Consider the following 72,089-nt stretch of genomic DNA (forward strand, 5'->3'; position numbering starts at 1 on the left):
ACCCTGCATGTGCATTCCCGTGATTCCGCTATGGTAGCTGGTATAACATAACTCTATGCAGTACGCATCATTCTGAGCGCGTCTAGGGATGTTATTCTCTACCACTGCTGTCGATGACGTTGAGGTTTTTTGGCTACAACTTGCTTCATGTAATAACCCTGGTCAATCTGCTGGGTCACACTTGTTGTATTTGGTCGAATAAATATAAGGGTGCTTGCACGCTGATATTTGATTTGTGTAGTTCATGGTCATGGTTTTCCCTTTTTTATCAAAAGCATTTAAAATTTACTACCGTGAGCCGATATGGTTCAAATACTTTCCTGTGAGTCAATTGCTGAAAACCATGTCAGTTTTAGCCTAACACCCTTTTACTTCTTCGAAAGTCCCTTGACAGATTGTTCGAGACATACCTGACAAGACGTACCTGTTGCAGCGAAACCTCAGAAACTAACTTAGATAACTATCTAATTAGACCGTTCGGTAGCGAGTGTTTTAGAGAGATGTCGAGCGTTGGATCGGATGCGGTTTAACTCTTACTAAAAGAACACAATTGTCGAGGAAATTTTAATTTTGTTGACATATAGTGCCATTTTGATTAATGAAGGTGTATAAATGTATAACCATTTAAGTGGAACATTGTTTTCATTCGTTTAACAGATCTCTTTCAACGGAAATACCCCCAAAAGACTTGGTGTAGTTGATAGTGTAAGCGAAACATATGTGATGTGTTACGGACATATATCTTTAGTAAAGGAGTTAAATTTTAGCAGTATATGCTTATTTTCTACGAGGCCTGGATTGGAATGCCATCCTGCGCCACTATGTATGCCCTGATATTGGTCATATCGAATACATGTCCTCATACTGATGCCCATTTAAAGATGATACCTTTGAAAATAAATCGAGTTTTGTTTTGTTTTATTTTACCTCTCTCTCTGCTAGATAGCAGTCATCTTTTCTACATAACAGACATAATCAGAGATCAGATCATCAACCGAGTTTGTGAACAAGACAAGACAAGAGGGACGCTTGGTACTCCACACTACATAGTGGCCTGTCCAAAGTAGGTGATCAAAGATGTAACACTGCATGAATTTTGACAAATGACATTAGCTGAGGCTGTTCACAAAACGACAAAGAAGTCCCTTGTTTGGCGCCAACCGTAGAGGCAATTGAAGAAATAAAGGTGTTGGTAACACTTAGATCCTGAAAAATGTTTAAAAATCGCATTAAAGACAGTTAGGTAGTCAAATATCTAGAGATTGAATTTACTTATGATATAAAGTTACTGATTCAGAAAAGATTAAACAGTTTCAATAAAACATACATAATGGGAAACCTTCTTTAATTCAATTTGTTGCTAGAGGTTTGTCGCTAGTGTAACGGTCCGCTGTAGGCGGCGGATGTGCGTTCATAATAATGTAACGGTCCGCTGTAAGCGGCGGACGTTTGTTCGTAGCATTCCGTGATAGAACCCCGGGCTCTGTGTGGATAGAAAATTGAGTGTATATAAAGACCAGTGGACCCGTTCAGGGTCGAGCATGTTTTTCCCTGAAGGGATCTGTTGGCCTCGTTTTTGACGTCGCACGTTACACTAGAATGAAATTTGCACGTTTATTTTCGTTACCAATTACATCAATGTTTCGGTATGTTTACAGTATAATGCTTTGTGTGCCATATAATCATACATTATCAAATGGCATTTGAACAAAAAGTTCGCCCTTAGCTTCAGAATATTAAGAGTGATATCCCTCTCCAACCATGTTTAAAGTGTGCGCTTTATGCGTGGGCTTTGCATAAAGATAGCAAGTTATATGTTTTCTATGATGATTCAAAATTTATATTTCTAAAACGATATTGATACGCATCAGGCAGACATCAATATTCAAAAAAGTGTCCGGAAAATCTCTACATATCCATAAACAATAATAGTTGCCATTCGCTAGAGTATATAAAACACCCACGTCTATGTTAAGTTTGCATAATATGAGGCTATTTTAAGCTTATGTTCATGGTTGATATGTGTTGTGATATTTTTAGTTTCTTTTTTTGACCTGTACAGAAATGTTGATATATATTTATATTTGAAATGTTTACTTGTTACGATTTGTTTTATGTTTTATTCATTACTAATATAAATGTAGTATTGAATGCAAGTAGCATCTTTCGTGTATATTTACAATTGAAAAAAAGTTCGTAGGCAGGAACCGTTTCAGTACTGCAAGAGCGAAAATACAGGAATATCTATTTCTACGGTGTAAATATTGCACCATCTTCGGCACCCCAGCGTATCATAACCTATATGATACATTGAGAAAATTGGCTAGTGAAAATCTTAGTAAATCTTGAATATTCATAAGCATTTTCCGACCAATGAAATAGCTGATAAGAAAAAAAGGAAAGAATATCCTTTGTGAAGAGCTATCGGCATATTTAACAATATCCTGCCTAAAACGATTTGTAAGGCGTGATCTCATTGGATTATTTTTAACCGAGATTACATACGCCATAACTTTTCGGCCATTTCCGCCCCGCATGAGATGTGTCTCATGCAACTAATCAAGCGGCTGGATTTCATCTTCTAGCACACCGGATAGGCATTTCCGGTGAATTCAGCCGTGCTGGAAAACTCCATCTGGCATTCCCCCATGCCAGATGAGTCACGCGCTGTGACGTAATATTTTCAATTCCTTTTATAATACACTTTATATAATCATATTTATGAGATTTAAATAGATGAGTTCCATTAACATTAACTTTACAAAAAATGTACTTTCAAAAACAAAACAAAATAATCCTTAAAAGACGTGATATTAAAGGAACTTATTGACGTATGCAGTGAATACAAATTACTGTGCGTCATGACGTCAGTAAACATCATCGCACACGCTTTTCGGTGATATGTACAAAAATGCGCTTTTTATGTATTTTCTTCACTAAAAATGTAATTTACTTTGTGCTAGAAAAAAATATCTAGTATGTGTGTCCGTTCCGGATAGAAAAATCCGACCCTCGGGCACGCTGCGTTGCCGGTAACACGGAAAGCCTCGTTACCTGGCAACGCAGGTGCCCTCGGGTCGGAATTTTCTATCCGGAACGGGAACACATGACAGATATTATTATTATTAATTATTCATGAGAACGAGATTTTTACAGCTGATTTGCCCAGGGTATCATATCAGTTATGATACGCTTGGGTGCCCAGGATGCTGTTGCACGTGCTGTTTTAACCCAAGGAGCATAGTGATCTGTGTGGAGGGAGAACCTAGCGACATAGAAGCAATGCATGGTCTACGAAGCATTACGTTTCGTTTAGTCATCGCAAATATAGCTAGTATTCCCGTCATCGAGGTTCGGTTTGGACATTGCCGTGTACTAGCCATAGGGATTCTAAGACGCTTAGAACATTGGCATCGATCTGACTTTGCAGCGAGGAAAATAGAAGAACAGAACGAACTGCGGGCTCATTAGCTGCACTTACTGCTACGGACGCAATGAATAGCGCTGACTGCTGAAACTAAACCATGGACAATAATTTGGCAGAAATGTTTATTATGTCGAGACATGGAGTCCGCAGAACATCCGAAAAAAACATATCCGCTTGTCGAAGATGTCATTCACACTCAAGAATCATAAGTGCAAAAAATAGAAATTGACACACATGTACATTGTGAGAAAATTGAGTGTTTGGGTCAAGACTTATGACATTATGTCAAAGGTCATGGTCAGAGTAAAGGTCATTGTTCAATACGTTTTAGATTCAAGTTGAGTTTTTGTTAAAGTGCTAGTTTTCAACATTCGTTCTATCTTATAATATAAAACCGTCATATCTTTGGTACGGATTTCGACATGTTTTCATCAAAATGGCGGAGAGCGACACCTTCAGATCAAGGGCGATTGATCATGATTTAAGGTCAGGCAGCATGAATATTATCGACAATATTCAACTGGAAGCAGAGTGATGTTCCCTTATAGAGTGTATACACTTCGATTTTGTAAATACTTTGAAAAAATAATGTCAAAATAGTTGATTGACAAAACGATAATTCCTCAGAAAACGTGTTTTTTTTTTAATCTCGCTTTATCTCGGTAACGTGATTACCTCAACAGGACTCATTTTCGCTGACGACGTCACATATACGAGTATAAGGAAATAAAATATATCACATATCAAGATAACGACAGTGCATAAATATACCGGTCAATCTTCGTATGTATGACTTAAAACATAGCGATCCGGGGCGTAGCTAGGCCTAAAAAAACTCGAAGGCCCGATGGTACTATGTGAGTTTTGGGATACCAGACTTGCTTTGGTTATAATAATGTTTTATACAACTTTTGAGTTGATCAAAGTGTTTGAGTAGCTATTAGTTTTTATTGCATTTTGGGGTTATTTAATGTTGTTGTTTTTTTGTTTTTTTAAATGTAGGCCCAGGCCTACAAGGCCTATATGTAGCTACGCCACTGCGAAGTCACATAATAGTACACCGGAAGTGTAATGAGACGATAGAATAGTTGGTTGAGGTACTAAGGCACATCAGGATATACTTGATGCTTACTGTAGTACTCAGTGGATAATTGACAAAAGACACTCTAATTTAATATTGTATTTGTTAGAAACATTCCTAACTCAATCATCGTTTGACCTTACATGACAAGTCTACGTTTACAAGAGAGCATGTGTTTTTGTATAGCAATGGGGTTGAACAGCCATGAATTCGTTTTTGAGTTTTTGACAATTCGTATTGTCGTCGCATATATCATATAAAGATAATTTTTGGACCATGACCTTCAAGTACTAGTATGCGTTTTATCTTTTGGTCGTGACATGATCTCAGATCTCAGTCTGATATTATAATGTCGTAGTTTTGGTCACAGTTTCTCCCACTTACATACATACGATTTTTTAGTTGAAAGCATCCTCGGCACCCTAGTGTATTCATTAACATCTTCGCCACACCAGCGCTTTAATAAACATTCTCTAAACCCCAGCGCTTTCATAAACATCCATGGCACTCCAGCGTATTCATAAAATTCCTCGGAACCCAAGCGTATTCATAAAATTCCTCGGCACCAAGCGTATTCATAAACATTATCGGCACCCAAGCGTATTCTTAAACAACCTCGGCACCCAAGCGTTTTCATAAACATCCTCGACACCGAAGCGTATTCATAATCATCCACGGCACCCCAGCGTATTCTTAAACATCCTTGTCACCCCAGCATATCTATAAACATCATCAGCACCCATGCGTATTCATCAACAGTCCTCGACACTCCAGCGTATTCATTAACATCCTCGGCATCCCAACGAATTCATAAATATCATCAGCATCCCAGCGTATTCGGAATCATCCTCTGCACTCCAGCGTATGCATAAAAATCTTCGGCACCCACAACGTATTCAACACCATCAACGTCGCCCCAGCGTGTTCATAACATTCTCGTCACCCCAACCTTTTCATAAATATCCTCGGCACCCCAGCGTAGTCATAAACATCCTCGGCACCGCAGCGTATTCTTAAACAACCTCAGCACCCAGCGTATATATAAGCATCATCGGTACCCCAGCGTATTTATAAACATCATCAGCACCCAAGCGTATTCATATACATCCCCTGCACCTCAGCGTTTTCATAAACATCCTCGGCACCTCAGCGTATTCATAAACATCCTTGGCACCGCAGCGTATTCATAAACATCCTTGGTACCCCAACGTTTTCATAAATATCCTCGGCACCCCAGCGTATTCAAAAACATCCTTGGCACCGCAGCGTATTCTTCAACATCCTCTGCACCCCAGCGTTTTTATCAACATCCTCAGCACCCAAGCGTATTCATAAACATCCTCGGCACCCAAGCGTATTTATTAAATTCCTCGGCACCCCAGCGTATTCATAAACATCCTCGGCACCCCAGCGTATTCATAAACATCCTCGGCATAGAAGCACATTCATAATCATCTTCGGCACCCAAGCGTATTCATAAACATCCTCGGTACCCCAGCACATTCATTATAATCCTCGGCACCCAAGCGTATTCTTAAACATCCTAGGCACCCCAGCGTATTCATAAACATCCTCGGCTTTCCAGCGTTTTCATAAACATCCGCGGCAATCTAGCGTATTTATAATCATTCTCGACACTTCAGCTTATTTATAATCATTCTCGGCACCCCAGTGTTTTCTTAATCTCTATGATACATTATAAATACGTTGGGGTGCCGAGGATGGTCGAGAGGTCCAAATCCTCAATTTCTATCTGACGGAATCAATGGAACATAATGTGTCGTAGTGTTCTAAAAATGTGTCATGAAAATTGGTAAATGCCATCATTTCCCATAGTGTACGAAAGCTGACGGAACGGATATTGATAGCCCTTTTATTACGTTCAGTAAACACTATACGATCTGGAACTAATTCAGAGAACAGAACACATTTCTAATTAGGGTGGTTAATGTCTTCACACCTCATATTTTATGTTTCAACTGTAACTTTAATTAGCGTTATATAAAGCATGCTGATCAAATGATAGCTGAAACAATTTTAGTATGAATGATATAAAACTTTTACCCCTTAATTTAAGGGGAACCAATGTGTATCAAGCTTTAAGTTTTAAAACATAATTGTGTTTTTTTTTGGAAAAACCAGGAATACTATTCCACAAAAAGCAGGGGTTTCACCCTGCAAACTTCAATTTGTCATGCTATTATGTTCTTAATTAACCTGTTTGTGCATATCCTTATCATTGTATTCTTACACTGTAGGTTACAAGTTTACAACAATGGTGACATTCTCAATCTCATTAACCTTTGTACATTTGATCATACCTATGCCCTTACAGACAAAAGTTTTAAAGTTCTTTAGTTCTCTACAACTACTGGGGTCAATCATTCAATCCACTTTAGTATTGAGTTGCAAGCAAACGGCCTATCGCACGACTGCATCCATTGTTCGTTGATTACACCAAAAGAGGAAGTTTGAATACAATCATTTGTATTTTCTGATCGAGGCCACGTTAAATCTGTTTGGTTTTTCTTCTTTTTTCAATTAATAATTTTATTATAATTTTGAATTGTATTTGTTAACATATCTTTATACATTATGAGGTTGTTATTTAATACACGAATATAATTGGGGTTTGTCCTATTTGAATGAAACAGGTGAGTATATCACATGTTTATCATGCAGACGACACAATGAATAAATGATTATGAATACGGACGCTATGTTTCTCAGGTGACACAATGTAGATGTGGCGGATGCATGATGGACATATGTTAAATACCATAACAGCCTTGTGATGCTCGTATGAATATTTATTGGTATGCATTAAATCTGGCCCCATTATCACAAAAAATACTCAAGTCAAATCACAAACTCAATCTCAATTTATTATTAAAAATCTTGCATATTTTATGCTGTTTAAAAACGCATGTTCTTATAGAGTGTGTTGATAAAAGCGTCTGTCAATATTTAAAGAAAACTAATAATAGAGCAAAAAATATTCTTGAGTAATTGTTAAAAAACAATAAATTGTACTCAAGTTCCTTTTTGGGCGTTGAATATGTTTTCCTTAGGAATATAGACCAAAGGATTTAATCAACATACCCAATGATAGAATGTAGTTTCAAAAGGTGTAAAAACATATATTATTTTTAGAATTTTTTTTTATGTGGTAAATCGAGATGAGACTAAAATTGAGATTTGACTTAAGTATGTTCGTGATATTGGGGGCAGGTCACCTCGGCCACTTTCGGACAAAGTCAGAATTCTTTTACATTTAATTACGCTGCAAATAGAAAGCGCAGTTATTTCCTCTCATGGCGGCGATGTCCGGGTAGTTCCGATTCGGTATGTAGTATGTACCATGAAATAGAAAACATGAACTTTAATAAAACATACTTTGGATGTGCTTAAACAATGTTCTTTAATAACTCATATTCATAAGATTTAGAGACAACTTCTCCTACATTGTTTTCATTATGAGATTGTATGTCATTGCTGTGTTTTCTTTTTTTAAGTTGCCCTTTTCTTTTCGTTGACCTGACAGCCACGACGTCCGTTCCTAAATTATATGAAATTATATATATTTGTTCTTTTTATCAAGCTTAAGCGATGTAGTTTTTTTTTAAACCAACTATGACGCTTTGTTTTATGTCCAATGCCAATATTCATGCCTTTCTAGAATGAGATCATAAGAATATATCAAGCCTAGCCTTATGCACTTTAAATAATGACCTACAGATTCGTCATAAGTCATACAGTGATAGTTTTTTGCATTGAATATATGTTTTTATGAGTTAATTGCGGATGATATTATAAGAGGGAACACTTATGTAAGACAACATTTGTATTAATATGGTATTTGTTTTATTTACTTATAATATATCACTAGTCAAACATTCGTTTGAAGTAGTGATTAATGAAACAGTTATTTTTAACTAATAAACCCACTCATGAATAAAACATTAGCGTGTTACAATGAAGGAATGCAGTTTTAAGCTTACCTTTATTATGAGCTAACCTAGCCCCAAGAATGATGGCTCCATTGATGGTACCTAGCTCTCAGCATGATGACCCTAGCCGCCAGAATGATTGCTCCATTGATGTACCCTAGCTGCCAGAATGATTGCTCCATTGATGGTACCTAGCTCCCAGCATGATGACCCTAGCCGCCAGAATGATTGCTCCATTGATGGTACCTAGCTCCCAGCATGATTGCTCCATTGATGTACCCTAGCCGCCAGAATGATTGCTCCATTGATGGTACCTAGCTCCCAGCATGATTGCTCCATTGATGTACCCTAGCTGCCAGAATGATTGCTGCATTGATGGTACCTAGCTCCCAGCATGATGACCCTAGCCGCCAGAATGATTGCTCCATTGATGTACCCTAGCTGCCAGAATGATTGCTCCATTGATGTACCCTAGCTGCCAGAATGATTGCTCCATTGATGGTACCTAGCTCCCAGCATGATGACCCTAGCTGCCAGAATGATTGCTCCATTGATGTACCCTAGCTGCCAGAATGATTGCTCCATTGATGTACCCTAGCCGCCAGAATGATTGCTCCATTGATGTACCCTAGCTCCCAGCATGATGACCCTAGCCGCCAGAATGATTGCTCCATTGATGTACCCTAGCTCCCAGCATGATGACCCTAGCCGCCAGAATGATTGCTCCATTGATGGTACCTAGCTCCCAGCATGATGTACCCTAGCTGCCAGAATGATTGCTCCATTGATGTACCCTAGCTGCCAGAATGATTGCTCCATTGATGGTACCTAGCTCCCAGCATGATGACCCTAGCCGCCAGAATGATTGCTCCATTGATGTACCCTAGCTGCCAGAATGATGGCACTATTGATGGTACCTAGCTCCCAGCATGATGACCCTAGCCGCCAGAATGATTGCTCCATTGATGGTACCTAGCTCCCAGCATGATGACCCTAGCCGCCAGAATGATTGCTCCATTGATGGTACCTAGCTCCCAGCATGATGACCCTAGCCGCCAGAATGATTGCTCCATTGATGGTACCTAGCTCCCAGCATGATGTACCCTAGCCGCCAGAATGATTGCTCCATTGATGTACCCTAGTTGCCAGAATGATTGCTCCATTGATGGTACCTAGCTCCCAGCATGATGACCCTAGCCGCCAGAATGATTGCTCCATTGATGGTACCTAGCTCCCAGCATGATGTACCCTAGCCGCCAGAATGATTGCTCCATTGATGTACCCTAGCTCCCAGCATGATGTACCCTAGCCGCCAGAATGATTGCTCCATTGATGGTACCTAGCTCCCAGCATGATGTACCCTAGCCGCCAGAATGATTGCTCCATTGATGTACCCTAGCTGCCAGAATGATTGCTCCATTGATGGTACCTAGCTCCCAGCATGATGACCCTAGCTGCCAGAATGATTGCTCCATTGATGTACCCTAGTTGCCAGAATGATTGCTCCATTGATGTACCCTAGCTCCCAGCATGATGGCCCTAGTTGCCAGAATGATTGCTCCATTGATGTACCCTAGCTCCCAGCATGATGGCCCTAGCCGCCAGAATGATTGCTCCATTGATGGTACCTAGCTCCCAGCATGATTGCTCCATTGATGTACCCTAGCCGCCAGAATGATTGCTCCATTGATGTACCCTAGCTGCCAGAATGATTGCTGCATTGATGTACCCTAGCTGCCAGAATGATTGCTCCATTGATGGTACCTAGCTTCCAGCATGATGACCCTAGCTGCCAGAATGATTGCTGCATTGATGGTACCTAGCTTCCAGCATGATGACCCTAGCTGCCAGAATGATTGCTCCATTGATGGTACCTAGCTTCCAGCATGATGACCCTAGCTCCCAGAATGATTGCTCCATTGATGGTACCTAGCTTCCAACATGATGACCCTAGCTGCCAGAATGATTGCTGCATTGATGTACCCTAGCTGCCAGAATGATTGCTCCATTGATGGTACCTAGCTCCCAGCATGATGACCCTAGCTGCCAGAATGATTGCTCCATTGATGTACCCTAGCTGCCAGAATGATTGCTCCATTGATGTACCCTAGCTGCCAGAATGATTGCTCCATTGATGTACCCTAGCTGCCAGAATGATTGCTCCATTGATGTACCCTAGCTGCCAGAATGATTGCTCCATTGATGTACCCTAGCTGCCAGAATGATTGCTCCATTGATGTACCCTAGCTGCCAGAATGATTGCTCCATTGATGGTACCTAGCTTCCAGCATGATGACCCTAGCTGCCAGAATGATTGCTCCATTGATGTACCCTAGCTCCCAGAATGATGGCACTATTGATGTACCCTAGCTCCAAGCATGCTAACACCATTGATGTAACCTAGCTCCCAGAATGATGGCATCATTACTGCACCCTAGGTCCTAGAATTATTGCACCATTGATGTACCCTAGCTCCCAGCATGCTAACACCACTGATGTAACCTTGTTCCAAGAATGATGGCACCATTTATGTACCCTAGCTCCCATAATGATGGCACCATTTATGTACCCTAGGTCCTAGAATGATGGCACCATTGATGTTCCCTAGGTCCTAGAATGATAGCACCATTGATGTACCCTAGGTACTAGAATGATGGCACCATTTATGTACCCTAACTCCCAGAATGATGGCATCATTTATGTACCCTAACTCCCAGAATGATAGCACCATTTATGTACCCTAGGTCCTAGAATGATGGCACCATTTATGTACCCTAACTCCCAGAATGATAGCACCATTTATGTACCCTAACTCCCAGAATGATGGCATCATTTATGTACCCTAACTCCCAGAATGATGGCACCATTTATGTACCCTAGGTCCTAGAATGATGGCACCATTTATGTACCCTAACTCCCAGAATGATGGCACCATTTATGTACCCTAGCTCCCATAATGATGGCACCATTTATGTACCCTAGGTCCTAGAATGATGGCACCATTTATGTACCCTAGGTCCTAGAATGATGGCACCATTGATGTACCCTAGGTCCTAGAATGATGGCACCATTGATGTACCCTAGGTCCTAGAATGATGGCACCATTGATGTACCCTAGGTCCTAGAATGATGGCACCATTGATGTACCCTAGGTCCTAGAATGATGGCACCATTGATGTACCCTAGGTCCTAGAATGATGGCACCATTGATGTACCCTAGGTCCTAGAATGATGGCACCATTTATGTACCCTAGGTCCTAGAATGATAGCACCATTGATGTACCCTAGGTCCTAGAATGATGGCACCATTGATGTACCCTAGCTCCCAGAATGATGGCACCATTTATGTACCCTAGCTCCCAGAATGATGGCACCATTTATGTACCCTAGCTCCCAGAATGATGGCACCATTGATGTACCCTAGCTCCTAGAATGATGGCACCATTGATGTACCCTAGCTTCCAGCATGCTAACACCATTGATATAACCTTGTTCCCAGAATGATGGCACCATTTATGTTCCCTAGCTCCCAGAATGATGGCATCATTGATGCACTCTAGGTCCCAGAATGATAGCACCATTTATGTACCCTAACTCCCAGAACGATGGCACCATTTATGTACCCTAGCTCCTAGAATGATGGCACCATTGATGTACTCTTGCTTCCAGCATGCTAACACCATTGATGTAACCTTGTTCCCAGAATGATGGCACCATTTATGTCCCCTAGCTCCAAGAATGATGGCATCATTGCTGCACTCTTGGTCGCAGAATGATGACACCATTGATGTACCCTAGCTCCCAGCATGCTAACACCATTGATGTAACCTTGTTCCCAGAATAATGACACCATTAATGTAACCCACGACCTAGCTCAAAGAATTATGGTACTATTGATCTTACCAATACAAAGAATGATGACACAGTTGATGAATCCAGCTACCTAGCTCAAAGAATAATGACACTGTTGTAGTTGATGTAAACTACTACCTAGCTCCCAGAATGATTTCCCTATTGTTGTGATCAGCTGCTGAGTTTTTGTTTGTTTATGATTTGCGTTAATTGGACGATTTTAGATTCCGGTATGTTTCAGAAGAATCCACATTACAAAAAGTGCACAGATACTGCGAAGGGCTCATTTACCTCGAGAATAGATGTTTTCAAAATTTGAAGAACAATATAAAGAGGAAAATTGTCTTTTTCTAGCTACACATTGATGCCAAAAAATATTCTGTTACTACCAGCTGTATGATTGTTAATTCATTTTCTTGCCTTTCAAAATAGTTTTACTACAGTCTAAAATCTGCACTCTCACAGATATACCATTTTTACAACTTTTTATTTTTTGTCTTGGAAAGAGCAAATATTTTGCTTAATGTCTGTAATTCAATGATATAAGGTTGCTGACAAAAAATCAGATTGTAGATTTTCATATTTCCATTCGAAAAGTAATGTTGTATAGCTTAAACCGTTACTAACGATTTAAGAAAAATACATAAACATCAATTTTTGAACTTAAATATAAATACCTGCGATCTAAGTTTTTGTCAGCAGTCTTTTATAAATGGTTTCCATGAATTTTCGCAAAGACTGGCTCGTTCCAAGACAAAAAATAATAATAATAATAATTTGCCAAAAAGATCAATCTGTGAGAGTGCAGCTTTAAGAATAGATTTGATAGATTTACTACAGCTTTAATCGACTAATTATAATAATTCGAATCAATTTATCATCTTATTTCAGATGTCGAACATCCTACCCAGAAACCATGTTTTCAACAATACCGGTCTCATGGCGTGATGGCTATTCTCAAAACGTGACCTTGACAGAACTTAATAACGACCTTGTCCTACTGCACGCTCCCGCGATAGTCATCTTTACCGTCCTCATGGTTATTGGTGTTCTTGGCAATGTTGTAGTGCTGATCATCTTTATTCCATCTCCTTCGTCTTTACAAAAGGTACGGTCGTTGATTTGAATGACAACAACAATGATATATTTTATTAAATATTTGCCATGACTAATGATGTTTGAATTACTTATTTAAAAATAGGAATAATCTGATGATGACGCTTAAAAATACCGAAATACCGAATAGTAGTCAGTTACGTTAGGTGTAGCGATTAACCTCCAAACATCATAACCTTCTTTATTTGAAGTCATTTATTTTCTTACTTTTTCGTTTTTATCCGAAATATTATACCCGTGCTTTCTTATTCCATGCGTATATGCGCCGATACTTTACAAATGTTATCTTATGTGTTCTTATTTCATGAGGGCAAACAGCAATAGTATACCCATGGGTTAATTTATGAATACGTTATTTTAATATGCATGCATTATTATTCAATTTGTGCGATCTCAAATAGTTCATACATGTTTTCCAATTGCATAAGCCCCAATTAACTTACATGCCATCATGTTGGTAGCCCCGTGAGATCTTATTTCATGTGAACAAACACGAAAGGTTTACGTGTGCGTTCTCATTTTTCATTTCATTTCGTGCATTGAACAACACATTTTGCACACATGTGTTGATTTTACATACGCCAATGGTTTACCTAGTTTTCTTAGCTCATGTTTACATACGCTTATAGTTTACCAATGTTTTTTTTCTTATTTACATGTACATACATGTATAACAATAATTTGACTGTGCTTTCTGGTTACAGGTTTGTATTCTATGGTTGGCAGTCATCGACTTAGTGGCGTGTTGCGTTGGAATACCCATTCTCTTAGTCAGCATGTATCTCCCATATCACTTCCCGTCCGAGAAACTTTGTCAAAGCGTTCGCTTTATGCACGTTTTCCTCGTCAGTAATGCCATCTTCATTCTCGTGTTCATCGCTGTGGAACGCCAGAGAACGCTTGGAAAACTAGGTAAAATCATGTTTATTTTTTTGTTATAATATATCGATCTCAAACAGTTGTTGTTGTTTTTTACTTCGGTCCAACAGATTAACCGTTAGACAGTAATGAAAACAGAAGTTGTAAAGCTCATTTAAAGATAACACGATTAGAAGTACATGTATATTGAACTACATTTAGAAGAAATCATTAAACGGCTTTAAAACCAGTGTATAGTTTTGTTTGAAAATTTTATATTACCGGAAAGCTTTCATGCGTGCTTAATGATCAGAGTGAATTATGTTATACTTGTTAGTTTTGTCTAAAAAGCCTAGTTTAAGCCTTCTATAAGTGACCCCCGCCAAAAAAACAACAACAACAAAACTGTGTATAGTACACAACTTCTGTGTATTGATCTTAATCTGTATTGCCTTGTGCTGTCTATCAGACCTCTGATCTGAGTATCTTGTTGTGCAGTTCAAGTTTTATTATAGAAATAGTCATTCCTTTATGGCACTGAGCCAATTAACAAATAAACAGGAAATTGGCCCCTACTGTGACACAAGTGCAATTAACAGGGGGTGCACAGCATGGGATCATCATGCCAAACATTCCTTAAACTAGGCCTTTAACACTAGTTTGTTATAGTTTCTTATCTGATATGAACTAGGTGATTTTCTAATTGAATCCTGGCGCTAACACTAAATAAATTGGTATGATCTAACAGGTATCATATGAATATCTCATGTGACAAATCGATACGGTAGTTTAACAGCGTACTTTATATATGTTACTTTCACAATTATTTAGGTCAGAGAACGTCGGTTACGAGAACAAATGTGATTTGCTGCATCGCGTGTTTTGCTGGTGGAGTGATTGCAGCTCCTTCGGTGATAGTGTACGGTAATAGGACTGTTCAGACAGGAGTATATAACATGACGGGAACCGAGTGTTTTGTACAGGACCATTTAGAAAATGCTCTGTTGGCAAAGCTTTATTTCGTTTTCCAGCTTGTGTTAACGGTGGTTTGTTTAGTGATAATGATTATTATGTACGTGAAAATAGGGCGTATGCTTAAATGGCACAAGACATTTAGGAAAAAATCCTTGCGTTTGTCAACAAGTAGTATCGCCACTTCTTCATCTCGCTTGTCTACGAATGGAAGACATGCTCCGAGTACTATAACTGACAGTCATAATTCGTGTCAATGGAACAGCCGAAGAAGCAAGAGTCATAAACCAAGACAAGATGCAGACACAATTTCTGATGAAATGACCAAGATGTTCTTCGCAGTAACTGTGATATTCTTTTTTTCATTTATTCCACATTTGATAATTATTGTGATGACGCAATTTAATAAGAAATTTTCGCAGGATATGACGTCCTCAGATATTGTATTTTACAATATATTCTTGCGTTCTTTCGTCATTAATAATGTGACAAATCCTATTGTGTATTTAGTATTTATGTTGAATTTTCGAAAAGCATGTCGAAAATTGTTTTGCCGTTGTTTTCATGTGAAGGAAACATATAGTGTTACATGATATATATATTAGTTTTATGAGTGCAGTGTCATCAAAAAAGTATTGCTATTTCAATACGTTAAGACAGACAACAAATACCGTTTATTTCGACTTGTAAAATTCAAATTGTCAACAACACATATGATGTATAATGTATATATAATGATAAATGTTAACGTGCATGAATAGTAACAAACAATGTTGTACTAAAAACACAAACAAAGTATTTCGTTAGTGTGTTCTAGAATTGATGAATAGTGTATACTATGAAAATAAACGAAATAATTTGCAATATGTATTGCGTTAAATGGAACTGCTTTCTGGCGCATACAACTTAGATAAGATAACAAGAAACTAACTACTGAATTATTGCGGCGATTAAAATTAGGGACTTGGATGAGTTTCTGTGCTATATGTATTTTTTAACCTTTGCAAAAACAGAAAAATATACTGTATTATAAAAATACGATACAAAAATGAGAATTATGTCGTAATCTGTTGATTTTTTTGCGATGACTTTGAGCATTTAATAGGCGAAGGGAATGCGATATACTATGAGGAAGGCGCTTCTTTGGGGATGACGGTATTGATGTCGTAGAGAACTTCTGACTAACCCATTCATTTTTTGTATTCTATATACTACTGTTCAATACCAGGAACTACAAACTACTCTGAAATTAAATATAAGTGGAATGTCTCTTTTCGGGAGCAGTTCCGCTCCGGGATTATTGCTAATTTACCTGCTTTTAACAATATAGTCAATAGTGCAGATTGCTCGAGCAAAGATTCCGTTAATAATATGTTATCTATGTTTACAAATACAATACGAAGTGTAGCCGATCCATTGTTTTCTAAAGAATGTTTTTATACAGATGAAGTTTATTTTGAAAATTATACAAGTAGTAATAAAGGTTGGTTTGACCATGACTGTATCGTTGCACGGAACCTGTATTTAGAAGCAGTTAGAATTTTTAATATTGATAAATCAGATTCTAACAGATTAATTTTATGTGAACGGAAAACTCATTATAAGACAATTGTCCGTAAAAAGAAGAATACTGATTACAAAAAGAGAATGGGAGATATTGAAAACTTAAGAAAGAGGAGACCTAGAGAGTTTTGGAAACATTTTAAGTCTAAGTCTTCTAATAAATCAAACCAAATACCACTAAATGAATTTCGGGAATATTTTGAAACCCTCAGTAATAACACTTTTGGTGGTATTAATCACGAGGCAGATGATTTTAATAATAATAATAATTTTAATGAACCAAATAATTCCTTTCCTGAAATGGATGAACCGATATCACTGCAAGAAATTATAAATGCTGTTAAGTCATTGAAACGATGTAAAGCCTATGGCAGTGATACTATGTTGAATAAATATTTAAAATGAAACTGTAGATATTTTATCTTCGCATTTATGTGATTTGTTTAACAATATATTGAATTCGGGTTATTATCCCGAACAATGGACAGAAGGTATTATAATCCCCATTCATAAAAAAGGTTCAGAAACTGATGTTAATAATTACAGGGAATTACTTTGGTTAGCTGTTTATCAAAATTATTTACTACCGTTATAAATAAGCGTGTGTAAAACTTTTTGTGAACAACATGATATTATTTCGGATGCCCAATTCGGATTCCGAAAGGGTCGCTCTACAATAGATGCTATATTTATACTGTTATCTCTGATACAGAAATATTTGTTTGAAAATAAAAGGCTATATATTATTTTTGTCGACATGATGAAATGTTTTGATACTATTTATAGAAATGCACTATGGCTGAAAATGTATAAATGTGGAATACAAGGGAAAATACTTAGAATTGTTCGGGACATGTATCAAAAAGTTAAATCACGTGTTAAATCATTATCATCATATTCTGATTATTTTAGTTATGCTGTAGGCTTACGGCAAGGGGAAGTTATGTCCCCTTTATTGTTTTCCCTATTCGTAGAAGATATTGAGTTATATTTGCAAATTGATATAAATTCAGGATTACACATAGATGATATTGTATTGATTTTATTATTATTTGCCGATGACATGGCCATTGTAGGAAAATCTCCTGATGAAATTCAAACGCATTTGGACAATTTAGCAAATTATTGCAACACTTGGGGATTAAAAGTGAATACCGATAAAACCAAAATTATGGTGTTTCATAAAAGAGGCGGGTTATTACCTAATGAAAAATGGACATATAATGGCCACGATATTCACGTTGTTAACGACTTTAACTATTTAGGTGTGGTGTTTAATTATACTGGCAATTTTAATCTTAACCAGGAACACTTGATTGGCAAAGCCCTTAAGGCAATGAATGTTTTATTTTGTAAATGTCAAGAGTATGACTTAAAACCAAAAATATTGGGTCAGTTATTTGACGCATTTGTTGGTTCAATTTTAAATTATTCAGCGGAGGTTTGGGGGTACACCAAATCTAAGGAATTAGAAAGAATTCATCTTAAGTTTTGTAAAAGATTATTAAGAGTCAAAACCAATACTTGCAATGCGACTGTTTATGGAGAATTAGGTAGATACCCGCTATATATTCAACGATATGTACGTATGTTGTCATATTGGTTTAGGGTTGCTACCACTGATAATATTATTATTAAAACTGTTTATTTACAAGCAAAGTATGATTGTAATAAAAGTTGTCGTAATTGGGTGTATAACATTAGAAAGATGCTAAATGATTATGGTTTTAGCTACGTTTATGATAATATCAACAATATTAATGTTAATACATTTATGACGGTCTTCAGGTGCAGAATATACGATGCGTTTAAACAAGATTGGTATGGTACTCTAGAAAACAGCACAGTTTTAGATATGTATAGACATTTTAAAACTAGTCTTGAATATGAAAGTTATCTAGACATTCTGCCCAAAAGTTTACGATTTTTCTTTTGTAGACTACGACTGTCTGTGCACCCACTTCGTATCCAAACCGGTAGATACGCCAGAAATAATATTGTACGCAATCAAAGATATTGTCTATGTTGTAATTCCAACGATATTGAAGATGAATTTCATTTTGTCTGTGTGTGCCCGTCTTTTAATGTTATGAGAAAGCTATATATTAAGAAATGCTATTATATAAGACCGTCTGTATTTAAATATTTACAATTGCTGCAATCAAATAATAGAACTGAGCTTATTAAACTATGTATGTTTGTTAAAGACTCCCTTAATGTAAGATCCTCTTTAATAAATGTTAGAACTTAACATGGTAAAAATTGTTCATCCTCTGATTTAGATATATTTTAATATTACAATATTTAACCTATTTATTATAACTTTTTTTTGTATATATACTCGTGTGTACCATATTGTTTGTTACTATGCATTCACGTTGACATTGATAATTATAAATATATGTGTTGTTGACGATGTACATTGTACAAGTCGAAATAAAATGTCTGTCTGTCTGTCTGTCTGTTCAATCTATTCACACAATAATTAAAGCCAGTCTTTAATTAAAACGAAAAAGACATTGAAAATCATACTCATGTTAATGCCGTTTTCATTTTTTACAGTCAATAAGCTATCCAAAATAAATTTTGCAAGGTAATCAGTGTTATTAGTGTATTCTAATGTCTTAAAGCTTTCTTTTAACAACAGCTGATGGCTTAAGCCGATAGAAAACCATTCTAAGCTAATTCCTAGGTAAGAATCCCTACTGGTGTCCATCTTTAGAGGCTATGAAAAGGTATCCTTGTTAGGGATCTAGCCCATCTTGGGTGAGAGGCGATCACCTGTACATAGACCACTCTTCTCTTATTATTTATTGAAAGGATATTTTGAAATTGAAATAGCCTTACAACCAATAATAGATGTAACACAATGTTAATTTAAAATCAATCAGTAGTAATGAACATTTATAAAAAATCAACATGGTGTGTAAGAGATAAACATACAATGGTTTAGAAATAACGTTAACACTGAATTCACTGTGTTGCATTTTAATGTTCTGCGAATATTATTCATCTGACTCATAACATTCACAGTGACCAAAATGTTGCATTTTAATAATTCTGGAAATAATGTACTTTTTGTGTAGATATAAGTCATGAATTGTGTGAATGACGTCATAATCGAGGTTATGAATAAGTTCGGGTGGAGTCCTTCGGACAACAACCACTGTAACCAGCCCAACCCGGATTATGACATCAATCACGCAATGCAATCTTTAACCTAATGAATAACATTGACAAAAAAAACATGGCGGAATAAAACCTGACAATACAATCTTTCCATCACTCGCCTTCTGAAAAACCAGACCCTGTAGTCAATATCGTACACAATGATGTAAATACACGGAAATCAATTCTGGTCAGTCCCGTCAAACTTATGTTGTGGATATCGCATCGTTTAAACATACACTTATATATAAGTTTAAAATGTGTTTGCGAGGCGCATTATTCGACGCGTAAGCTGTGGCTCAGACCTGTACGCTATCATACTACACCTACCAGAATCTGAATAAGTTTAAGTTTGCATAAAGTTGCATTTCATTTTATACTTTTATAATATCCTTTTGATGCACTAGTTATTTAAGCAAAGCCTATTCGATATTTGATACACTTCTAACCCATGATCCGGAATATGTCATTGAATCAAGGAGATATCCACACCGTACAAAATCGCATCGTAAACAATGCAGTCATAAGTAACGGACAGCTTAAACAGCGTGTAAACACGTAGTAAACAGCTTGAAAACAGTGTAAACACAGTGTTAACAACGTAGAAACAGTATTTTGACAGCGTACGTAGCATAAACATCGTGTAAACAGCGCAAATTCGTGTTCTGGTGAACTAGTGTTTAACTGCCTGTTCCAGGGCGGTATTTTTCATAATTTATCTATAAGTCTATTTTATGCGTTTGCGATCTGTTCGTGGTGTTTGTTCATTTAAGTTCAGTGGCGTTTGACCCCTTATCCAGTACCTTTTATACGAACCCGATGTATTCCGTAGCAGAGTATGATTAAAGGTGATATCTAATGTAAGATGGATCAACATGTAGGTTTTGTATATACCTTGAATGCTAATCATTATTTTGGCATTCTTTTTAAAGTAACTTATAAGCTTTGGCTGTAACTCATTCACATATTTCATAACTTGTTCAGCAAGTACCCAGTTTCGGGTGAATTGGTATGCAAGTTACAGAATATATAATAAACATAAACTTGTGTTGAGTTTGTGTTTGCTGACCTCTGACAGAGATATTGGCAAATACCTTTTTAGAGTTTAATAAAACTATATACGTATACACTAAATACAAATATATACTTGTATTGTGTAAACCAAAGTCAAGTTGTCCAAAGGTGATGATCTTGTTCATGTTCGTAATCAGTGATTTTCACAACTTTTAAAATGTATATTTTCTTTCTTCAAATCACCCGTAATGAGCCTATAAGCTTTTAATATTAAAACAGTACACACCTATATGAACAAAACGTTTCTTAACTAAGGAACAATAATCCTGCAATTATTGTTGTAATCGACATAATAATGTGTGTATCCGACAGAGTGTGTATTTATAAGGGGAGTTCACCGCGCCTTGGCGATTATCTACTTATTATGTCGCTGTGTACGGAAGACAACGGGATTCACGAATACCTAATCGTAGTTTGATCATGTGACTGTTCAAAATGGTGGACGACGTGAAGCTGTTACAGAACGATGATTTATTTCCTTTAAGTTTAAATAGTTTTATTAAAGTGTAAGTAAGTAAAAGTGAATTATTAGTTAATATTATAATAACAAATTACACGAACATTGTTTCCGCCGAACCGCACACTTATTAAAATGACGTTTTTAACAGTTTTAAAATATATTTGTTAATGTTTATTTTTCTTGAATGTAATATTATTTGTTTATAAATACATTTTTTCACAACAAACCATAATTTTTATCTAGCCAATGTATTGTCTTGAAATGTGTTAACAGGTTACTCTTATAAATAGATTATAACCAAAATTAGTCTAAAATAAGAGGCTTTGTTGTCTTTGAATCCCCAACGTCTAAGCGGGTTTGTGTAAAAACAGGGGGGTTTTGAAAAATATTGAAATTGTATTGAGAGAAATGTTTCATTTTTTGTAATAGACAATAGAGGTTTATATTCAAATTTTACAATGTAAGTGCAAATATATTTTGTAAAAATCATTGATTTGTGCAAAATTTGCACTTACATTGTAAAATAATGCTTAAAGCATTAAATGCATTAAAACACAGGATTAACCATTTCAATAAAACGGAACTTTACTGACACAGACAGCAAATCGTTACAACTCGACCATCTCCTGCAAGCTTCAAAATAGATCTCGTAAATACAATCATAACAACTTGGCCATCACCAAGGTGTTCTGATTGTTTGACAAAATGAAATAAAAGACAAACACATCAAACTCATAATAACTTGTTCGATATTTATGTTTTGTGTACGGAACTAATATGAAATAACATTATCTGGTAATCTTTATTTTTTTTATGATATTTTATAGATGCAATATGCTTTAACCTGGAATCCTGATCGGAATAACTACCCACTTTTCCTACAAAACAAATTGTACGTGAAGGATTTGCCATATTAAAAATCGTAAAAAAAATCTGTCAAAGTATTTTTATTATTTACTACCAAAATATACCTGCAAAATGGCTTTCACATTTGTACCAGTGTCAGTGTCAAAAACACTAAAACAAAATTCAATTTAGTTTTCATTTAAATAGTTATTGTGCAAAGTGTATGTTTATATGTGATTTGTTATGTGTTATGTTATTCATTAACCTTTTTACAAATGTAACTATTATGGTTAAAGTGTCACATATAGACAAACTGGAAACTAGACTATGAAATGAATGATTAAGTTTTATTCAATATATTATTCATTCACAATAATACAAGTTTAACAAGGGCATTTGAAATTTAGATTTTTGCAAACAAAGTGACAATAGCGACTGAATACTACATTTTGAGTACAATCCAAGTGATTTGTAGATTAAGGGTCGAGTTTGTATGAAATCAATAAAACTGACTGGAATTGTATTTATAGGACGCGATCAAAGAAAAAACCTTCCAAAAATTGACAACTATCTTTATTACTTTAATGAACGATAATAAACACTTTGAAACGCCGAGTATCATGTTAACTTGGAACTCAGGGAAAATGCTAATATTGCGGCGTATAGTGAAAATAAGATTAAAAAGATAATCTCCACGGAAGGGAAAAAGGCAAAATTTGAGAAATGTGCAAAAAACTTGGTTGGTAGAGTAATGATTGTACAAAATTCTATGTTTGTAACAAAAACAACTGTAATTATGTGATAAAATAATACAAAAGGCATAATTTAAAGTATGTGTATGGTGCTACAGCAGCCTGGGTTAAAGTAATACCCTTGGGCAAATTGTAATTAACTGGATAACTAATCTGCAGGTTATCTTTGGTAGGTTTACACATCATATATGCCATATTTTCTAGAGACCATTTAGGGGGATTTTATCTCCTGCCGGGCGACCAGGTGATAGATTGAATAACACGGGGGATTTTTTCCCCCACCGGGCCTCCATGCCGCATGTATGACACATATATATGCAAGCACTTTCTTTGGTCATTAGTTATTATTGAATAAATATTGACCAATAGGTAAACATTTTGACTAGCTTAGAATTAACACTTTTATACAAATGGCTGCAGAAATATATGAATTATTTTGTGAAAAATGTAGCAAAATGATAGTTTCAAAAATTAAATATCATTCTAAATGTTGGAATAAGAGGTATGCTGTAAATAGCTATTTTGAAATAAGACAGAAAATAGTATTGTTGTCAAAAAGCATTAGAAACCCTTTTGAAAATTAAATTATCAAATACTAGTAAGTAACATTGAAGTAACTAACAGTTATGGATTTGCCGCAGTAATTTTAAGTTTTGTCACAGATGTTTAACAATAAATCACACATTGATAACAAGTTGTTAAAAAGGTTGTACTATTAGGCGCTTACAATAGTTTTGGAATCAATTGTTTATACAAAATTGAAGATAACTGCTAAATTGGTGTAGAATCTCACATGCAGTGATTTCCCTTGACAAGCAGTGTGTTTCATAATTCAAAGTTATGGAATGGAAGTGCTGCTTGTTGTTTTTAATTGATTTAATTGATTATTTCTGCATTTAGGATCAGGCCTATTGTGTATATTAAATACATATATGTTCATACTTCATTGTGCCAGTAGTCGAACAATTGTCATTACACTCAACTTGAACTTGACAATTTACATTTGTTAATATAGGGGAGTAGAAATAAACACATTAATTAATATTTAGTATTGAAACAGCCCCTCATTATTTTTGGATTCCATGGTTAATAATGGTTGTCCATTTGAACTTCATTTTTTTATTATGAAATTTGTTTATTTACCAAACACACCTATCTTATGATCCTATTCTCATAAATATGATATATTTGTTTATATACCATATATTATATTTCTTTAAGAGTCTTACAGATTTGTCGTCACTTCCGCCGGGGGTCTAGGGAGCTGCAATGGGCCCCCCTGCGGGCAAAGATTGCATTTAAACATACAATTAGAATTGAAAATACATTTCATTTCGAAGTCAGTCGATTTTTTAATCAGATCATACCAGAAATTTGAAGAAATAACTAATAGTAAGTGATACATCTACTGAGTTTGTACAAAAAATGCATAAACAATTTATTAATGAGCACACTTTTGGTATTGATGATGATGATGCATGATTTCTTACCCATTAAAAATGATTACAAGTTTAGAGAAGGTGTACCAACGTATGGCATATCGTTGCGAAGTATAAGGGTATTTAAAGATATCAATCAACTATACATTGAGTCAATATGACTTCCTAGGGTTACAAATTTGATGTGGTATGACTCTAAATTGGTACAAATTCATGCTGGTATGACTTCATGTTGGTATGACCTTATGTTGGTACGATTTCATGTTGTACAACATAATGGTGGTATGACTTCATGTTGTACAACATAATGGTGGTACGACTTCATGTTAGTACAACATAATGGTGGTATGACTTCATGTTGTACAACATAATGGTGGTATGACTTCATGTTGTACAACATAATGGTGGTATGACTTCATGTTGGTATGACCTTATGTTGGTATGACTTCATGTTGGTATGACTTCATGTTGTACAACATAATGGTGGTATGACTTCATGTTGTACAACATAATGGTGGTATGACTTCATGTTGTACAACATAATGGTGGTACGACTTCATGTTGGTATGACCTTATGTTGGTATGACTTCATGTTGGTATGACTTCATGTTGTTCAACATAATGGTGGTATGACTTCATATTGGTACAACATAATGGTGGTATGACCTTATGTTGGTATGACTTCATGTTGGTATGACTTCATGTTGTACAACATAATGGTGGTATGACTTCATATTGGTACAACATAATGGTGGTACGACTTCATGTTGGTATGACTTCATGTTGTACAACATAATGGTGGTATGACATCATGTTGGTACAACATAATGGTGGTACGACTTCATGTTGGTTTGACTTCATTTTGTAACAACATAATGGTGGTATGACTTCATGTTGGTATGACTTCATGTTGGTACAACATAATGGTGGTATGACTTCATATTGGTACAACATAATAGGGTATGACTTCATATTGGTATGACTTCATGTTGGTACAACATAATGGTGGTATGACTTCATGTTGGTACAACATAATAGGGTATGACTTCATATTGGTATGACTTCATGTTGGTACAACATAATGGTGGTGCGACTTCATGTTGGTTTGACTTCATTTTGGTACAACATAATGGTGGTATGACTTCATTTTGGTACAACATAATGGTGGTATGACTTCATGTTGGTACAACATAATAGGGTATGACTTCATATTGGTATGACTTCATGTTGGTACAACATAATGGTGGTGCGACTTCATGTTGCTATGACTTCATGTTGGTACAACATAATGGTGGTATGACTTCATATTGGTACAACTTCATGGTGGTATGACTTCATGGTGGTATGACTTCATGTTGGTACAACATAATGGTGGTATGACTTCATATTGGTACAACATAATGGTGGTACGACTTCATGGTGGTACAACATAATGGTGGTATGACTTCATGTTGGTACAACATAATGGTGGTACGACCTTATGTTGGTATGACTTCATGTTGGTACAAACATAATGGTGGTACAACTTCATGTTTGTACCATTTCATAGTGGTTCAACTTTATTTTAGTACAACTCCATGTTACTACAACTTCTTACTGGTACAACTTCATGTTTGTACCATTTCATGGTGGTTCAACTTCATTTTAGTACAACTCTATGTTGGTACAATTTCATTTTGCAATGGTACAACTTCATGTTGGTACAACTTGATACTTGTATGACTGTAGTGATGCGACTTTGTACTAGTATGACTTCATACTGGTGTGATTTTAAACTGGATTGACACTTGTTGTGGTAGTGGTACGATTTCATGACATTTTAGTGGTACATCTTTGTAATGGTATGACTTTGTTACAAAGTTGTGTGACTTTGTACTGGTATGACTTTGTAGTGGTGCGACTTTGTACTGGTATGACTTTGTAGTGTATGACTTTGCACTGGTACAATTTAGTTGTGATACAACTTTGTATCAATTGGTGCGACTTTGTACTGGTATGACTTTGTGGTGGTGCGACTTTGTACTGGTATGACTTTGTGGTGGTGCGACTTTGTACTGGTATGACTTTGTGGTGGTGCGACTTTGTACTGGTATGACTTTGTGGTGGTGCGACTTTGTACTGGTATGACTTTGTGGTGGTGCGACTTTGTACTGGTATGACTTTGTGGTGGTGCGACTTTGTACTAGTATGACTTTGTAGTGGTATGACTTTTTAGTGGTATGACTTTGTAGTGGTGCGACTTTGTACTGGTATGACTTTGTAGTGGTGCGACTTTGTACTGGTATGACTTTGTAGTGGTGCGACTTTGTACTGGTATGACTTTGTAGTGGTGCGACTTTGTACTGGTATGACTTTGTAGTGGTGCGACTTTGTACTGGTATGACTTTGTAGTGGTGCGACTTTGTAGTGGTATGACTTTGTAGTGGTGCGACTTTGTAGTGGTATGACTTTGTAGTGGTGCGACTTTGTAGTGGTATGACTTTGTAGTGGTGCGACTTTGTAGTGGTGTGACTTTGTAGTGGTATGACTTTGTAGTGGTATGACTTTGTAGTGGTGTGACTTTGTAGTAGTGCGACTTTGTAGTGGTATGACTTTGTAGTGGTATGACTTTGTAGTAGTGCGACTTTGTAGTGGTATGACTTTGTAGTGGTGCGACTTTGTAGTGGTATGACTTTGTAGTGGTGCGACTTTGTAGTGGTATGACTTTGTAGTGGTGCGACTTTGTAGTGGTATGACTTTGTAGTGGTGCGACTTTGTAGTGGTATGACTTTGTAGTGGTGCGACTTTGTAGTGGTATGACTTTGTAGTGGTGCGACTTTGTAGTGGTATGACATTTTAGTGGTGCGACTTTGTAGTGGTATGACTTTGTAGTGGTGTGACTTTGTAGTGGTAAGACTTTGTAGTGGTATGACTTTGTAGTGGTGTGACTTTGTAGTAGTGCGACTTTGTAGTGGTATAACTTTGTAGTGGTATGACATTGTAGTAGTATGACTTTGTAGTGGTATGATTTGTGGTGGTGCGACTTTGTACTAGTACGACATTGTGGTGGTGCGACTTTGTAGTGGTATGACTTTGTACTGGTATGACTTTGTAGGAGTGCGACTTTGTACTGGTATGACTTTGTGGTGGTGCAACATTGTACTGGTATGACTTTGTAGTAGTGTGACTTTGTACTGGTATGACTTTGTAGTGGTATGACTTTGTAGTGGTATGACTTGGTACTGGTATGACTTTGTACTGGTATGACTTTGTAGTGGTACTTCTTTGCACTTATACAATTTAGTTGTGATACAACTTTGTATATGTGCGGCTTTTTACTGGTATGAATTTTTACTGGCATAACTGAGTACTGGTAAGACTTATAACAGGTATGACTTTGTAGTGTAATGACTTCGTACTGGTTTGACCCTGTACTGGTGTGACGTCATACTGGTTTGACTAAGTACTGGTGTGACGTCATACTTGTTTGACTTAGTATTGTTGTGACGTCATACTGGTATGACTTTGTATTTGAACAACTTTTTATGACACATAATAATACGATTTCCCCTGTACCACTGTAAACCACTGTATAATCAATGTTATTTTTTCAGCACACAGTACTGACCATGGATCAACATTTTAAAAGACAGAACCTGACATACCAGAATTACACGGAAGTACCAGCAGAGATTATACAAAGGACAGCAAAATATGTGGAAGAATTGGATCTCTCTTACAATCGAATCTCGTATCCTTTGTCTTTTCAATCAATAAAAATTGTACATTATTCACGCTACTGTGTTGTCGCCAATCAGAAAGAAAGACAAGGATCTCTTTTGATTCCTTATTACAGCAAATACATCATACATTTCACTGAAACTTTATAGATATGTTCCCAAATATCCATTTATCCAACGTAGTTAATTTTGTAATATAACACCTTTTTTAATATAAAGCAAATTATGGGCCTTTATTATTCGACTTAGTAATGATGGTTAAGGGTTTGCATTGTAAGCCATGTAGGTTCATATCTCAAGAATTTTTTTGAGGTATTGCATTGATACTTTAGATTAACGGTACTCAACGATCAAATTACTAAAAAAAATAAGAAAGACAACTCTATTTTTAAAATGTGGCCCTTTATTTTGCGAATAAGAAATTATGTTAAACTTACTATGATAGTCTGCATAAGTCAATATCTCAGCACCTACCTGATCATCAGTGATGTATTTAATTGAAACCTAATATGCAAATTATGACCCTTTATTATTTATCTTAAGAATTCTAGTTAAAAGCAGCGAACTAGTCGAGCGCACTGTCTTTTGCTCTTAAAGCTGCACTCTCACAGATTGAACGTTTTTATTTTTTTTATTTGTTGTCTTGGAACGAGCTATTTTTTTGCGAAAATCCATAGAAACCAGTTATATAAGACTGCTGACAAAAAATGAGACGACAGATTTTTATATTTCAGTTCAAAAATTGATGTTTTATGCATTTTTCTTCAACCGTTAGTAACGGTTTAAGCCATAAAACATTAATTTTCGAACGGAAATATGAAGATCTACGATCTGATATTTTGTCAGCAATTTTATATCATTGGTTTGCAGATATATACGCAAAAATTTGCTCTCTCTAAGACAAAAAATAAAAAAAGTTGTAAAAATTGTATATATCTGTGAGACAGTGCAGCTTTAACATCCAATAACGGATGACTATCCAATTCCGTTATATGTTAGTGTGCTGCTTTCCTACCTGCAGCAGCTATATGGCCTTTACTACCTGGTGTGCACCACAATATCACTATTGTAATACTGAGAATCCTTAACATCATAGTAGAGACCTCCGATTCTTATCCGAGTACACTAGTCTCCAGTCTCTGGTTTTGGACCACAACCAGCTGACCCCACACCTCAAAATGCCTGAAATGCCACTTCTCCACACATTTTGGGTTAACCATAACAACATTGAAAACTTAGGTAGGTGATTGTTTTTTACTATGTCGTCATTGTTTTGTTTGACAAAAAGTAGCCATTGGTGCTTTTTTAAGGGTTTAATTTATCTAGAAACTATTTTTGGAGACTTTGTAAAGCCAGGTTTTCTATAACACAATTTGCAGATAAGAATAAATCTATCTGTGACTTGAGACCTTTTAGTATTGCAGTATTTAAAAAAAACAAAACAAGCTCCTCTCTATATATATATTAATAAGCAGTCTATATTAATTGCTATTTCGTTTCTTAGTTGTCTGTTTGACAGTTGTTTTTTAAGTGTTTGGCCATAAGCATTATCTTTGTACGGGTTTGGAAAATGATGGAGTTGTCCCTGTATCCTTGAACCCAATAAACATGATCTGTGTACGTGATTGGATACTGGAGTTGTCCCTGTATCCTTGAACCCAATAAACATGATCTGTGTACGTGTTTAGATACTGGAGTTGTCCCTGTATCCTTTAACCCAATAAACATGATCTGTGTACGTGTTTAGATACTGGTGTTCACCCTGTATCCGTTAACCCATAAACATGATCTGTGTACGTGTTTAGATACTGGTGTTCACCCTGTATCCTTGAACCCAATAAACATGATCTGTGTACGTGATTGGATACTGGAGTTGTCCCTGTATCCGTTAACCCATAAACATGATCTGTGTACGTGATTGGATACTGGTGTTCACCCTGTATCCGTTAACCCATAAATATGATCTGTGTACGTGTTTAGATACTGGTGTTCACCCTGTATCCGTTAACCCATAAATATGATCTGTGTACGTGTTTAGATACTGGTGTTCACCCTGTATCCGTTAACCCATAAACATGATCTGTGTACGTGTTTAGATACTGGTGTTCACCCTGTATCCGTTAACCCATAAATATGATCTGTGTACGTGTTTAGATACTGGTGTTCACCCTGTATCCGTTAACCCATAAATATGATCTGTGTACGTGTTTAGATACTGGTGTTCACCCTGTATCCGTTAACCCATAAACATGATCTGTGTACGTGTTTAGATACTGGTGTTCACCCTGTATCCGTTAACCCATAAATATGATCTGTGTACGTGTTTAGATACTGGTGTTCACCCTGTATCCGTTAACCCATAAATATGATCTGTGTACGTGTTTAGATACTGGTGTTCACCCTGTATCCGTTAACCCATAAATATGATATGTGTACGTGTTTAGATACTGGTATTCACCCTGTATCAGTTAACCCATAAACATGATCTGTGTACGTGATTGGATACTGGAGTTGTCCCTGTATCATTTAACCCATTAACATGATCTTTGAACGTGTTTGGATACTGGCGTTGACCCTGTATCATTTAACCCATTAACATGATATTTGAACGTGTTTGGATACTGGCGTTGACCCTGTATCATTTAACCCATTAACATGATCTTTGAACGTGTTTGGATACTGGTTAAACATGATCGTTGAACGTGTTTGTATTCTGGCATTGACCCTGTATCCGTTATCCCATTAACATGATCTTTGAACGTGTTTGGATACTGGAGTTATCATTGTATCCTTTAACCAATACACAAGATATGTGTACGTGTTTGGATACTGAAGTTTATCCTATATACATTAACCTTTAGGTATTTGTACGTATAGTTCAGAATTAAAGTTTACAATGTTAACAACGCCATAGTTGTAAAATTACAAAGGTGAACTGATTGATGTTTTGCTCTTTAATATACATTTAACAAGTGCAGCTATAACATAGTCCCAAATCTGGTGCTTAAAATATAAGTGTATCTCTAAAACTTCCCAATTTGAAAGTTTAAGACGATGACGTTAAAATATAATTGTTAACTTTTAAGGAGTTCTTCACAATTAGCCCAATTTGTATACCTTCAGGTGTGTTTATTGGGACGCTTGCCAAACGCTGCCCTAATTTGCGATATTTGTCCATGATGAACAACACAGCTGCACCAAGCTACTTCAACGATGGAACGTATGAACAATACACGGACTATAGGTATTCGTATAAAGGTTTCATTTTATGGTTAAAGTACAGTGTGTCTTCTCACATGTTGTACATTGTTGTTGTATGTTTAAATTTGTGTAGCTTATTTTAAAATTCCATAATTTATTTTTTAAATTTATATGCTTTCCGATGGTTTATAGACGTTTATCAGTGAAATAAAATAAAATTGGTATTTCACTGCTTCAAAAAGGGAAAGTATCAATTTGATATTTTTCACTACTTTGAAATATTAGTCCGCTTTCTGTTCCAAACCTCAGCGCTTATGGCTTGGACACACCTTCAACGACGTCACTATCGAAATGACGTTACGTGCGCATTGAACTTGGCGCGTTTTTCTAAACGAGTATTATTAAATGTATAATAGAAAAAAAAAATATGTTTGTTTCAGTGTAAGATAGCAATATATTTCACCTTGTGAACACCAAAAGAGAATACATTAAATTTGGTGTTAACTCGGTGAAATATATTTCGATCTTACACTGAAACCAACAATTATCCTCTATATCGTCTTCGTGATTATGTTTTAACCATAAAGGTCCGGCTAGCGTTGGCGCTCTTATGAGTTCAGTTTGGGTATACCAATTCGACAAGTTGGGTCATCTCCGGGTACTCTGGTTTCCTTAAAAGCAAAATACCACACACTCGCGTTAGATATAGTCAACGAAAGTGATTAATTTAATGTTGTTAAAATTTCTTTTACAATCCGTGTTAACTAAATTAATTCGAACCCTTTGAAAACCTATACATTGTTGTTCAGTGTATTCATCTGAAAGACATTTTTAAGAGTACAGTAACCTACTTGACATTTTTTTTTTAATTTGTGACTAGAAATACCCATTTAAAGGGTATTAAGTGTTGATTTTTTTATTTCAATAGACGTCAAAACTTGTCACATAATGGCATTCACAATCTGCCTCAGATACTGAGCTAGGCTGAATTTTGTATTAACGAATTGATTTCTGTCATCGAACGAGTTTGTACAGTGACTTTTCCAATATTTTCGTAATTAACACTATTTGTAGTACTTGCATTGTAATTTAATTTTCAATTATGAAACTGCTGATCCTGGTGTGCAATCAGGGTTGTCAAAATGTTTTGTTGTAACAAATGTAACAGAGAAAACAAGATCAGGCCGGGGGTCTTGTATCGTCTGCAAAAACTTTGAGCCAAAACAGTGAACAATAAGTACTGGCGGGAGAACAAAAAATAAATGAACTGCCAACGTAACATCATCAGAGCATAACCTTGATACTTTCTCATCAGATTTGGCTTTGATGCCGAAATCAAAAATATTGCAACTTTCTTTTCTTGCTAGCCGCCATGTTTGCGGTGTCGTCGGTGTGCGATGACACACTAACTCGTCGAATAAGTCCCGATGGAAAAAGTTCCGCATTACTTGAACATCGTCTTTATTTATTTTTGAAACTCCTAAAAATCAACCGATTTAAACATGATTTAAAACGATGTTTTTAGTCGGTAATCGGTTAAAATGAAAACCCTGTGTGCAAGAAAGCATAACGAGCAAATATTATACCAAATACCAAATACTAATTTATTTTACCTTCATTGTGAAGACAGGTTGAATACGTTTCTTGGTTTACCGTTAGAAACCAGTGCTGTTGACCTGTTTGATAAGTCATGTTGAAATTGAACCAATCACGTTTTGGATGAGAGGCTGACTCATTTACCATGTAACAGCTTTCACCCTAAAAGCTGCATGTTCGCAGATTGTCCTTTTTGACAACTTTTTTCTTATTGTTTTGTCTTAGAATCAGTCAACTTTTGCCTTCGTGTCTGGAAACGAGTGATAAATATATGTCTGCTGACAAAAGATCAAATCGCTTGTTTCAGTCGTTGTTTATGCCAAAAAGCTCATTTTTCCTTAAGCGTTAGTAACGCTTTTTACCATAAAACATTAGTTCTTGAACGTAAATATTTGAATTGCGAGATCTTTTGTCAGCAGTTTTATATCAATGGTTACCAGAGATTAACACAAACATTGGCTCATTCCAAGACAAAAAAAAATGTATAAACGGTCCATCTGTGAGAGTGCAGCTTTGAATTGTGCATCGATTGCTTTGTTATATGCCACATTCGAATCGCTCCTTTTCAGACATTATGTCATCAGCAAATTTCCTAAGCTTGGAACATTGGACGATAAGAAGATAGAAGCGGATGAAAGAAGCGAAGCAGAGAGGATTTATAAACCGGTAAATTTGGTGTTGTGCAATATACTTTTGAAACTCGTCGGAATTATTATTATTATAATATATAGACTATTTTTATTTTTTACAAATGTCCTGTTAGATTTATAATATTCTACACAGCCAGATCCAATGTTCCCATTTTTGCCAAAGTACTCTGTCCTTTTTTAGCATACTTTTCGTTTTCATCAGCACTATGCCCCTTTTCAGGTCTGATAAAGACCATATCGGGTTTCATTTGTTTAATATGGATGTGTCATTTACGCATGTACATATACAAATCTCAAACTAGTTCTTTTCTTTTTCAGGTTCCCAGAAAGAAGCGGAAAGCAAAACCACCGTCATCATCGTAACATGTTTCTATGAACGTTATAAGTGTGGTAGTATCTCCATGACAGTGGCTTATTTATGGAATAATACTTGAGGAACAAATTATGATATTTCAATAATGGTTATATTCATCATAACATTGATCGAATGCATTTTCTTTAGCATCTCCATGACATTGGCTTATTTATGTAAAAGGGCTTTTATACTAGAATTTCGTTTCTATTGTAAATGTATTATTCTTTCCTTTTACTGTGATATTTGCTGAAACTGTAAGTCTATGATATTTTATCATATGTTTATTAATGGTTATTAGTATCATTATAAAATTAATACCAAGCACGTGCTCTATGGTTTCCATGACATTGTATACTTTTTAGCTCGACTATTTGAAGAATAAGTGGGCTATACTACTCGCCCCAGCGTCGGCGTCGGCGTCTGGTTCAAGTTTTAGGGCAAGTTGGGATTTTCACTTATAAGTCCAATACCCTACATTCAATTGACTTAATACTTCACGCAGTTGTTCAGGGCCATCATATGATGAGGTTAGATAACTCCATATTATTCTTTACACAGATTATGGCCCCTGATTGACTATTGAACTTAGGTTAAAGTTTAAGGGCAAGTTGGAATATTTATTAATAACTTCTATATCCTTTGTTCAATTGACTTAATACTTCACACAGTTGTTCAGGACCATCACACAATGAGGTTACATCACTCCATATTATCCTAAATACAAGTTATGGCCCCTGATTGACTTAGGTTTAAGTTTAAGGGCAGGTTAAAGTTTTAGGGCAAGTTGGGCTTTTCACATAAAACTCCAACACCATTCATTCAATTGACTTAATACTTCACACATATGTTCACAGCCATCACATAATGAGGTTAGATAACTCCATATTATTCTTAACACAGATTATGGCCCCTGATTGACTATGGAACTTAGGTTAACGTTTTAGGGCAGGTTGGGATATTGTTTAATAACTTCTATACCCTTCATTCAATTGACTTAATACTTCACACAATTGTTCAAGACCATCACCCAATAAGGTTACATAACTCCATATCCTTAATACAAGTTATGGCCCCTGACTGACTTAGGTTAAAGTTTTAGGCAAGTAAAAGTTAAGGGCAAGTTGGAATTTTAATAAAAAAATACTTTTATACCGTTCATTAAATGCACTTAATAAAATTCAAAATTATTTACGACCATCTTACAACAAGAAACATAACTCCGTTTTAAGCCTACATACAAATTATGGCCCTTGATTTTTTTTTTGATTTTTTTAAATTTCCTTTGAAAGGCATATTTGTATATTCTTTACCACATTTTCATTATGGGAAATCAAGTTAATTGAATGACTTGCGTCATTGTTTGGGCAGGCTGGTGGGAGGGCAGCATCAAAGTCACCTTCTGTATCGAATAATTTTAGTTAGGTTTGACATAAAGAGACCAAACTTGGTATTATGACATCGTTATTGTATCCTAAGTCAAAGCGGCGTAGTCGAGCGCGCTGTCTTACGACGGCTATTGTTTATGTGATAGTGCTTTTAATACTTACTTTTGTTGGTATCATTCTCATCCGTGATAAGTGCTGTAATTATAGTTTATGATTTTATTCAATCCTTTTACAATTGTTATAATAATCAACACCATTATACTTATCCCATTGAATAACTGAGTAATTCCATGAAAAAGTTTCTAATGGGATAGTGCTTTTCGAAATTCTCATCTCTTTTTGGTCATAACAATCTTTGATATTTGCTGTAACTGTAAGTTTATGTATTTTTTAGGGATGCAAACGAATATTCGCATATTGGAATATTCGATCAAACGTTTGGTTTTCGAATGTCAAAATCGTGAACATTATTAAAATAATTATCATATTTTTTTTATGATAACTATTTTAAAAATGATAATACTTATTTGTTGTGTTATTAAGAGGCCAAATTTGAAATTGATTTTTAGCTCGTCTGTTTTTCGAAGAAAAAAAGTCGAGTTATTGTGATAGCCTTGGCGTCGTCGGCGTCGTCTGCGTCTGCGTCTGCGTCTGCGTCGTCGTCGTCGTCCAAAAACTTTAACCTTACCTCATAACTCAGACGAGCGTTGGCACCCACTCCGCGGTGCTCTTGTTTATCTTCATAAGTAAGGTGCTTTGTCATATTAACCATTACTTGCTATGTATCATGTATATGCACCTAATATTGGTAATGTTTGATGATATATAATTTGTTTACATACACATTAGATAATGAATCCGTTTTATAAATGGACTAAATATATATATATATATATAAATAAGACGTTTATTTAAAGATGCAATATCCTTTAAGAATAGCAGTAATTAATTTAATGCAATATGTAAATATTCTCAATGTGTTCATACAATCAAATGCAGATTGTGTTTGTATAAACAACTTAGATTCATTCCATACATACAGTTATTTATGAAAATGGTATTCTCACAATTTGTAAATTTGCATGTGAAATTACAGTGCAGTTGTTAAGATGTTCATTATTGCTATGTTTGTTGTATTTTATTTTGTGCTGTACAAACTTGTACAACTTTGGTTTCATAGTTCAACTTAACCTGTTAAATATACCATTGTGCTCCTGAGTACGATTTTTTACCGTTTTGCCTATTGTTGAGTTTGTTTAGCCACTTGTCCCACCGTTTAAATGATATCCCATTAGTATTTGGTACATATTACCACCAAAGAAAGTAATAGTGCCTGACATGTTTCATGTGAACTAAGGCCATTTTGTCCTTGATGTATGTGCTCTTGAAAATTATTTTACCCTTTTGCCTATTGTTGAGTTTGTTTAGCAAACTTGTCCCACCGTTTAAATGATATCCCATTAGTATTTGGTACATATTACCACCATTGAAAGTAGTAGTGCCTGGCATAATTCCTGTGAACTAAGGCCATTTCGTCCTTGATATATGTGCTCTCGAATATTATATTTTGAGTGATTCACAAACTGATCAAATCGTTTAAAGGGACAGTGTCACAGATTGGTACCAAAAAAAGTTTTTCTGTAACGAATCTCAGGACAATTGTCTAATAGAATGTGTTACGCTTTGATATCATAATTGTAAAAAAAATGTACCAAAATGTAAAAAAAAAATATGTCGGAGACCGGGTTCGAACCCGCGTCGCCAAAATTGAAGTCTAGCGTCTTACTCACTGAGCTACATAGGCTTATTCTTACCGGGTGACATAATTAAGCTATACACCTTCCTCGGTAATATCACGTGATAACATCGACTAGCCAATCACGCATAAGGAATGAATTCTACCTGGTAGACATACCCATAAATTGTAAACAATGTGGTACTTCTGTTAGTAAGTTTCAATGCATTGTACCCATCGATGCCAAGTTTGTCAGTTTTCGACAATTTTTATTTTTTTCTCGCTATTTTATCATACGTGAGACAGCCCCTTCAAATGATTTCACTCTAGAACTTGGTATACACACAATCGTGATGGGTAGAAATGCCTAAGGTATTTCCCTTCACCCCGTGGGTGGCTAACCTCGTTTTCATCGACCGCAGCCTGCTTTTTTCTAAAGTATTTGCCCTTGAACATCTGTTTAACACTGTTCTTTTATATTCTACAACTTTTTGGCAATTGTTATAACGAAGGCATTCTAGAAGTTACTGAAACAATTTGTAGTTTTATAAAAACAAATTCAAAAGGGAGTCCGATGTAGGATCAGTCATCGTCTATTCAAGATATTGAAGGTTAATTTTTTTTAAAAAAACATGCGCATTCAACTCCAAAAGTGCTTTTAAAGCGGTGTAAGGTTTAGCAAAATCATTTTAGCTTTGATAACATCTAAATAATAATAACTTTATTTCATGAAGAAACATAAGTATCTTCTTTACAATGTGGTCTTCCAGGGATTACACAAAAGTATTAGTATACAATTCTCATTCAAACAATAACAAACACGACGACATTCAAACACAACACATACTCAGTACAATGTTCAAAATTATATAAGACAATAATAATTCGCATTTAAACAAACAATTTTAACAGACAGCCATTCACTAAAGTCATTGCTTTGTCATAAGGTGTTTTTGAATTGCGTTTTAAATGCAAATGATGATGATGATTCGCGAATAAAAAGCGTTATTGAATTCCATACAGATTTAGCAAAATAAGTAAATGACTTAGGAGGGAACTTAAATCATTATGGGTGGTAGACCGCAATGAGTAGTTTGTGTTATTGGTAGATGAAATAACTTCAAAAAAGTATTCAGACATGAGACCAAGCAAAAACTAGATAATAAGTCCAACTTTGAATTTACATCTATTGTCAAACGATGGACTTGATTACGTTTTAACAGGTTTTCTTAGAATTATTTTTGCAGCTTTTTTCTGAATAATAAATAATTTACTTATGTGTGAATGTATACATCTGCTCCATATAGAACAACAATAGTCCACTGTGGATAACATGTACGCATTGTAAAATAGTTTTTGTATATCATAGCTTAAGAGGTAATTAATTCGCTTTAGAAGTGCTATTTTAGAATTCAGTTTCCTACAAACATTAGGTATGAGAAACAAAAGCCTCTGCTCTACAGTGTGTGAAACAGACAATATTTTTTCTTTACCTGTCATGCCAAAGCAGATGTTGTAAATTTAATTTCACGGTACAATTGTTCTGTGAAGCGCTTGGCTAATTTCAATCACACTTCACAGAAATCAAATAATATTTGTATAGTGTTCCATTTGTAGTTCAATTTTTTTTATTGTATGTTGTATTTTGTTCAATTTATGTGCGCTCTGTTTCGCTTTATTTCATTTTTTCTTGGCACTTTTGTTGTTTTCAAAAAGATGTTTTCTTACTGACTCAATTCTTATCCAATTTTGATCATATACAGCGCAAGTGTAAGCTTATTTACACCCGCACTCGGGCAAGGCCAATTCTGCGAGTGCTCCGATAAGATTGTTAGTCATTTTAGTTTTTTTCGGAGCATAGTGAAGCGACCGAATGTAACCCTGGTTAGAGCTACCCTGGTTCTTTAACGTGCACCAATGTTTAGCACTGTCACACGGGTTCCCTATTTGACTTACCTCACAGAAAATGATTATAATTAGTATCCTTTAGTGGTGTGGCGGGGAATCGAAACTACGGTCTCCTGGATTGGCTATCAGGTGTGTAACTACAAGACAACGGATCAGCCATAAATGTACAGCATAACCTTCTTCAAAGTCACACCTAGATGTAAATTGGCTGTTTCCCATAATAAGTCGCGCCTTATGTGGACTCTGATTGGTCAATTCGTTATCGATTGGCTAACTTGACTGATACGTCTCGAGACCATAAGCGGCATAAACAAAGTATCACGATCAATAGGGAGGTTGCAACACGCTCCTTATACGTGTACGCGTGCATTAAAAGGCACAAACAATGACCTCACACTAAAAAAAGGTTTTGACTGGCGTCTTGTACGTGTACGCGTGCATTAAAAGGCACAAACAATGACCTCACACTTAACAGATAGGTTTTGACTGGCGTCTTGTACGTGTACGCGTATATTGAAAGGCACAAACAATGACCTCACACTTAACAGATAGGTTTTGACTGGCTTCTTGTACGTGTACGCGTATATTGAAAGGCACAAACAATGACCTCAGACTTAAAAGATAGGTTTTGACTGGCTTCTTGTACGTGTACGCGTATATTGAAAGGCACAAACAATGACCTCACACTTAACAGATAGGTTTTGACTGGCTTCTTGTACGTGTACGCGTATATTGAAAGGCACATACAATGGCCTCAGACTTAAAAGAGAGGTTTTGACTGGCGTCTTGTACGTGTACGCGTATATTGAAAGGCACAAACAATGGCCTCAGACTTAAAAGAGAGGTTTTGACTGGCGTCTTGTACGTGTACGCGTATATTGAAAGGCACATACAATGGCCTCAGACTTAAAAGAGAGGTTTAACTGGCTTCTTGTACGTGTACGCGTATATTGAAAGGCACATACAATGGCCTCAGACTGAAAAGAGAGGTTTTACTGGCTTCTTGTACGTGTACGCGTATATTGAAAGGCACATACAATGGCCTCAGACTTAAAAGAGAGGTTTTGACTGGCGTCTTGTACGTGTACGCGTATATTGAAAGGCACATACAATGGCCTCAGACTTAAAAGAGAGGTTTTACTGGCTTCTTGTACGTGTACGCGTATATTGAAAGGCACATACAATGGCCTCACACTTAAAAGAGAGGTTTTACTGGCTTCTTGTACATGTACGCGTATATTGAAAGGCACATACAATGGCCTCACACTTAAAAGAGAGGTTTTGACTGGCGTCTTGTACGTGTACGCGTATATTGAAAGGCACATACAATGGCCTCACACTTAAAAGAGAGGGTTTGACTTGCGTCTTGTACGTGTACGCGTATATTGAAAGGCACACTAAATGGCCTCACACTTAAAAGAGAGGTTTTGACTTGCGTCTTGTACGTGTACGCGCATATTTTTTCAGCCAACTGCAAATTTTACTTCTGCGGGTAGCTACGCTTACAAATACAAATCATTTTGGCAGAATTTATATTGAGCAAAACAAAGATTAAACGAAATACAGACATGGGGATAACATTACTTGATTTAAACCACGCACGCTCTCTAATAATGTAAATTACATCCAAAAACAGTTTCTCCGCTAAAAGATTTTGATATTAATTTCCCTGTTTATCAAGTTGTTAAGGCATTTATTGGCTTCTTTATTTGATTAAACAATTGGATATTGTCTTGGACTAAAGAACATATTTTATTAACAATTTAGGAAAGCGCTGAATCGTCTTATGATTATTTCTACTTAACGTAGACGAACCAGTCTGTTAGAACAAAAATAAGGATATTCAAGGATGTGTTCGTATTTTTGTACGTATGTGGATTGTCCCTTTCAAAATATGTTCTTGGGAAATGGAGAATACATAAAGCTTGAAATGATGAAGAGCCAAATATGACTGTTAAGGCATGCTTCACCTTTTTATATTTTGTGCATTGTCCTCCAGGGTGCCCAACTATCTCGCCGTATGGGCGCCCATCTATCAGCCACGGTTTCGTGGTATAGGTGCCCATCTATCAGCCACGGTCTTGCGGTAATGGTGTCCAACAATCAGCCCGGGTCTCGCGGTATAGGTGCCTATCTATGAGTAATTGTTTCGCGGTATAAGTGCCCACCTATCCGCATAAGTCTCATTGTGTAGAGGCCTATATCAGCAATGGTCTCGCGGCATGGGTGCTCTCACCTATCAGCAATGGTCTCGCAGTATAGGTGCTCACCTTTCAGCATTTGTCTCGCTGTATAGGTGCTCACCTTTCAGCAATGGTCTCGCAGTATAGGTGCTCACCTTTCAGCAATGGTCTCGCAGTATAGGTGCTCACCTTTCAGCAATGGTCTCGCTGTATAGGTGCTCACCTTTCAGCAATGGTCTCGCAGTATAGGTGCTCACCTTTCAGCAATGGTCTCGCAGTATAGGTGCTCACCTTTCAGCAATGGTCTCGCTGTATAGTTGCTCACCTTTCATCAATGGTCTCGCTGTATATGTAATGTGCTCACTTTTTAGCAATGGTCTCGCTGTACAGGTGCTCACCTTTCAGCAATGGTCTCGCTGTATATGTGCTCACCTTTCAGCAATGGTCTCGCAGTATAGGTGCTCACTTTTCAGCAATGGTCTCACAGTATAGGTGCTCACCTCTCAACAATGGTCTCGCAGTATAGTTGCTCACCTTTCAACAATGGTCTCGCAGTATAGGTGCTCACCTTTCAGCAATGGTCTCGCAGTTTAGGTGCTCACCTTTCAGCAATGGTCTCGCAGTATAGATGCTCACCTTTCAGAAATGGTCTCGCAGTACAGGTGCTAAGCTTTCAGCAATGGTTTCGCAGTTTATATGAACACCTTTCAGCAATGGTCTCGCAGTATAGGAGCTTAACTTTCAGCAATGGTCTCGCAGTATAAGTGCTCACCTTTGAGCTATGGTATCACAGTATAGGTGCCCATCTTGCGTTGTTTTTTTTTTTTAAATTGTATGTTCTTACTGTTTAAAAAGGGCATGCTAAAGCATCATTTGGAAAGTTAAATTAACACGGTTGCGAAACACACTTTAGCTCAAGCTCCCTGACTTTAGGCTCCAGCTCAATCCAGAAAGGGGAGTTTAAACATGCATATTACGATGAACATGCGTTTGTATTAATTTTTGGCAAACGAAATGCACTCAATGATCTGAAGTATATTCAGCAGAAACTTTATGAACAATTTCTCCATTCGTTTGAAAACCACCCATGTGTTTCATGAGGAAATCGATCTTACTACTCCACAAACAGTGTTATTTACAAAATAAACAATATGCTTGTGAAGAGTAAACATATTTATATGGTTATGCATTCCCAGATTTTTGAAATAAGCGATCAAAATTGTTATATAAGGTAAAACTACAAGTCATACTTACTTTTTTATCCGTAATTTCGCTCTTTGTCGCTAGATCGGAAAACTCAGACTCAGAAAAAGAGATTTAAAAAAAAAGTCTTAAAGATGTATTATCTTTGATATCAATGTTTTTTGACAAAATATGTGTGCATATGTGTAGAATATATTATTTCTTTATGAAACGCATTTGTTTTACAATATTGCTCCTAAAAATCAATTATTTTTCAGTCATTAATATTTGCTGTTTTGGGTCTAGAGTCTCTAACTCTGACTCAAGACTTTAGTGAATACTATACCTTGGAAGTATCTACATAAATAGGAAACGATAATAAACTACGTCATTTGTACCTAAAATACACATATCTGCATGTCACGGTTCGTGTCTAAATGTGAGGCGTAGTTTTAAGAATGATTGCTAAAGTAATCTATTTTGAAATAGGAAAAACGCATTGAATTAAGTTAAGTTGATTGAATTTAGTTTAGATTTGTTATTATGTTGTTGTTTTCAACATCTGCAAGTAATTGTTTATCACGAAATATGGCAGAAGGTTTAAGGCTTAGAAATAAGTTGTAATACACGCTTAAGGTAATCCACCCACACATTATTTATTCAAACCTGACGAAGCCAGTAAGTTCCGGTATCCGTCTTTTTCTCTGCATATTTACCCCGTATAATATATGTCGATATTCACAAGGTATGTCTTTCTGATAACATATATATGTACAACATATGTTTAAAAACAATCAGTTTTAAGGCCCATAAGGACGGATGTGATTCACTAGCCGTTGGAACCCTTATTGTTATCTTTTGATCGGGTTTTGAAGTGAGATGAACTCGTTAAAACAATAATAAAGAGAATGTCGGTCAGCAGGCATCAACATTTCACAAAATTGACTTTGATGGTTTAAAATCTACATTGCGTATTTCTTAATCTAATATAGTATACAAATCGAATAATAGCCGTGAAATTCCATAAAATGTCTGGATTTTGTACAACAACATAAATACCTAGGTGTGTGTTAACTTTGAAACATTATGGTTGTCAGGTTCTCATCACTTGCCTCAGAAATATCAAACATTTCTTGATAATAAGGACAAAAACATGTTTTAAAGACTGAGATTTAATAAATATAAAAAAATTCTTGTAAAACAGCTAAGGACTGGGTTTAAAAGATTCTGATTAAATGGCATTTAAATAGTTACACAAAACAATAACTCTTGAAAGCTGCTTTGAGATAGGACGTTAAAATATACATCAACACGAACCATTGCTGGTCATTTAAATTTGACGAAACAAATATGCTTGTCCGTATATGCGTTACATTTTTGTGCCTCTCTTGTGTAAGCAGTGATATTGTAGAGCCAAGGTGCACGAGGTTTGAATACGATAAAAGACTACTGGAAATGGCTATTCGCATGGAAATACGCCTGGAATAACTTGCAAAGACTGTAGAAATCCTACAGATTGAAAACAAAAATCTTAAAGAATCTCAAGCCGAGCACGCAGTGCTTTTGGACGAACTCGACTCTATTAAGACTGAAGTTAAAGTGACAAATACAACTGTGTATCAATTGGCAGAGTCTGTTGACATCAATTCAGTGTTAACTCTCGGTCTTCGAGACGGCTTAGAGAGAACGAGAACCGCTTTAAACACAACTACACAGACAGTGGATCTATTACAAGAAAAGCGTAAAGGTATTTGTATATTGTTTTAGTATACTCACATTTAATGTATGATAAGGGTCAATCGAGGATTAAAAACAAACTATTTATCTCTGCTTCTTTATTTAATGTCATTTCAAAGCCTTTGTTTTCAATTTCGTTTTTTTTTCTTGCAGTTGTTATTTTAATAAGGGTAGCGAAATTATTTTGAGTGATGAACATAAATGAGGCGATTGTTTTCAAATTTTACTCTTTGTTGATATTGCCCTGAACTTGATTGACAGCTGTCGTTTAGTTTGTCCCCGTTATAGTCGTTTAGAGGGATGTTTTTTTTGTGGTACAATGTATACACTGTATAACAGTCACAATATGAACCGTATTTGTAGTTTCACCCTGATATTTGAACATTATACAACCATAATGGGAAGTAGTTACATGCGTGTAAAGACAGTCGACTTCTTTATCTCAGGGTTACGAATATGGTTTTACATTTTGGGCTTTATTGATGTTTGCGGAGATAACTTCTCCATAACGTGCCGTTATATGTGCTTTTTAACATTTTGAAAATATTGCAGTTTGTGGATTTAAAGTTGCACAATATAGGTTGATACATTCATTTAATTTCATGTTTAACACACTCAAATTTAATGATAAAACCAAAAACCATATGATTTAGGTACAGATGAAAGTTATAAGCCTTTAAATAAAACATAAAATATACGTGGCCATAAATTCCGTTTATTAAAAAAATATCGCTATTTTTTGAGCATTAAAATATATTAAGTTAATAGCGATAAGGCATTGAAATATATTTTTTGCATCAACCTTTATTGCGCGCCTTTAATACTCCAACGATTTAGATATGTCTGCATGATTGCAAAGTAACTACATACGTAGTTCACCCTTATGTTTGGAATGAATTATCTGAAAATGCTACTTTAACAAAACAGTTGCTTTTTCAGATACCCGCCCGGCCTTTTTAGCCATCCTTTCAGACGATATATCGGCAACAACAGCAGGAAAGGCGACTGTATTTGACGATGTTGTCACCAACATCGGATCAGCATACAACGGCAAAACAGGCACGTTCACCGCCCCAATAGAAGGCCTGTATCTGTTCTCGGTCAAGATCACCGGCTATTATAAATCTACAGCTAGCATTGGGACAACCGATCAATATCAACTGAAATTGAACAACAATTTGTATCTACGACTTTTTGCAGACGTGAACGCAAAAACACATAATTTTGATTCTTCCAGTGTCGTTACCGTAATGGAGCTTGGAAAAGGCGACCGCGTTCATGTTGAGAGTCAGAGTTCAAATACATATGTCGAAGGCAGCGAAAGGAACACTTTTTTTTCCGGATTTCTTATTGAGTGACAAGTATTGTGCATACTTCTTGTTTATATCTATGCATCTGGATTACTTTATGCATGCATTCTACGATATGCAAACAATAACAATAATTTGTTGTTTACTTTCATTGCTTTGTTGAATATTTATTGCTTACTATGCAAGTATACATATGTTCTGTATATTTACTTTCGTTGATATGGCCTGGTCAGTAGCAAACCTTGAAACAAGAATACATTATTTTATACCGCACCTGACTTTTCATTCAAACAAGTTCGTACAGTCATCATGAGCTATTCCGTAATGTTTTATGTGATAATTCTAATACGATCCTCGCGTGAAGACTTAAATAAGAGTTCACGTTTTCTCAAACGCCTGGGCGAGATATGCACTATAAAATATAGTTGAAAGTCCTTGTTAGAAGACGCTAAGCATTTCGCAGACTTTACTGATGTAAAACAAAATTTGTTCGGTATAATAAATTATTTTATACCTAATTTTTACGTTCAATCGTAGACTATCATTCTCAAAAAGTGACTGTACAATATATATCCGTATAGGGACACGCGCGCGAAAAAGAACTCCTGTATTTTCCCCATATTGTACGATTCACAGGTCCCATATTAAATCAATGATAAAGACTGAAACGGGTTAAAGGTTCTGAATGAAAGTTGGGATCGACAGACGGTCTTAAATTAGGGTGACATAAATTACCTTTAATAACAATGATCAGTCCTTGTTTGTTGGCCAACACAACGTCAAAATGGTGTAAACATCTCATATCAACGCCTTTATAAATATAATATACTTATAATATATGGAAGAATGAAGGCATAGTTTAACTAAGTTTAAAGTTACTTAACAATGCTTTGTACAACACGCGTTATATTTGGGCTCAAGCACAGCTGTGAAAATAATATTGGATTCGCCAAACGGTATTGTACAAAACAATGGTAAATGACCTATAACTATCGAGCACGTTTTGATATGACCATATTTTATTTTCGGAATGCTGATACAAACTGTGCAACTTTTAAATAAACAGTTAAGCTGCACTCTCGCAAATTGACAATTTTGACAACTTTTTCTTTTTATTTTTTTGTCTTAAAATGAGCCAATTGTTATTCAAATGTCTTTAAACCTCTGATATAAGAATATTTACTAACGAGCAGATCTCAGTATTTCATATTTAAGTTCGAATATTGATGTTTAATGGCTGAAAGCTGAGATTTGATATATATCGTTACTGACCGGCATTAATTGGAGGCAGTAATATTTATGCGAAAAGCTACAGAAACAATCTCAGTAGCAAATCATTTAAACATAAACCCGGTTTAATGGCACTGGCTAAAACCAGCTGATTCGGTGGCAAAATAAAAACATGTAAAAACTGTTGTCAATTTGTAAGAGGGCAGCTTTAAAATACCTAAACAAGATATATTTAAATTGCATCTGCTTTTATGTACTATTGATTTCGCCCTTAATTTGCTAATGTGTCTGGAAACCTTACGTACAAAACTGGGTTAGAGCGAGCAACTTCATTATCATTTATGATAGGTTACGATAATGGTATCGAGTGAAACATATTCGCCATTATGATTCACTAACATAATTTCGTTTTTAGACGCATTTGAGCATCACGTAATTATACTTGATTGTTTTTTTTTATGTCCTTAGAATTGGTTAATGCCAATGTGCTTAGGTGCCTTGTTCAGTGTGTTTAATTAAAATAGCACAACACAAACAAAAGAACGCCTTATAGTTTGCAACGCACTATTTTACTTGTTAGAAATGTGTTTTTTTTCTTAAATTCATGTGGATGTTCAAGGATACATTGTCAGTGCCAGCGCTTATTCGTTCATTGTTCTAATTTAAGTGAGATGTTAACATTATCTATCTATAATTTTGGTAGCATGCAATACACAGGGTGTGTCAGTTATGAATTGAAGATTACAACTGTTTTTCTTAAAAACACTAGAGAACATAAAGAGCTTTATATGAGAAATAACATGTATGCAATTATTATTTCTAAACGATGATTGAATAGTATGAATATATGACTCATTTTATACGTTCCAGTTTGAAAATCGATATTGTCAATCAAATGTTTTTGTTGAAAACCTTGAGCAACACACTCAGGTCTCCGAACGCAAGAAAACTTCTTCCTTTGCTATATATGTAAACAGTCACGTTTTGCATCGTCAACATATGACGAAGTTGTCTGTCAATTTAGAAAGCAGTCAAAACTAAGGTGAAGTGGTATCGGGAATAGAGGAGGCCAATGAGGGTGTTTCTTTTGAAAAAGAAAAGCTGTATAAATAAATAATAAAAAAATATATAATGAAATTGTACACACTATTGATCTTTACACACTATTAGTAACGCGGCCCTTTAATCGAAATGATTGCACCACTTATCAATGGTCTCGAACCGCAATGGAATCACCTTCTCGTACGAAGAAACCGTCGCGTGTGGTCTTCCGGAGTGTATTCTAGCTTTAACACCGTACAACTTAAGCATAAAACATTGTTGTTATAATGCTGCTGTCATGTTCACAAATGATTTTTTTTCCTGCATTGAATGTCTGTCATTACTCAATGTTAAAGTAGTTATTTAGGAACCATTTAGCAATATGTAAAGAATACAACAAATAAGCAGAAACAGTGCAATGTAATCATGTATTAAAAAGGACATTCAAAGGGATTGATCCTACAGATGTTCCAATCTCAGTTACGGCCCTTTCTTAAAACGTGACATGAAGTAAAAAAAAGATTAAGGTTCATTTAAGCACATCATTAAGAATGTAAATAATGTGTTTTGAGTTTTGTGATATGTTTTTTTGTTATAGAAAAGAGTACTGCTGTTTGTAAACCTTTTTACTTACAAATTTACTATAAATCTAATACGGGCCATGTTTTACAACGAAACGTGTAAAATTATATTTGCAATCTCCTTACTTTAATTCCTTTTGCAACACACCGATAAACAGTGACTGCATGCGCAATTGTCTATTTTTAATAATGTTATTTCATGTTTCACCTTTTTGTGTATACATGCACTTGTTTGTGTTTACATTTTTCACAGTTGCCCATATTTTAAGTATTATTAGAATAGTGTTTTCATTTAGTTGTATATGTTTTATCTTCGCAAGAACATTATACATTGATATGCTGTTGTTTGTTTTAATTTCCACTCCTATTGTAGCACCCTCACCCCAATTCCCTTCATATAGACTGCCGTTCAATCGTATATTTACAAAGCCAAAACAACCACGTCCGATGAAACAAAGTTTATTGTTAGCAATTATTTATTTCTTAATTGTCAATTATTATGTTATATTATACGTGAGCAAGCTGACTCTCAGATCTTAACCAGGTATACTATCAGATTCCTAACCAGAGGCAGACTGCCTAAACTGGGTCCGTATACCTGAAGATTTAAACCAAATTACATTCTTTCACATTTTAACTACTTTGCAGAATATACACCAGGAAGAGACCCAGACCCAGACTCCGACTCTAAACTAATCTACACCTAACAAGCTCCGGAAAAGTGTTTTATACTTCCCAATTTACCCCAATTGCACTTGACCATTCAGAAATGTTTCCTAACTAGCCCTGTATAGTTTAACGATATCATGTGATACGTTTAACCTCACATGACAATACTCCAAGGATGTTACTAGCTATCGCCACAAGAAGGAGCTTGTCAATCAATAGTATCAGTGACGTAAAATTCAACTAATCCAAACCCTGTTAATAGTTTTTTAGTGAAAGTAATTAAACTTATTTCAGGACAGTACTTAAAATAGCCATTAGCGGATAACCTTAGCCGTAGCCGATTGATCTTCTAAGTTGCCAAGTAACGTACAGGTTTATTAAAACGCAGGTCCTTTGATAATTATTATTCATCTATTCTCTATCTAATCGACACATGCCGGTAACGCTAATGAAGCTCCAATGAAAATACACGCTATGGCATTTTGACCACTTTGTAGTCAAAAATAGGAATGATGACCTAAACAGAAATGAACTAATATTGGCAAGGGTCAATTTGTTACACTAGATCTAATTTATCTCGATAATGGTGTGACGATTATAATAAATTAAAAGGTTTGATTGGTCAGTTTGTAATGATCGTTTACTTGTTCCTCATTTGCATAACCTCCATTAAGTAGTAATTAAATATAAACTATTGATTATAAGACTATGATATTTACTGCATACATTATTTGTGGAATATAATTATGCAAGAACTGATCTTATGACATGCAATATGTTTTCTGGCGTGGATAAGATAGCATTTAAGAAGGTCTGTGAGACAAACCTTCACCGCCAATTATTATTCATCGGTTATTTGTTCAATTAAGCAACATACTATGATGAAAATACATTTGAAAACGTAAGCCGTTTGAAAATTGTTAAAATGTTCTATATTGATAACAATTACTTTATGAAATACGATAGATGTCAGCTGTATACTAGTGTTAATTGTTTTTTTTTTCGGTTTGATCCGGAATATTGTATTGTACTAGTGTAGATAAATTCCAAACACCTCGTTCAGTCATTTTCCATCGAAAACAGGCTTGGATGTAATTGGACGGTTTACATATCATACATTTTTACATTAAACTACGCTGCAAGCAGATAGCGTAGTAATTCCAATGCAGCAGTAAAACAGTTTGAATTTACTCTAGGGAGTCCTAATTGTTTACGCACTACGTGCACTGCACTGGCAATCGTTTAAATACAAAATACACGGCAAACGACTAAAATCAATAAATACAGTCTAAACCCGTTGGCTCGAACTCGCTTGGGTTGATCACTCGTTAGCTTTAAGGGATTTAAAGGATCGATATTTTTGTACTCAATGTAAGCATTTCCGCTTGGCTCGAATTTCTCGAAGCTCGAGGTATTTTGCCGTTCCCTGGAAGTTCGAGCCAACGGGGTTCGACTGTACTGTTATTTAATATTTTATGAACTATTTGTACTGATATACCCGCGTACGATCCAGTCGGGAAATAGATCTCGAACAGGTCACTGGCAACCGATTTTTGAAGCATAAAGTACCTGATGGCAATTAATCAGGATGTTTGGTCCTAGCATTTCAGCAACAAATGTTCCACTTGCCTATTTTTAAGAAGTGTTGCGTATACGTATGGTACATCGGACGTCATAGATCGTCATGATTGGAGATGGTCATAAGATCCCTATGTTCTACCGATTAATATTATTTTAACGCAATGAGAGGCTTAATACTTAATGTTGATTGTTGGAAAAGTTTCAAATTTGAAACAGAAAGTTAAAAATTAAAAAAAAGTAAGTCGACATGTTTAGAAAACGTTATATGATGTTTGCAGTGAAATATTAATTTAACCCAAATGCAAACATATTACGGAGCCAAAACAAAGATAAATATTCAAATCCAACTATTTCGCTATATCTCTAATTACAAGAGTCTGAGAGCTAAAGTTTACTTCTTGACAGTCGTAGATTCAACAGATTGAGAATATACGTTTAAAAACATTTTGAAAAGGTCACTGTGTTTTACTGACTAACTGGTAGATTTATTGATTCCATCACAAAAGGATGGTTTGAAAACTCAACCGCGTCAATTTATCTTACATAATTGTAATTCATTCATTGTCCAATACATCAACGTAATAAGACATATTTTGTTATTCATTTATTGTCCGACACGGGAATTCTTTCCCTCGTTTTCGAAATGAAATTACTGTATAAATAGCATAGGTTCATTTTCTTTCAACAGCTAGGGTATTGTGCGAGTGCTCCAAGCAAACATATTCTGGAAATTTGATATGAAGACAATTAGGATAGAAACTTGTTTCCTAGATGGTGTTATCTATCAAATTTGGAATGATTTCAACATTGTGGTAAAACTATGTACTAACCGTGACGTAATATATTTCTTTGTGGGAATACCAGGCTCCCGCCACATTACATATAACATTGTGGCAATACTAGGTTCACGCGACATTATATCTTACATTGTGGCAATATTAGGTCCACGCGAAACTATATCTTATATTTTGGCAATACTTAATACACGCGACATTATATCTTACATTGTGGCAATACTAGGTTCACGCGACAATGTATCTAACATTGTGGCAATACTCGGTTCAATCGACATTAAATCTTACATTGTGGCAATACTAGGTTAAATCGACATAATAGCCTATACCTGCCGTCCACTAGGCCTCCGAAGGGTTCCCGAAAGCAGAATTTGCAAAATCGGGATGATTCGGCATGTCTTCGCAATGTCCTGGAACCCTTCCGTTTCCTTCCTTTACAATTCTGGAAATCTTCGGGCCAAATCGGGATCGAAAAAACTTCGGCGTCCAAATTTTAAAAGTTGTAAAATTTGGACGCCGAAGGTTTTATTCAAGACGGCTTCGGGACCATCGGGAACCATTCCCGACGTTCGTGAACCCATCGCCATTAACTCGGCAACTTCGGAAAGCCTTCTTCGAGGCTTCGTTATCTTTTAGCCATACATTGCTTCACTTCAGAATCATTAAAGATCTGGATGTCTGTCATGATGCCCATGGCCCCAGGTCACACCAGATATCTTTTAGTTTGCATCGACTAACGCCAGAAGGACTATGATAAAGAAGCCCTTGTAATTGTGATAAAAACTTCCCGAACCCGGTTGCTTCTTGATTTCCACATGTTTGCCACCGAGGGCACCAAGAGTATGAGGCCCGTTCACGCCAGGCCTCTGGAGTATTGGGAATGGCCACCCTTATACTCCTGAAGCAGAGCAGTGTATACACACTTCTGGGACGAAATGGTATACATAATCCGCAGAAACACGTAAGTAATATGCCAAGGAGGCGTACGTGTCCCCAGATGCCATGTACCTCAGCTTATTGCAAGCGTTATGCCAGCAGGAAGAACATTACGGAACCTGGTGTCCTTTTTCTGAATGCGAGGCGTTAGACGCTTCAGTATGTGGTCAAACATTGTCGGCGTGATCCTGAAATACTGTTTGAAGGATCTTCATCTCGCATCAATGTATTGTACTGTCCATACTGAAACATCCTGTCCTCTGTGAGCAACGGGCGGACCCACCATCGATGACGTCTTCTTCTTCTCTGTCTCAAAAACAATGCCAAGGCAAGCATGGCATCCATTTCAGCTTGGATTTGAAACTGAAGTACAAGGTGAAGGCCTCATGCCCCATGGTGTCCCACTAGCAACTGATAACAAAATAGTAGATCGGCATCGTTTATATACCCCGACTTTCAACTCCACAACATTTCAGCATTCTATCGCCAACGATTCGGCAACTCTTCGGCATGATCTGCAATGTTACCGCAACCATTCCGCACGATTGGGAAACATTCGGGAGCCGATTTCGGAACTGTCGGTATTCTTCTGCGTCGCACTCGGCTACTTCGGATAGGTTTTGGGGTTTATACTGCAACCCTTTGTATGCCGCTCCGTGAATGCATGCGAATACATGCCGTACGGGCCCGATTACAAAGCTCCGCCCACTTATTAATATACTATTATGATCCCGAAAGGTTCCCGATACTAGCAAAATTTTATCGATAAACCTTCTGCAAAGCATCGGGTCTGTAATGAACGGCAGCTTTTACATTGTGGCAATACTAGGTTCATGCGACATTATATCTTACCCTTTGGCAACACTAGGTTCACGCGAAATTATATCTTACATTGTGGCAATAGTGTGTTTACATGATTTTAAAAGGTTAACCAAGGCCATCTTTCAATTATACAAACATAATGTTTCTGGTGGTGTCATTCAAAACTGCAATCCATGCAAATAAATATACTGGTTCATCAAAATAGCTTGACATAGACATGATATAGATTTAAATATCTAAAATTTCATGTAAATACTTAAAAGATCTTTGTCTTGTGCCACAAATATGCTAGCGTGTTTAAAATGGCGCGTGTTTATAAAAACAAGTGTAATTAATATACTTTTAACCCCAATTTTAGGCATGTAATTTAAAGAGAAATTGACACATGAAACTACATGAAACATAATACGTGTTCCAGCCGTATGGCCATTGTTGTAATATTAATCAAAACATGAGTTCCGTGTCGAAACTGTCGATGTCTGCGTCTTGCTTCCTGTTTTAAATCAACTAAATAGGAAATTTGGCGGCTGAACCTCCGTAAAACGGATTTTATTAGTGTATCGTCACAGCGTATAAGGGATTAATTGAGATAAATGACTCATATTCAAGCGGTATATTAAAATAATCTTGGTGTCATCGTTTCGTTAGTTTAACATAGTATAGTGTATTTAACGTAACAATTATAACCAGCCCACTCACAGTTGACGACAAAATAAAGCAACTATTTTACTATGGGTGGCATTTATACAACAATGAAAATCAGTTCATTGACCGTTATCGATTAAAGTTTACTTAATAGTTCGAGTATATGTATTGACGACATTAGTTAAAGGTTTGAATTATAATATTTGTTTTGACTTCTCATTCCAAATGACATGTTTTCTAAAACATAAAAATAAACTGATCAAATACAGGTTTTGATTTTGTTTTCAAGCATTTTACCTGGAAATCATTTTTATACGTGTATGTGAAAGTGATAGCTGGAGGCCAACAGCCAAAACCATAACACTTTGTTAAGTTGTCTACTGGTTATCCTTTGATCCTTTGGCTAGTTAACTCATTAGAAATATAGACCACTCAATAAATATTTTGGATAGCTTTAAACATCATTATTATCCGCTTTTATACAAATCGTTAGTGTAGCTTTGTATGAAAACCTGCAATAAATATGATTAAACAAAAGGAGTTCTCCAAACTAGTGTCCCTCGTAAATGTTACTCTACCCTCTCTTACATGCCATTTGTCTGATTACTGAATTTGTAATTTAGCTTCCATGTTATTATTAAACTTATTAATTTATGAAATTCCACAGACGTGGTTGTTTAAGCACATTCCTTTTAAACATATCTCAAATTCCCTACGGTAATTCAACTATTTTACCGAAATAACAGCAACAGTTTATTTCCCCAGGTAAGATATTTTGTACCACAAGAATTCCCAAAATATGTACGTAAAGAATTTAATCTGAAAAATATATCGGATCTTTTTAAATAAAATTCCGTGTGCTATTTTTATTTCATGGATGTCTGCGATATTTATTATTGCAAAAGGAATACGTCAATGCCAATGTTAATGTCTAAGTTTGTAAAATATTTCAAGATTTCAACCCTGACATAATCAAGTCTATATTAGTATAATTGCTTGATATAGATCGGCAGACAGATGCCGTTGTCTTGCTGCGCTCATACCAGTGCATGCGCTAACTAGGGAGGGATAATTCATTCCCCTTTCATTAATTCCTATTCACGCGTCTGAGACTGACGGTCTTAGTGAGAACATATCACTTATTGCCCAGAATATCGCTGCCAAATACGTTTTATCGCGGATGGTAATGGTGCGAAAAAAGCAATTTACTTTTCAGAAAGTCAGTCTTTTCACTAAATGTAATATAGAAAGTAGACACTGGAAACTAGGAGGTGGTAGCACTATGAACATTAATGTTACAACTTGGATGATTACAAAAACTATTTTCCTGAAATACTATTATATAGCAAAGAAATATCGCAGTAAAAAAACAGAAAAATTAGGTATTCACATTGTAATTTTGTTTATGTTTTTCGGATTAAAATTCCCGTAAACTTTAGAAAAAAACAACATTTCATGCCCTGTTAAACAATCAGTATTGTTTTGGTATTTTGATTGAGGACGACATAAATATAGTAAACTTTACCATGGCGGAAAACTTGGAATATTTTTCATAATTAATGTCGTAATCATACAAATGTTTCTCAATTATATGATTTAGAGGGGAAAGCAAATCAATTGGTTTGATAGTTTGTAATAACTAGTTTTTATTTATTTCGATTTTCAATAGTTTAATATGTTGCATTTATTGTACTTGATAGGCCTCCGTATTGTTTGAGATTTATCTTTTAGTGCTTAAGAAAATGACTGCTTGGCAAACTGTACTTTACAGGGTAACTCAAATGTCCAACGGTTGGTTTATTGATCGTACAGCTGCTGTCATACGTTATCGATCGAACACCTGTACGTGGCACACAGTTTGTAACCCAGGATTCACCGCGTACGCCGGTTACTTGTGCCTCCTGTTCAGATTAAAACATAGGAACAGATAACGAGATACCTGCACTTTCCCCTTCAATATTTAAGCCTCACAAAAACAATGTTTTAACAATCTGTTTCACAATCGTTATAAAAACAATTTGGTTAAACTAAACTAATAAATATCCAACAATGTCAACCACACTGAATCAAACAATGCCTGAGCTCATTACGTCCGAACGCAATTATTTTGCAATACACGAATATATTCCTGTAATTGGATGGGACGAAGGACGCTTAATGACTATCAAAGCTCCTGAGGCCATAATTCTGACTGACATTTGTATTTCCGGAAGTTGAGTTATATTGTTCTGAACTAGGTTCATTCAAGTTAAAATGCAATGAAAATGGTTTTCAATGTTTATGTGCCATTAAACGGGTTTTTTCTTAAAAAATCATTTAAGCATTACACATGTCTAAGGTTGCATATGCAAAATATAGTGTATCATTAAACAGTTGATATCATATTGACTTTTTTTTAAATTAGTACTTTCACATTATGTGTCTTTATTTTCATGCAATATGGAAACTTATTTGCTTAATGTTTTTCTTTTTTGCTTGTTCTGTTAACATGTAGTCGTAAGCGACCAATTTACCTTTTAGACGGTCCGTTACGTTGCATACCTCAAGCGACATGAATTGTTTAAATAAGTATTTCAATCTTTTTTAACGTCCCCATATTCGGTTCTTGCCACGGTCGTTCATGACCTATAACTAACAATTTGTTGAACAGATGTGGCTGCACAACATGTACCTTATTTTATAAAGTTTTGCTATCACAATGCACGCATTTGAGATGTTTTGTTGGACGTGGAATCCGAATTCAATGTTGGAGACGGGGAAATTAAGAATTCAGAAATGTATGTGGCGATTCGGTGTTTCACCTGTAACTTACATGATTGTCTATAGAAACATGAACTACAAACACATATTAAGAAGCCTTAAGTTTAACCAATATCATATATAAAGTCACAAGTGCCATCAAAGATGAGGCGTTTTGAAAATATAAATACGTCTAAATATTGTAGACTCTAATTACACGGCATTATAATTTTGCAACTTTTGTTCGCATAAAACAAACACGAATATTATCTTCATAAAAAAACAATTGTCTCAGGTGATAACCTTGCTGGCACTGTCACCTTTTAGATGCGCAAATATAAACAGTCTGAAGGCAACAAACTAATCTCTTTTAATATTGACGTAGCAAAACGTTTCAGACTAGGAAATTGATACTACCGTAATTCCATGAAGATAATGATATAAACGAAATGTCTGTTTAGAATCACGCAAATAGTAATTATACAATTATCGTGTATTATTTCCACAGACGAATATTGGGCAAGCAAATAATATTTTCTAGTTTTATGAAGCAGTTTGCCAATTACTGAGGAGTCCGTTTTTCCCACAACACAAGACCGCACTCTCGCGTAACATCGTGCCAACGAGAGAGATTAATATATTGTTTTAACAACCTGTTTCACAATCGTTATAAAATCAAAAAGTTTAAACTAAACTAATACAAATATCCAACATTATCAAGCAAACTGAATCAAACAATGTCTAAGCTCAATACGTCCGAACTCAATAATTTTGCAATACACGAATAGTTTCCTGTAATTGGATGGGACGAAGGACGCTTGATGACTATCAAAGCTCCTGAGGCCATAATTCTGACTGACATTTGCATTGCCGGAAATTGAGTTATATTGTTCTGAACTAGGTTCATTCAAGTTAAAATGCAATGAAAATGGTTTTCAATGTATTTGGCGTTTACCCTGTGCCATAAAACGGTTTTTATGGTGTGTTTTTTTTTGGCTACTGAGCTTGTTTCCGTAGTTTTTCATATAATGATACATTTAAACAACAGACATTTCTTAGACTGCCTACGCAAATTAAACCAAATATAGTGTATCATTAAACAGTTGGTATCATAATGACTTTGTTTAAATTTTGTACTTTCAAAATATGTCTCTTTATTTTCATCCAATATAGAACCCTATCTACTTAAAGATATAATGTTTTCTTTATTTGCTTGTTCGACAAACGAGTGGTCGTTAGCGACCAAACTAACATATAGGCGGTCCGTTATGATGCTAACCTCAACCAACATTATTTAAATTATTTAAATTAGTAATTAAATCATTTTTAAACGTTCCCAAATTCGGTTCTTGTCACGGCCTATTGGAGACGGAGAAATTGATAATACAATAGGGTTATTAGTCCTGCATTTTGATCCGGGAGATTGTATTCGACTCGAGTGCAGATTCGGATTTCACGAGGCGCTAGCCGAGTGAAATTAAAATCTGCAAAACTCCACGAGAGTCGCATACGACATTCCGGATCAAAACTCAGTACTAATAACCCTTTTATAATATACATTACTGTTACGATCACTAAAAAAGCCACATGTTTTCATAATAAATGTCATTTTAACGACGCACTATTTTGTTTTATGACGTCATTTTAACATCACGCAACGATACTTGTTATGACGTGACGTCAAAAGAGTGGAATTCGGCCGTATTGCACTGGAGTGGAATACGGACTACCGTATTTTGCGATATGCATTGCGTGTGGATTTATGATGGGTATTTAATGCATACATGTATGTTCCGAATCGGTGGTGTACCTATAACTTACATGATTGTCAAAAATATATCATGAACTACAAACACATATTAAGAGGCCTTAAGTTTAACCAATATGATATATAAAGTTACAAGTGCCATCAAGTCTGTCGCGTTATGAGGAATATAGAAATCTGTTTAAATATTGCAGTAGACTCTAAATACACTGCATTATAATATTTCAACTTGTGTTTTTTTACCTTTTGTCGGAATCTTCATTGTAGGTGCTACGTCTTATTGTTTTTATTAGGTGTTTGCATAAAACAAACGTGAATATTATCTTCATAAAATGCAATTATCTCAGGTGATAACCCTGCCGGAACCGTCACTCTGTAGAAGCGCAAATATAAACAGTCTGAATGCAAACAAACTTATCTTTACTTTATTATGCAATTGATCGAAAAACGGCACCTTTTTCTTAGTACGTTTCCATCTGACCCTAATGAAACAAAATGGACAGATAAGATGTCATTTTCCATAAAACCTTCTACTCCTATGTGCGCATTAAATTCTGTATATGTTCAAGCAAGTAGTCTTAAATCTTAGCTGATAAAAGGTTGTCTTCCTTTTTATTGTTAAACTTGTTTTCATACCAGTATTTTAGTTTGATGGCAAGTAGATGAGCTTCGCTTACTTCGAAAGAATCAAGGAATGGTACTATGGCTTGTAATATTTGTGCTCATGTTAAGAACATATTTATTTATAATGTAAAGAAGTTATTGAGAAATGTCTAAAACTAATATATCTTGGCCCGATTGCTTTGGAGTAACTTCACGATGTGTTACTCCGTGGTGAGAACACAAATGGCTTTGGCCAAGCCACAATGCAAATTGCGTTGGTCCGACTTTTAAAAAAAAGTATGTATTGAATAGATGGTATACGAGATAAGTAAAAAAGAATAGTGGTGGTTGTGTAAACAAACTAGAGAGTATGTTAAGTTCACAAGTATATTAGAACCATCTCATTACGCCTATTTCAAGCGTCCCTTAAATAAGGCTACTCATGTTCATACAGTCCGTGTCTTACATGGTTAACAGCTACTGCAAGCAACACGGTAGATTGATCTCACCAGAATTTCCATATATCTAACAGAGGATGTCGGGAATGCAAGATCATGAACACTGGATCAGGATTATTGAAGGTACAGTTATGGTGATGATTCTTGACAATATGTTACCAGTTGTTTAAATGAAGATAGCAGTCGGGTAAATTCATCGAGGTCTAACATTTCCAGAAGCAGGGATATGTTATCCTTACATGTAGATAAATGGTGTTATAATGAAAACAATAATGTACCTTACCTGATAGGGAATAAATTTTTTATTACTTGGTGTCCTGTTCTTTCTACATGAGTCTATACATAACCGTTGAATAAATTATTACCAACTTACATAATATGAACAAACTTCCCTTCTGTCAAATGCTGTCAATTCCGGTCACCTACAGGTCAGTGCGGGATCGAAAAAAACACCAACAATAACAAATTGTTGTGAAACAATCAAAATATTTCAAATATATATTTTATCTATATGCTTCGTAAGTGAAATTCAGCTGTAATTTGATAAACAATTTCTGCATTCATTTTTAAACATGCATGTGCTTTATGGGAGAAACGGTGTAACTACTTAATGAACTGTTTTCTTACAAAAAAATGTGCACATAGAAAAATGAAATATGTCTATACGGCACTGCACTCGCTGATTTCACAAAAAACAACATATTTGATTTATCAGATAAAATCATACTTACCTTTTAACCATATCTCAGCTCATTGTCTTTAGATCACAATACTCAGACTCTTATTAACCCGATTTTTAAACTTGCAAAGTAGGTTTTATCTAATATCTTTTTACAATATGTGTAAATTACTGTAAAAATATATTATTGCTATTCAAAAGCAATTTTGCAACTATTACGATTTGCAGTTTTTGGTCTAAAGTCTCAAAACTGACCCAAGATGTTAGTGAGTATTGACCATTTGAAGTATGGGCTTTGCAAGGCCTGTGTCATCCAAAATGGCCGCCAAAATTCAAGATGGCCACCGTTACCTATGAAGGCAATAGCCACATCCATAGATATTTCTTTAACTTATTTCTTTCTGAAAATTATATTAACTTGTCAATGTTCCTTATTTTCTAACGGAAAAAGGCATGACTCGACTGTCATTAAAGCCAGAGTTATGGGCTTTAAACTCTGACTCAAGATATTAGTGAGTATGGAAGTATCTATGTCTACACAAATAGAAAACTATAATAAATTACGTCATTTGTACTTTAAAAACTAATCGGATCGTGTCTAAATGTAAGGCGTAGTTTAAAGACTTATTGCTAAAGTTATTTAAAAATGGGAAACCCTCATAGAATAAAGTTTTGGCTCGTTAAAATGTTGTTATATCAACATCTGGAAATAATTGTTGATCACGAAATATGGCAGCTGGTTGTATGATTATAAATACATTGTAATACACGCTTAAGGTAATTCACCCACACATTATTTATACAAACCTGACGAAGCCAGTTAATTCCGTTATCCGTCTTATTATGTCTATTCATATTTACCCCGTATAATTATATGTTGATATTCACAGTGTATTGAATGCTGATTACTTATATATGCACAGTAAACATACAGTGTCCAGATCCCTTCTGACGAATGTGATTCTCTAGCCGTTCAAACCCTTATTGTTATTTCTTGAACAGGGTTGGAAGTGCGATGAACTCGTTTAAAACAATAACAAAGAGATAGTGATTCAGCTGGCATCAACATTTCACAAAACAATAATTGACGGCGTTAAAAACTAACTTACTAATGGCTTAAAACTAATCATCACAAATTAGCCGTGAACGTCTAATTAATGTCTAGCACAACAACATAAAGGTGTGTGTGTTAACATTGAAACATTTTGTTTGTTGGATTCTCATCACTTGCTTCGGAAATATCAAACATTGCTTGTAAAACAGATAAGGACATAAACTAGTTTTAAAGACTCAGATTAAAGGACAATTTAAAAAGTTACACAAAACAATTACTATTTATCCGAGATAAGACGTTAGAAAATATTTTAACACTAAGTACTGCTGGTCCTATTTTAATTTGACGAAACAAATATGATTGTTCGTATCTGCGTTACATTTTTGTGCCTCTCTTGTGTGAGCTGTGGTATTGTGGAGCCAAGGTGTACGAGATTTGAATACGATGAACGACTACTAGAAAAGGCTATTCGAATGGAAATACGACTGGAAGAACTTGCAAAGACTGTTGAAAACCTACAGACTGAAAACAAAAATCTCAAAGAGTCCTTGAACGAACTCGACTCTATAAAGACTGAATTAAAAGTGACAAACACAACTTTACATCGACTGGAAGAGACTGTTGACATCAACTCTGCCTCGACTCTCGCTCTTCAAGACGGCTTGGAGAGAACGAGAACCGCCTTAAATGCATCTACCGCGGCACTATTTTATCTATGTCTCAGTTGAATTCCATTTTTGGGTGCACTCCTTGTTATGTTGTATTTTTTGTTGTCATTTTAAGTGCCAAAAGCGAAATGTTTTAAAGTTATACTGTTTAACTAAATATTGCATTGAACTCGAGTGACAGTTGATTTTTTTCCCGTTATTACACTTTTAATCTTTATTGGTGATGGTGGTGCAAACCTTTTTATCAGTTTTAGAGATATAATTCTGATACATGTACATCTCAAAACCATGACGGGTCGTAGTTCTTTGATGATTTGTTTGCGACCTCTAATATGGTTACACATTTGCGGCTTTTTTAAAATTACGTTTTGCGGTTTCCACAACTTTAAAAAAAATTGCAGTTTGTGGTTTCAAGGGGCACAATATAGGTTGATGCAATAATGCAATTCCATGTTGAACTGAATCAATTTAATGATACAAGGCATTTGATTTTGGTACAGATAAAAATATATGCCTTTATTCATATGTTTTAATTATTGTCTACGTGGCCTCAAAGTACACAGTTAAGATAGCGCCAGTTATGGCCATTAGTTATCTATATTTAAATCAACTGCATCTTGTTTCGATCATTTATGTAAAATGAGTCAAACTCGATAAGGCATTATTTAAAAAATAAAAATTGCAACAAAACTTATTGTGCACCTTTAATACTCCAAATATGTCAAAATGATTGCAAAGTTACTACATACGCAGTTCACCCTAATGTTTGGAATTAATTTTCTAGAAATTCTTCTAAAATATTGTTTATCAACAGTTAGTATGCGATAAGGGTTCTCCAAATGTTCTCTGAGTTTTCTCCGAGTGTTCTCCGAGTATTCTCCGAGTGTTCTCCGAGTGTTCTCCGAGTGTTCTCCGATCGCTCTCCGAGTGTTCTCCGAGTATTCTCCGAGTGTTCTCCGAGTGCTTTCCGAGTGTTCTCCGAGAATTCTCCGAGTATTTTCCGAGTGTTTTCCGAGTGTTTTCCGAGTGTTCTCCGAGGATTTAAGGCACAATATAAGTTATAAAGTATCTTAAATAATTTAAGCAATATTTTGGCGTTTTTTTCTGGGGCATGTATGGCCACGAAGCCGTATTATTATTATTATTTTCTTCTTTCTTGTAGTTGTTATTTTAATGACGAAAGTAAAATTGTGTTAATTGATATTGAAGAAATGAACATAATTATGAGATAGTTTTCTAGTCACATTTGCAGTTTCACTCTGATATTTGAACGTATTACAACCATGATGGAATGTAGTTCTTTGCAGGGTTTTTCGCGACTATCGACTACTTTGTCACAGGGTTACAATTACGGTTTAACATTTTGAGCTTTGTTGAAGGATCTTACTGCTCCATAACGTGCCATTACGTGTGATTTTCACAATTGTTAAACTATTGCAGTTGTGAATTGTGGAAGGCGATTAATATAATTTCATGATTAAGGTACAGATAAGAAAATATATAAAGCTTTGTACATGTTTTCAATCTACGTGGCTACACATTCTGTTTTGATAAGATAAACGCCAAAATATCGCTATTTTATGTGTACCTTAAATATATGCATGTTTTGACCATTTAAGTAAAACATGTTAAGCACGATAAGGCTCAACCTATATTGTGCGCCTTTAATACTCCAACCATTTAAATATGTCAACATGACTGCAAAGTAACTACACACCTTTAGTAGTGTACCCTTTTGTTTGGAATTGATGTTCTAGAAATACTACTTTAACAAGTATGTTGCTTTTTCAGATCCCCGCCCCGCCTTTTTAGCCATTCTTTCAGACGATATAAAGGCGACAACAGAAGGACAGACGATACTATTTGACGATGTTGTCACCAACATTGGATCAGCATACAACGGCAAAACAGGCACGTTTACCGCCCCAATAGAAGGCCTGTATCTGATCTCTGTCAAGATCACAGGCTATTTTAAATCTACAGCTAGCAGTGGGTCAACCAATCAATACGAACTGAAAAAGAACGACAATTTGTATCTACGACTTAATGTGAACGTGAACGCAAACACGCATTGGTATGATTCGTCCAGTGTCGTTACCGTCATGGTGCTTGGAAAAGGCGACCGTGTTAATGTTGAGAGTGTATACTCGGAGAAATATGTCGAAGGCAGCGAAAGGAACACGTTCTTCTCCGGATTTCTTATTGAGTGACAAGTGTTGTGCATACTTCTTGCTAATATATATTCATCTGGAAGACTATATGCATTAAATGTTTTGCAACTAAATAACAAGAATTTATTGTCTTCTTGAATTGCTTTGTTGAAACATGTATTGTTGCTCGGCATGTATACATATGTAATGTGTATTTACTTTCGTTGATATGGCCTTGTCAGTAACAAACCTTGAAACAAGAATACATAACGTTATATATTACCTGACTTTGCCTTCATTCAAGTTCGCACACTCATTACTAGTTTTTCCGTTATGATTACGTTTTGAATACGGTCTTCGCGTGCAGTCTTAAATAAGAGTTCTTTTTCTCTCAAGAGCCTGTGCGCGTTAGGCTTTTATAAAATATAGTTAAATCCCCGTCTGAAAGGACGCTGTTCTTTTCGCATTCGTAACCGGTGTAAACAGTAATTGTTTTGTATAATAGTATATAGCATGCTTTGATATCATGGTATTTCATTTTTGGACAGGTGATACCAACTGTTCTACCTTGAAATGAGCATTAAAACAACGCTCTCACAGATTGACCGTTTTGATTTTGTTTGATGTTTAGTCCTAGAATGAACCAAGTGTTGTGCAAACCAGTGATATAAGACTGCCGACAAAGGATCAGATCTTAGGTTTTTTCATATTAACGTTCGAATATTGATGTATTACGGCTAAAAGCGTTTATTTACTATAGCCAAAGAGTTGAGATATGTTATATAGTGAGTTAATTTATAAGACTTAACTGAAGACATTATGACCAAATTCATTTGATTCTGAGACAAAAATAATAATATAAAAATGTTAACATGTCAATCTGAGAGAGTGCAGCTTTGAAATACATAAAAACGGTATATTTAAACTGTCTCTGTTTCTAATGTACTATTGATCTCAGCCTTAATTTGCCTATGTGTCAGGATTTATTATCGATATTAAACTGGGCTAGAACGAGCAGCTGCATTTTCATTTACGATAGGTTGGTGGTATTTTCCAGCAAACTGTTTTTGAAGTTTTAATTCACTTACATTATTTCGTTTTTAGACGCATTAATACTTGTCCCTGTCCCTAAAATTTATATTATGCCAATATGCTAAGGTGCGTTGTAAAGTGTTGTTAAGTATTTTGTTTAAATCAAGAACAGAAGAACGATTCATATTTTTCAATGCATTTCTTCACTTTTTAGAAGTACCCTTTTTTTCTGAAAATCATGTGCATCCGAGCCTATATCGCCAGTACCAGTACTTCTGCGTGCATTGTTCTAACTGAAGTACGATGTTGGCATTGTTTATTAATTTTGGTAGCTGCCAATACACAGAGGATGTCAGTCTTGAACTGAAGATGACAAGTGTATTACTTAAAGACAATCGAGAAGATTTCGAGCATTACATAAGAAATAGACTGTATGCAATGATAAATTAAAAAAAAAAACCCAGGTGATTGGAAAGTCAATATATTTGAATCTTTGAACTAATTCTTGTTTCTTTTTGTCAAAATATGACGACGTTGTCTATCGATTCAGAAAGCAGGCAAAACTAGTGAAGAGATATCGGAAATAGGGGAGGTCAATGTGATTATTATATTAAGATTTTTTTTTATCACATTTAAAAAAAGGCCGTAAATTTATAATAAAATAAAATAATTATAAAAGTAAAAACATTATTTTTCTTCACATATATAGTATTAGTAAAGCGGCTTCTTAATCAAAATTATTGCACCACTTATTAAAGTCCCAGACCGCAATGGAATTACCTCCTTTTATATAGAAACCGTTGATTGTGATCGTTCAGAATGTTTTCTAGCTTTAAAGCTGCACTCACACAGATTGAACATTTTAACAACTTTTTTTATTTTTGTGTTGGAATGTGCTAACTTTTGCGGAAACCAATTATATAAGACCCCCGACAAAAAATTAGATCGCAGATTTTAATATTTAAGTTCAAAAATTGATGTTTCATGCATTTTTCTTAAACCGTTAGTAACTCTTTATGCCATAACTATCATTGGCTTGCAGACACCCACGCAATAATTTGCTCTCTCCAAGACAAAAAAGTTGTAAAAATGGTAAATCTGTGAGAATGCAGCATTAACAAGTATATCTTGAACATATAACAGAGCTTGCTATAATTTTACTCTTTTGTTAATAAATGCTTGTTTATTCTAGTATTGATGGCAATTCCTGTCAAAACTTAATGTTAAAGTATTGATTGAGGAAACATTAAGCAATATAGGACGAATAAAATAACAGAGGATCAGTAACAGTGAAACGTTATAATGTATATCATAGGGCATTTACAGGGATAGGGAAACAAAGTTTTCGCACCCTCAGTAATGGCACTTTCCCAAATTATGACATGGAATTCAAAATGATAACGTTGGCACATAGTCACACATTAAGAAATACAAATAATGTGTTATGATTCTGAGATATGTTTTTCTGAAAATAGTGGAAAGCTTATACGAACCTTGCTTCAGAACGAAACCTATGAAATAATATTTAAACGCAGTCTCTCTCCGTCAATAGCTTTTGCAGCACACCGAAAGACAGTGACCGAATGCGCATGCGCAATTGTCTATTATCAACGTGAGAATACATCACTTGCGAGTGTTTACTTATTGCACAATTAACAATATTTTAAGTATTAGAATAATGTTTTTATTTGGTTATGATATATGTTTCATCTTCGCAAGAACAATATGCATTGATATGCTGTTGCTTTTTATTTCCACTCCTATCTCTAATTTATCTCGATTATGGTGTGACGATTTTAATACATTTAAAGGTTTGACTACACAGTTTGTAATGATAACAGTCATTAAGTCGCAATTAAATATATACTATTCAAAAGTTTGATTTGTTAGTTTTTAATGATCGTTATAATGGTGGTTGTAGTCTTTCAATTTGCCCTTTACATTTAAGATGTCTAGTATTTCGTTTTTCTCTAATTATATTTCATTATTTTTGCAAAAAGCTACAGAAACAAGCTCTGTAGCAAAACGTTTAATCATAAACCCGGTTTAGTGGCACTTGGGAAACGCCAAAGACATAGAACACAATATCACAGACAAGAAACATAGAAGAACAGCACAAAATTCCACAAACAGCACAGTGCATGGATATTATATATATATATATATATATATATATTTAAAATAGGTATGTTTATCAAGAATTGTTAGGTACCGACTTGGAACGGTCAGTAAATGTAAATTTACTGGGGGTTTAAACCAGTTTATGTGCAAAAACCTCACTCTTATCCCAACAATCCTTAATAAAAATAAAACACAAAAGGTAAATATTATCAAAGTATGCATTAACTTGAGGAAACTTCTTTAACTAGCCAAGGCTCGAACTCCAATGAACTCTTGTTTCACTGACCGTTCAAGTTAGGTCATTACATTATTGATCGGTATAGCTTTTGATACGTGTGTTATTCGTTTGTGATGGTTTAATTTGTGTAAGAGCTGTTTATACGTTTGTGTCTCTAGGTCATTGTCAATTGGGCCGTTGCTTTGGTCCTGTAAACATGGATTAATTTTGATTTTTCAAACTGGGCTTTCCCAGTAATTTGCATTAAGTATTTGTTGTATAACTTGTCTAATTGATAAGAGAAATTGTACTCAAATCGCGAATAATACTGAGCTTGAAAATTATCTCATTTAAGTATTCTGATATTATTTATGTTTCAGAAGGGGATTATATATCGGACAGGTAGAGATCACAGACAATCGAGTTTTGCTTTTTTTTAATGAATCCCCTTTAACGCATCAAGAGAAGTACCTTATGGATATTAATCAGGATTTTACGATTATCATTTGAGCCGATATATTTTTAGTATTTTATTTCAGAATTGTTGTGTATATGTAACAAATATGGTACCTCAGACGTCATGGATCGCCAGGATAGGACTTGTTTTTAAGAGCCATATATTCTAATGATCAATACTATTTTAATGCAATGAGAGGATTAATATTTAATATTTATTGTTAAAAATAATCAAATTTGAAACATAAAATTAAAAACCTATGCCGCCATGTTCAAAAAACGTCATATAATGTATAAAGTCAAATTATGATTTATGCCAAATGCAAACATATTTTGGAGCCACACAGAACAAAGATATATATTTAATTTCAGGTGTTTTGTAATGTTTCTAATTTCAGGAGTCCGCGAGCTGAAGTTTACTGCTTTAAACTCGGAAAAAATGGATTTATCATGAATATATCTTTACTAAAAGTATCATAAGGTCATCCTGCTTTACTTTCTAATTGGTAGATTTCTTGCTTCCATCAAGAACAATCCACCGTGTCGATTTCTCTAGACATGTTATGTTCATTAATTGTCCAGGACAAAACTGTTTTCCGGCATATATTGCAATTCATTTATTGTCTGACACAATAATTCCTTTACCTCGCTTACAAAATGATATTACTGTATAAATAGCTGAGGTTTATTTTCTTTCCACAGCTAAGGTATTGTGCGAGGGCTCCAAGAAAACAACTTCTGGAAATTTGATATGAAGAAAATTAGGATAGAAACTTGCTTCCTTAATGGTATTTTATGTCAAATTTGTTCTTGGAATAATGTCGTATATTGAGGTAAAATTAGAAAACCGCGAACTGATATCTTACCTTGTGGCAATACTAGACTCCCGCCGTATAACATTTAACATTGTGGCAGTACTAGGTTTTCTTGATTTAAGGTCCACCGTTTCGGCAATATTAAGTTCCAGCGACATAATGTATTCTATTGTGACAATACTAGCTTCCCGCGACATATTATTTAACCATGTGGCAATACTTGGTTCCTGCCATAATATATATAGCATTATGACAACACTAAGTTATCGCAATATAATATCTTACTGTGTGGCAATACAAGGTTCCCATGATATAAGGTCTAACATTTCTGCAATAATAAGTTCTAGCATCAAAATGTCCAGCGGTGTAGCACAAGTGGTACAGTATCTTAATTAGAATATACGTAATTGGATTACTTTTTTTAAACAAAAAATAAGTAATAAATGAACTACTCGCACAATTTTCTTCTCTGGGATTCATAAAAAATAGAGAAAAACTATTACCGGTGGCATTCCTAAGACACTTTTCTTGTTATTCGATCATCGTTTCATTGTGCATTTATGGGCTATTATTTTCTCTTCAATCTGCAATTTTCTGTTACTCCAATATTAAAAGATATTAGTTTATTGCGCCTTAAGGCTGTTTGTTTTTGTGTCTAAAATGAGGCAGAGCCGGAAAATGATCTAAAGACCATAACTGGAGAAAATTCTTTTATTTACGTCGGTTATATGAGAACATGGTTAAAAAACGATAAATTGTCTACGGGAATGCTTGTTTTAACCTGTCCTCATCTGCATGGCTTCCTAGTATTGACAAATTGAACTTTCATAAATATAAGCACAATTAAAGGTTAACGAAGTCCATCTATCAATTATACAAACACAATGATACTGGTACAGGGCAATTTCAAAATTACATAATGCCAAGTTTGGATTCTTTAAAGTGTTTACATTATGTTATTTTAGAAACAAACTTAATTTAATATGATTATTATATAATCATAGTTAATTATTATTTTATTTCATCGCTTTAACAAACATTTTATTAAAGTAGCTCCAATATGGTGTCATTCAAAATTCAATCCATGCAAACTAGTATAATCGTTCATTAAAATTACTTAAACATGGAAATAATATCGCTGTTAATATATAAAAAGCTAAAATATAATGCATTGCTTAAATGATCTTTTTCTTGTGCAAAAATTATGTTTGTGCGTACAAAATGGCACGTTTTTCTAAAACAAGTGTAAAACAGAAACCTCAAACCCCAATTTTAGGCATTTCATATAAAGAGATATTGAAACATGAAACTGCATGATATATAATTCGTGTTCCAGCTCGTTTTGTCCTGGGTGTTTAATTAATCAAAATATGAGATCCGTGTCGAAACTCTCCGTGTCTGCGTCTTGCTTCCTGTTTCTGTCACTATTTTCCGTTCTATACGTCTAAATAGGGAATTTGGCGGCTGAACCTCCGTTAAACTGATTTAGTAATTGCTGCTTGTTTTTATATTTGATTTTTCAAAGATTCATAAGTTCATTGAATACAACGATACCATAAATGAAATTTGTAGACTTTATTAGTTTATTATTTATTATTAATAACTATTTAAAATGTCTCTCGTTCCATATGGCAATACAATTCTCATTGATTATAAGCATTAACAGTTGATGGTAACATTTGTTTGCCTAATGCAATATTATGTTTAGTAATTTAGCGAAGATGGATTTATGTCTCCCATAAAAAGCTCCTTAAGACAGAAAATAAGAGGATATTTGGTTCGAAGACAACAAGCGTAGAAAAAAAAATGTTTCTGGAATTAACTTTTACACGTTCGTTCGATGGTCCGTAAGTAACATAATAGAGGATATTACTCAAATTTCAGTGTAAGATCAAAATGTTTCACCGAATGACTTAAGAATATAATATTTGAGTGAATCACTACGAGTGAAAAGATAATTATCTACGGTCACGAGAGAAATGCATGTATAATCAGACACCAGCCGTGGTATTCAATCATAACACAACAAGTTCAATATTGACATAATTGCCTTCTTTTAAATGGTGCTTTTACATTATGTCTAGAAGTCATCAGTGAATAAATGGATTAAGTAGTAAACGTTGCAAAACATTCTATCTGTGTCAATTTCTAGTAATTTTACCATAATGTTATCATGTATGCTATAGAATTGAAACTATCCATAAAAAGTTAAAGCATTGACAACTTTAATCATTCCTTGGGTTAGCATATTTGCTTGTTTCAAAATTAAATTATTGAAATCGCAGCAGAGGTTCGTTTATGTCCGCAGATACGGAGGTTGTCCAAGCAATGCCAAAAACATGCCCAAAGAGTGACCCTAGAATACCAAAGTTGAATCGGAAGAATATTAGGGGAAATAGTTGTGAAATAGCATGTGATATATATTTTTTCTAGGTTGACTACGATGTTAACATTTGCGAAATAAATTCATAAATGTTAATGTTAACGTTTGCAAAACATAACAAGCATTTATGTTTAAACCCTGATATGATAAGGTTTATAAATGAATAACTTGGTATGAACCGAATAAGGAAATTAAGTAACAGGCATTTTTTGCTGCGCACATTCCTTTGCATGCGCAAATCCGGGACAGATAGTTAATTCTCTTTTCATCAACAAGTCCTACAAACAAGCCTAGGACTACACTTCTTGATTTAGTATATATCGCTTATTGCCCAAAATATTTCTGCTAAATACGTCTCATCCCAGATGGTAAGCGTATGAAATAAACCGTTTACGTACCAGAATTTCAATAGAAACTGGAAACTGGCTGGTGATTCAACATAGAGCTTTATGAAAAAGGTGCTAAACTTTCACCCAGGATCTTGCAGTAAATGTGCCAACCTATTAACCATGGTCTCGTAGTGAAGATGCCCACTTATCAGCCATGGTCTACAGACTTGTTGCCCAACTAACAGCGATATATCCGCAGTTAAGTTACCCATATCGTGGTGAAGGTGTTTACCTGTCGGCCATGGTCTCGCGAAATAGGTGCCCACCTTTCAGCCTTGGTCTCGCGGTCAAGTTGCTTACCTTTCAGCCATAATATTGCAGTATAGTTACCCATCTAGCAGTATTAGTGCCGACATATCAGCCATGATCACGCGGTAAATATGTCCACCTATGAGCAATGGTCTCAGGGTATAGGTGACTTCCTTTTTTCCTCAATTTTCTCGCAGTATAGGCGCTTAACTTTCAGCAATTATTTCGCAGTTGCCCATCTCGCGATATAGGTTTTTAAAATTATAGGCTTCAACATAATGTGATTAATACTTACATTAAATTTGGTGGGAGAAACAACATCTACCTCAGGCTCTCTGACGTTTGGCTCCAGCTCAATCAAGAAAAAAGAGTTTAATATTTTCCGGTGAACAGGCTTTTTTATCAATTCCCAACAAAAGGATTGCACCCAATAATACAGGTTTAATCATAACTGAACTCTCCAAAAGTTCAGCTGAAAATTGATTAACAATTT

General features: G+C 35.4%; 4 protein-coding genes across 7 annotated transcripts; all 4 read left to right on the plus strand.

The window, feature by feature from the left end:
* Positions 1–8,243: 8,243 nt before the first annotated feature.
* LOC128222639 (probable G-protein coupled receptor 45) lies at positions 8,244–16,110 on the plus strand. 2 transcript variants are annotated; one of them, XM_052931733.1, is made up of 4 exons: positions 8,244–8,338; positions 13,202–13,418; positions 14,131–14,338; positions 15,116–16,110. In XM_052931733.1, exons 2-4 carry the CDS (start codon positions 13,227–13,229, stop codon positions 15,847–15,849), a joined length of 1,134 nt encoding a protein of 377 aa, XP_052787693.1. In that variant the 5' UTR covers positions 8,244–8,338; positions 13,202–13,226; the 3' UTR covers positions 15,850–16,110. The 2 variants fall into 2 exon arrangements, with proteins under 2 accessions (XP_052787693.1, XP_052787694.1); XM_052931734.1 differs by having other exon boundaries at positions 8,293–8,363.
* A 5,347-nt stretch (positions 16,111–21,457) lies between these two features.
* Positions 21,458–36,701, plus strand: LOC128221948 (leucine-rich melanocyte differentiation-associated protein-like). 3 transcript variants are annotated; one of them, XM_052930662.1, is made up of 6 exons: positions 21,458–21,567; positions 28,152–28,288; positions 29,374–29,516; positions 31,401–31,521; positions 33,644–33,740; positions 34,043–36,701. In XM_052930662.1, the coding sequence occupies exons 2-6, from the start codon at positions 28,167–28,169 to the stop codon at positions 34,085–34,087; spliced, it is 528 nt and encodes a 175-aa protein (XP_052786622.1). In that variant the 5' UTR covers positions 21,458–21,567; positions 28,152–28,166; the 3' UTR covers positions 34,088–36,701. The 3 variants fall into 3 exon arrangements, with proteins under 3 accessions (XP_052786622.1, XP_052786624.1, XP_052786623.1); XM_052930664.1 differs by having other exon boundaries at positions 29,377–29,516; XM_052930663.1 differs by having other exon boundaries at positions 21,474–21,571.
* Positions 36,702–43,960: 7,259 nt separating this feature from the next.
* On the plus strand, positions 43,961–48,681 carry LOC128221506 (cerebellin-3-like; the record flags this gene model as incomplete). The annotated part of the gene is made up of 2 exons (XM_052930113.1): positions 43,961–44,219; positions 45,149–48,681. Coding segments are annotated over 2 exons (678 nt in total), but the record flags the coding sequence as incomplete, so codon positions are not given.
* Positions 48,682–62,623: 13,942 nt separating this feature from the next.
* On the plus strand, positions 62,624–63,997 carry LOC128221507 (complement C1q-like protein 4). The gene is made up of 2 exons (XM_052930114.1): positions 62,624–62,777; positions 63,576–63,997. The coding sequence occupies exons 1-2, from the start codon at positions 62,624–62,626 to the stop codon at positions 63,992–63,994; spliced, it is 573 nt and encodes a 190-aa protein (XP_052786074.1). The 3' UTR covers positions 63,995–63,997.
* Positions 63,998–72,089: the final 8,092 nt, after the last annotated feature.

The sequence above is a fragment of the Mya arenaria genome, chromosome 16 (genome assembly GCF_026914265.1).
Source record: "Mya arenaria isolate MELC-2E11 chromosome 16, ASM2691426v1".
Taxonomy (NCBI): domain Eukaryota; kingdom Metazoa; phylum Mollusca; class Bivalvia; order Myida; family Myidae; genus Mya; species Mya arenaria.

What these genes read in the sequence shown, in the direction of transcription:
- LOC128222639 (XM_052931733.1), top strand. Translation starts at nt 13,227, where the DNA reads ATGTTTTCAACAATACCGGTCTCATGGCGTGATGGCTATTCTCAAAAC. An exon ending in CTCCTTCGTCTTTACAAAAG is followed by an intron (nt 13,419 to 14,130) that starts GTACGGTCGTTG and finishes TTCTGGTTACAG; the next exon opens with GTTTGTATTCTATGGTTGGC. An exon ending in GAGAACGCTTGGAAAACTAG is followed by an intron (nt 14,339 to 15,115) that starts GTAAAATCATGT and finishes ACAATTATTTAG; the next exon opens with GTCAGAGAACGTCGGTTACG.
- LOC128221948 (XM_052930662.1), top strand. Translation starts at nt 28,167, where the DNA reads ATGGATCAACATTTTAAAAGACAGAACCTGACATACCAGAATTACACG. An exon ending in GAACAATACACGGACTATAG is followed by an intron (nt 31,522 to 33,643) that starts GTATTCGTATAA and finishes GCTCCTTTTCAG; the next exon opens with ACATTATGTCATCAGCAAAT. An exon ending in CAGAGAGGATTTATAAACCG is followed by an intron (nt 33,741 to 34,042) that starts GTAAATTTGGTG and finishes TTTCTTTTTCAG; the next exon opens with GTTCCCAGAAAGAAGCGGAA.
- LOC128221507 (XM_052930114.1), top strand. Translation starts at nt 62,624, where the DNA reads ATGTTCTCTGAGTTTTCTCCGAGTGTTCTCCGAGTATTCTCCGAGTGT. An exon ending in GTTCTCCGAGAATTCTCCGA is followed by an intron (nt 62,778 to 63,575) that starts GTATTTTCCGAG and finishes TTGCTTTTTCAG; the next exon opens with ATCCCCGCCCCGCCTTTTTA.